The sequence below is a fragment of the Vipera ursinii genome (genome assembly GCF_947247035.1).
Source record: "Vipera ursinii genome assembly, chromosome: 4".
In the NCBI taxonomy this organism is placed as follows: Eukaryota; Metazoa; Chordata; class Lepidosauria; order Squamata; family Viperidae; genus Vipera; species Vipera ursinii.
This window is the reverse complement of record NC_139514.1, coordinates 15,889,429-15,961,517: the sequence shown is the minus strand read 5'-3', so window position 1 is coordinate 15,961,517 and position 72,089 is coordinate 15,889,429. Positions and strand designations below refer to the sequence as shown.

At 40.9% G+C, this 72,089-nt stretch overlaps 2 protein-coding genes across 2 annotated transcripts in view; both read left to right on the top strand.

Moving 5' to 3' along the window:
- The first annotated feature begins 21,157 nt into the window (after window positions 1–21,157).
- LOC310640390 (uncharacterized protein) lies at window positions 21,158–56,296 on the top strand. The gene is made up of 21 exons (XM_083362599.1): window positions 21,158–21,295; window positions 22,198–22,442; window positions 22,547–22,695; window positions 23,637–23,762; window positions 25,406–25,567; window positions 25,740–25,896; window positions 26,625–26,758; window positions 27,240–27,399; window positions 29,641–29,741; window positions 30,370–30,463; window positions 38,868–38,968; window positions 46,920–47,086; window positions 47,763–48,007; window positions 49,224–49,372; window positions 49,475–49,603; window positions 50,255–50,416; window positions 50,764–50,881; window positions 51,045–51,178; window positions 52,987–53,143; window positions 54,882–54,985; window positions 56,160–56,296. The coding sequence occupies exons 1-21, from the start codon at window positions 21,206–21,208 to the stop codon at window positions 56,261–56,263; spliced, it is 2,988 nt and encodes a 995-aa protein (XP_083218725.1). The 5' UTR covers window positions 21,158–21,205; the 3' UTR covers window positions 56,264–56,296.
- A 7,833-nt stretch (window positions 56,297–64,129) lies between these two features.
- Window positions 64,130–72,089, top strand: part of LOC310640237 (matrix metalloproteinase-27-like) — a 20,076-nt gene continuing 12,116 nt past the window's right edge. Inside the window, exons 1-2 of the mRNA XM_083362414.1 lie at window positions 64,130–64,237; window positions 71,329–71,567. Coding sequence (XP_083218540.1) covers window positions 64,136–64,237; window positions 71,329–71,567 — 341 coding nt within the window. The 5' untranslated portion in view covers window positions 64,130–64,135. The remainder of the gene's footprint in view (window positions 64,238–71,328; window positions 71,568–72,089) is intronic.

Below are 72,089 nucleotides of genomic sequence, written 5' to 3'. Positions count from 1 at the left end.
GTTGTTATTGTTAGCTGCGAAGTCGTGTCCGACCCATCGCGACCCTATGGACAACATTCCTCCAGGCCTTCCTGTCCTCTACCATCTTCTGGAGTCCATTTAAGCTCACGCCTACTGCTTCAGTGACTCCATCCAGCCACCTCATTCTCTGTCGTCCCCTTCTTCTATTGCCCTCGATCTTTCCCAGCATTAGGCTCTTCTCCAGTGAGTCCTTCCTTCTCATTAGGTGGCCAAAGTATTTGAGTTTTAGCTTCAGGATCTGGCCCTCTAAAGAGCAGTCAGGATTGATCTCCTCTAGGACTGACCGGTTTGATCGCCTTGCGGTCCAAGGGACTCGCAGGAGTCTTCTCCAGCACCACAGTTCAAAGGCCTCAATTCTTTGGCACTCAGCCTTTCTTATGGTCCAACTTTCACTGCCATACGTTGCAACTGGAAAGACCATAGCCTTGACAATACGCACTTTTGTTGACAGGGTGATGTCTCTGCTTTTTAGTGTGCTGTCTAGATTTGCCATGGCTTTCCTCCCCAGGAGCAAGCGTCTTTTAATTTCTTGGCTACAGTCCCCATCTGCAGTGATCTTGGAGCCCAGGAAAATAAAATCTGTCACTACCTCCATTTCTTCCCCATCTATTTGCCAGGAATTGAGAGGGCCAGATGCCATGATCTTGGTTTTCTTAATGTTAAGTTTCAACCCAAGTTTTGCACTCTCCTTCTTCACCTGCAACAAGAGGCTCTTTAGTTCTTCTTCACTTTCTGCCATTAGAGTGGTATCATCTGCGTATCTTAGGTTGTTGATATTTCTTCCGGCAATCTTAATTCCAACTTTTGATTCATCTAGCCCTGCCTTTCTCATGATGTGCTCTGCATATAAGTTAAATAGGCAGGGCGACAGTATACAGCCTTGCCGGACTCCTTTCCCAATTTTGAACCAATCAGTGGTTCCGTGTCCAGTTCTCACTGTTGCTTCTTGACCCGCATATAGGTTTCTCAAGAGACAAATAAGATGGTCTGGTACTCCCATCTCTTTAAGAACTTGCCACAGTTTGTTATGATCCACACAATCAAAGGCTTTAGCATAGTCAATGAAGCAGAAGTAGATGTTTTTCTGGAACTCCCTAGCTTTCTCCATGATCCAGCGTATGTTGGCAATTTGATCTCTAGTTCCTCTGCCTCTTCGAAATCCTGCCTGTACTTCTGGTAGTTCTCGATCCACATACTGCTGAAGTCTAGCTTGTAGGATTTTAAGCATGACTTTACTAGCATGAGAAATGAGTGCAATGGTGCGATAGTTTGAACATTCTTTGGCACTGCCTTTCTTTGGAATTGGAATGTAAACTGATCTTTTCCAATCCTGTGGCCACTGTTGAGTTTTCCAAATTTGCTGGCAAATTGAGTGTAGCACTTTTACTGCACTGTCTTTTAAGATTTTGAATAGCTCAGCTGGAATACTGTCACCTCCACTAGCTTTGTTGTTGCTCAGCTTTTCTAAGGCCCACTTCACTTCACATTCTAGGATGTCTGGCTCGAGGTCAGTGACCACCTCATTGTGATTATCAGGGACGTTAAGCTCATTCTTGTATAGTTCTTCTGTGTAATTTTGCCACCTCTTCTTAATCTCTTCTGCCTCTGTTAGATCCCTGCCATTTTGGTCCTTTATCATGCCCATTTTTGCATTAAACGTTCCCTTCATCTCTCCAATTTTCTTGAAAAGATCTCTGGTCCTCCCTATTCTATTGTTTTCTTCTATTTCTTTGCACTGTTCATTTAAGAAGGCATTCTTATCTCTTCTAGCTATTCTCTGGAATTCTGCATTCAATTGGGCATATCTATGTTTTTCTCCCTTGCCTTTCGCTTCCCTCCTTTCCTCAGCTATTTGCAAAGCTTCCTCAGACAGCCATTTTGCTTTCTTGCATTTCTTTTTCTTTGGGATGGTTTTGGTTGCTACCTGTTGTACAATGTCATGAACCTCTGTCCATAGTTCTTCAGGCACTCTGCCTATCAGATCTAATTCCTTAAATCTATTTGTCACCTCTACTGTATATTCAACAGGGATATGATTTAATTCATACCTGAGTGGCCTAGTGCTTTTCCCTACTTTCTTCAGTTTAAGCCTAAACTTTGCAAGGAGAAGCTCATGGTCTGAGCCACAGTCAGCTCCTGGTCTTGTTTTTACTGACTGTATAGAGCTTCTCCATCTTTGGCTGCAGAGCATATAGTCCATCTGATTTCTGTGTTGACCGTCTGGTGATGTCCATGTGTAGAGCCGTCTCTTGGGTTGTTGGAAAAGAGTGTTTGCTATGACCATCGTATTCTCTTGACAAAATTCTATCAGCCTGTGCCCTGCTTCATTTTGTACTCCAAGGCCAAACTTGCCTGTTATTCCAGTTATCTTTTGGCTTCCTACTTTAGCATTCCAATCCCCCATGATGATAAGGACATCATTTTTTGGTGTTAGTTCTATAAGGTGGTGTAGGGCTTCATAGAACCGGTCAATTTCATCCTCTTCAGCACTGGTGGTTGGGGCATAGACTTGGACTACTGTGATATTGAATGGTTTGCCTTGGATTCGAACTGAGAGCATTCTGTCATTTTGAGGATTGTATCCCAGTATTGCTTTTCCTACTCTTTTATTGACTATGAAGGCTACTCCATTTCTTCTGAGGGATTCTTGTCCGCAGTAGTATACCTGATGGTCATCTGAATTAAATTCACCCATTCCTGTCCATTTTAGTTCGCTGATACCTAAGATGTCGATGTTCAGTCTTGTCATCACTTGTTTGACCACGTCCAGCTTTCCTTGATTCATGGATCTTACATTCCAGGTTCCTATGGAGAAAAAATCTTTACAGCATCGGACTTTCCTTTCACCACCAGACACATCCACAGCTGAGCGTCCTTTCGGCTTTGGCCCAGTCGCTTCATTCTTTCTGGCGCTACTAGTACTAGCCCTCTGCTCTTCCCCAGTAGCATATTGGACGCCTTCCGACCTGAGGGGCTCATCTTCCAGCGTCATATCGTTTTGCCTTTTGGTACTGTCCATAGGGTTTTCATGGCAAAGATACTGGAGTGGGTTGCCATTTCCTTCTCCAGTGGATCACGTTTTGTCAGAACTCTCGGCTATGACCTGTCCGTCTTGGGTGGCCCTGCACGGCATAGCTCATAGCTTCATTGAATTACGCAAGCCCCTTCGCCACGACAAGGCAGTAATCCATGAAGGGGCCAATTCCAAATATGTTTAGGTAAAGGTAAAGGTAAAGGTTTCCCCACACATGCGTGCTAGTCGTTTCTGACTCTAGGGAATGGTGCTCATCTCCATTTCAAAGCCGAAGAGCCAGCGCTTGTCCGAGGATGTCTCCGTGGTCATGTGGCCAGCATGACTAGACGCCAAAGGCGCATGGAACTCTGTTACCTTCCCACTGTAGTGGTCCCTATTTTTCTACTTGCATTTTTACGTGCTTTCGTACTGCTAGGTTGGCAGAAGCTGGGACGAGTAACAGGCGCTAACTCTGTTACACGGCACTCGGGATTCCACCCGCCAAACTGCCAACCATCTGATCGACAAGCTCAGCGTCCTAACCCACTGAGCCACTGCTGTTTACAATGTGTTAATTGGTGCTTTTTTTCCTTCGGCTATCAACAGCTAATGGCCGACCACAGGAATGTACCTGGTCTTTCTCCTGCCAATTTGGAGGGCTTTCCTTGGATTGAATGGAAAGACCACCATCTCTCTGTGATCAACAAGGCACCCATCCTTCTTCATTGCCTCTTCGGAGAGACTTTAGGCCCTTTTCATGACCCCTAGACCCAAGGCACCCATTACTGTTGGCACTTTATTTATTTATTTATTTATTTATTTATTTATTTTTATTTATTTATTTATTGTTTGTTTGTTTGTTTGTTTGACATAATTACTCTACTTTTGTAGAGTAGGTCTTTGTATTTTATAATTTCCCACCACTACCACTTCTTTCTCTTTTATTCTGCTGTATCCAGGTATTTTCAGGTCTACTATCCAGTTTTTGTTTTTGTTTTGTTTTGTTTATTTATTTTTGATTTTCTTGTTGACAGATCTGGGGTGTTATGTAGCAAGTGCTTGTCTCCTTGATTTCTAAAGTCCCAAATGCACTTTAGCTTCTTCATTTTCTATTACTTTGTCTAGTTTGTGGTCCCACCAGTTCTTGCTTTCAGGCAGGTGGTTTTTCTTGCAGATATTGTTGCAGCTTTGTCATGCCAGTGTTTGTAGTTGGTCAATGAGATCTTCTTTCAGCAGGTTACTAGGTGATGTTGTTGATGTTGATGATGATGACGACAATGACCATGATGCTCAGTAACACCTAGAATTTCTTTTTTGTAAAGATTTTTACAGGTTGTGTTGTAATGCCTCACTTTCCTTTAAAATATATGTATCTTTATGCTACAGTGCAGACCTATTGGATCAAGGCTACAAGCCTTCAGTAATGCTTCTTTGCTTCCATGAAGCTGAACCACCAATTCTTTCACTTGTTTGTGGACCCTCAGTGGAATGGAAGAACAAAGAACAACATAAAACAACTTAAAGAGATGGGCATACCAGACCATCTTATTTGTCTCTTGAGAAACCTATATGCGGGCCAAGAAGCAACAGTGAGAACTGGACACGGAACCACTGATTGGTTCAAAATTGGGAAAGGAGTCCGGCAAGGCTGTATACTGTCGCCCTGCCTATTTAACTTATATGCAGAGCACATCATGAGAAAGGCAGGGCTAGATGAATCAAAAGTTGGAATTAAGATTGCCGGAAGAAACATCAACAACATAAGATATGCAGATGATACCACTCTAATGGCAGAACGTGAAGAGGAACTAAAGAGCCTCTTGTTGCGAGTGAAGAAGGAGAGTGCAAAACTTGGGTTGAAACTAAACATTAAGAAAACCAAGATCATGGCATCTGGCCCTCTCAATTCCTGGCAAATAGATGGGGAAGAAATGGAGGTAGTGACAGATTTTATTTTCCTGGGCTCCAAGATCACTGCAGATGGGGACTGTAGCCAAGAAATTAAAAGACGGTTGCTCCTTGGGAGGAAAGCCATGGCAAATCTAGACAGCACACTAAAAAGCAGAGACATCACCCTGTCAACAAAAGTGTGTATAGTCAAGGCTATGGTCTTCCCAGTTGCAATGTATGGCAGTGAAAGCTGGACCATAAGAAAGGCTGAGCGGCAAAGAATTGAAGCCTTTGAACTATGGTGCTGGAGAAGACTCCTGCGAGTCCCTTGGACTGCAAGACGATCAAACCAGTCAGTCCTAGAGGAGATCAACCCTAACTGCTCTTTAAAAGGCCAGATCCTGAAGCTAAAACTCAAATACTTTGGCCACCTAATGAGAAGGAAGGACTCACTGGAGAAGAGCCTAATGCTGGGAAAGATTGAGGGCAATAGAAGAAGGGGACAACAGAGAATGAGGTGGCTGGATGGAGTCACTGAAACAGTAGGCGTGAGCTTAAATGGACTCCAGAAGATGGTAGAGGACAGGAAGGCCTGGAGGAACATTGTCCATAGGGTCGCGATGGGTCGGACACGACTTCGCAACTAACAACAACAACCCCCAATCATCTTTGTTGCTCTTCTCTTTACTCTTTCTAGAGTCTCGACATCTTTTTTACATCATGGTGATCAAAACTGGATGCAGTATTCCAGGTGTGGCCTTACCAAGGCATTGTAAAGTGGTATTAGTACTTCACGTGATCTTGATTCTATCCCTCTGTTAATGCAGCCTAGCACTGTGTTGGCTTTTTTGGCAGCTGGCTCATATTGAAGTGATTGTCCACTAGGACTCTGAGATCTCTCTCACAGTTACTACTATTGAGCAAGGTACCACCTATACTATACCTGTGCATTTGATTTTTCCTGCCTAAATGTAGAACCTTACTTTTTCACAATTGAATTTCATTTTGTTAGATAGTGTCCAGTGTTCTAGTCTGTCCAGATCCTCCTGTATCTTAAGCCTATCTTCTGGAGTATTGGCTATTCCTGCCAGCTTGGTGTCATCTGCAAATTTGATGAGTTCCCCATCTATCCCCTCATCCAAATCGTTGATGAAGATGTTGAAGAGCACTGGGCCCAGAACAGAGCCCTGGGGCACCCCACTACACACTTCCATCCATGTAGATGCAGTTCCATTGAGGACCACACGCTGAGTACGGCCTGTCAGCCAGCTACGAATCCATCTGGTGGTGATGCTATCTAACCCACATTTTTCTATCTTATCAAGTAGTAGGTTGTGATCTACTTTATCAAATGCCTTACTGAAGTCCAAGTAAATTATATCTACAGCATTCCTCTGGTCCACTAGTTTTGTCACTTGGTCAAAGAATGCAATAAGATTTGTCTGGCATGATCTGTTTTTGACAAACCCATGTTGGCTTTTAGTGATAACTTTGTTTGCATCAAGGTGTTCGCTGATTTGTTATTTGATTATCTTTTCCAGAATCTTCCCAGGTATTGAGGTCAGGCTGATAGGTCTGTAGTTTCCTGGATCTATATTTTTCCCTGATTTGAAGATGGGAACTACATCAGCTCTCTTCCAGTCCTCTGGTAGTTCCCCAGTGCTCCAGGATCTTTGAAAAATATAGTTCAGTGGTTCTGAGATCATGTCTGCCAGTTCCTTGAGAACCTTGGGGTGTAATCCATCTGGTCCTGGTGATTTGAACTCGTCTAGGCTGGACAGGTGCTCACTTACCATTTTCTTGCCTATCTTAATTTGCGTTTCTATTCTGTTTTTTATGGCACTGGTTTTGGTAGGTTGGACTGTTTTTTCCCTTTGTGTAAAGACAGATGCAAAAAAGGAGTTAAATAGTTCTGCTTTCTCCCTGTTGCTTGTCACCTTCTTGCCACTTTCCCCCACTAATGGACCAATCATTTCCTTAACTTTTTTCTTGTTTCTTATATGTTGAAAGAAGCTTTTTTTGTTATTTTTGACTTTGGTCGCAAGCCTTAGTTCATTTTGAGCCTTTGCTTCCCTCACTTCATCTTTGCAGGCACGGGCTGTTTGCTGATATTCTGCCTTAGTTATGTGCCCCTCTTTCCACTTCTTATATTGTCCTTTTTATCTTTCAGTTTATCAGAAAGTTCTTTATGCAGCCATGCTGGTTGCTTTTGAAAGCTGTTATTTTTCTTCTTTGTTGGTATTGTGCTAGACTGGGCCTTTATTTATTTATTTATTTATTTATTTATTTATTTATTTATTTATTTATTTATTTATTTATTTATTATTGGGACTTATCTCACTTTTCAAAATTTCCCAAGCTTCTTGAGTTGTTTTCCCCTTTAGGATTCTCATCCATGGAATTCTTCCCAAGGTCTCTCTAAGTTTATTGAAATTAGCTCTTTTAAAGTCCAAGACTCTAGTTTGGCTGTATTCTATTGCTTGTGCTTCCATAATGTTGAATTCCAATATTGCATGATCACTTCCCCCCAAGGTTCCTGTGGCTTTGACACTTTATATCATTTCATCTCTATTAGTGAGAATTAAATCCAATATGGCTAATCCCCTAGTTCCCTTCTCTACTTTTTGGGAGAGAAAGTTGTCTGCTAGGTTTGTCAGGAATCTGTTAGATCTTCCACTTGGTGCAGAATTTGTCTCCCAGTTGATATCAGGGTAATTAAAATCCCCCATTACTATTGGGATGCGCTTCCTACATACCTTAGTTAACTGACTAGCAAAAAGTTCATCTATTTCCTCTGCTTGGTTGGGCGGCCTATAGTATACACCTATGGCAATGTCATTTTTCCCCTTTTATATTGACCCAAATACATTCAAGTTTACAGTTTTCATCATTGTTGTGCTCTATTTCTGTAGAGATAAAGTTATTTCCTATATATAGAGCAAATCCACCTCCTCTTTTGTTTAGTCTATTTCTTTTAAATAATTTAAATCCCTCTAGCTGTGTGTTCCATTTGTGGGTTTCATCCCACCATGTTTCTGTAATGACAACAATATCATATCCACCCTCATTTACCTGAATTTCTAGTTCACCCTGCTTACTGTTCATACTCTGCACATTGGTGTACAGACATTTGAGTCCTTTATGACTGACCCTGTGTTTACTTGCTACATAACTTGTGTGGTGCCTAAGTTCCCCTATTTTCTTAGATTGCTGGGGACAGTGATGTTCTGTATCAATTAACTCACTGTCCCCGTTGTTTTGTTTAAATATTCCTTCAGAAAAGCTGTGAATTTATTGCCAAGTAACTCAGTCCCTTTCTTGGATGGATGCAGGCCATCTCTTTTGTACATTTTTTCATTGGACCAGCTACAGACATCGTGACTAATATAACCAAAGCCTTCTCCTTTACACCACTCCTTTAGCAACATATTAAATTTTGCTATACGCTGGCCTTTTCCATTTTGCTCCTTATACACTGGTAAGACTTCTGAAAAAGTGAGCCTACAGCCTATTCTGCTGAGTTCCTGCCCCAAGCTCTGGAAATCATTCTGCACAGAGAGTACATCGTTTTGGGACAGATCGTTAGTGCCAAGATGTACAATGGCATCCACATCACAGTCTTTGCTGGCATTGTTGACTATTTTGAAAATACGCTTCTTGTCCCTACTGGCAGTAGCACCTGGAAGACACCTGACCTCTTTTGAAACCTCTGTATCCTTTCCTAAATTAACATCCCTTATAATTGAGTCACCAACCAGAAGGTGGCTTCTCTTTTTGGGTACCTTTCTTTTCTTGCATGACTGATGTGTAAAGAAACAAAGATACAGCAAAGGAGAGGCAGACTGCATTAGTATCAAAAGAGAGAATATAGGAAAGAAGTCTGAAGGAATCCATGTATGCAAACATCTAGGAAAACAAAGGAAAGAACATGGATACTGAGAAGAGAACATTTCAAAAAAGGAGAAGTCTGGTATTGGCAGAAGAACCATTCAGAAGAAAGACAGCACATCTTCCCTGCAGGCGTCACACAAACATAAAAAGTGGGTGACGTTTGGTTGCATCTGCCATTGTAACTTTTGACTTTCTAGGGATGTCCATGGCTATCCACTTGAACTCATGAGAAAAAGGAGATGAAACACCAGTCTCTTTAGCATGAGTCATGTCCCAGATGAAGTATTTGCACATAAAGCAATTAAGTTCCTAAAATTTTGCAGAAGGAATCCTCTTGTCAACAATATTCTCAGAACAAATGTCTTAGTAAACTACATTTGCTAAACCACATGTTTCCTCTTCCTCTCATGAATACATGTGTACAAAAAAAAAATAGACATTAGGGGAAAATCCTAACAAAATTTGTTTCTTTGACTGTGAGGGGGAAAAAATCTGCCACTTAACTAGTTAACTCTGCAATCACATCAACGCGAATTCCTTCCTTAATCTAAACCAGGGATGTCAAACTCAATTTCACTGAGGGCCGCATCAGCATTGCGGTTGCCCTCAGGGGGCCGGGTGGGTATGGCCAGGGTGGGCGTGGCCTACTGGGTGGGCATGGCCAGCTCTACATCGTTTGCATCAAGGGTGCCTATGGGGGCCTGGGCAGGAGTGGGACAGATCTGAGGGTCTCTGGGCCAGGGCCAAGGCAGTGGGGGCCATTCCCTCACTGTTTCCAGGATGGCTTTGCGGGCCACATGAAACCACTTCGCGGGCCGTATCCGGCCCCCAGGCCTTGTGTTTGACATGTCTGATCTAAACATTTAAAGCACTAATGCCAAAATCTGAAGTGTGCTTCTCCTTAAAAAAAAGGCTACTGTTTTTTTTACTTAATTCTCAAAGTGCTTGAAGACATCTTTCACAGGTGTTTGGTTCGAATTGACGAGGACTCAGAGTGGTTAACACTGAACGAGTTTATTGAATACACAAAGTCAACTGTCAAATGTCAAATGTTGCAACCCTTTTATAGAGAAAGCGTTTGAACTGTAACCAATACAAACTGTCTGTTTTCCCGCTCCTTGGTTGTGGCGTCCAATGATTGCACCTTATTTTCCCGCTTTAAACCTTGCAAAGCTGCACAGTGTTTGCAATATCTTCTATGGCTTATTGCTAACTATTTACATACACAACACCCCTTACCCCCCAGTTGGTGTCATTTCTTTACAAAGTCCATTAGGTATTTTGGTGGCCTATGTATTCTAGAAGGGTATCTGTTACTTTGGCTGCTAGGGACCCTTTTTCCTGGTTGACTGCTTGGCTGCTGGTTACTATGCTGGTTACTACTGGACCTGGGCTCAGGGTTACTGGCTTCAGATGTACTGCCTTGTGTATTAGGTTGTGTTTGGGATTCAGTTGTCACTGGCCTACTTCGCAGGGGTATTTCCCAATCAATTGGACTGAATTGATGTTGATGGGCATCTGGAAATATGTCATCTTGCCCCGCCACTACACCACTTTCAGGCCTAATGTTATCTGTACTGTTTGCCCTAACTGAGCTTTGGTCCCCCTCAGCTGGCACACACCCACTAGATCTTTTCCTCAGCTGGTCTATGTGTCTTTTACAGACCCTATTCCCTTCCCCCTCAATGATGTATGATAAGGGACCTAAGATTTCAGTTACCACCCCAGGAATCCATTTATCCCCTTGGGCGTAGTTCCTGGCCCAAATCAAGTCCCCCACTTCAAATGTTCTGTTAGGAATGTCAAATTCAATGTTTGGTTGGAGTCGGTCGGGGTGTAGTCTGTCCAACTTGGTCAAGATTTTTCTTCCCCACCTCATTTCAGCTGGACTTTTCCCTGTAGCCGAACAAGGGGTTGTGTGTTGAGCCAACAAGAACTCAGCTAGTCTCTGATGCCAGTCACCTCGAATAATTCTTTTAAGCGCGTCCTTCGTGGTCCTCACGTTCCTTTCAGCCAATCCGTTGGTGGAGGGGTGGAAGGGTGCAGAAGTCTTATGCTTAATCGAGTTGGCCTTGAGGAAATCCTGAAATTCAATAGATGTGAATTGTGGCCCGTTATCAGACACTATTAAATCCGGCAACCCATGAGTGGCAAAGAGGCCCCTTAATGCCTGTATTGTTCTGCCTGCCGTTACTGAACTGACCGGTACTACTTCTAGCCATCTAGAGTAGCTGTCGACCACTACAAGGAACGTTAACCCCTGGAAAGGTCCAGCGAAGTCAATATGAATCCTGGACCAAGGATTCCTAGCTAGCTCCCATTTATGTGTGCGGATGTGTTGTTGTTCAGGCCTGGAACGTTGGCACAGATGGCAATTGGCAACGCATTCCTCAATGTCTTGGTCCAATCCTGGCCACCACAAGTGACTCCTAGCTAAGGCCTTCATCCTTACTATTCCAGGGTGTCCTTCGTGCAATTCAAATAGAATAGCTGATTTGTGGATTCCTGGGATTACTACACGAGTTCCCCAAAGTAAGCAACCCATATGAACTGATAGTTCATCCTTCCTTCGGAAAAATGGACTGTATTTTACGTCTGGGTTGGCGTTGGGCCAACCGCTCATGACCCAGGCCATTACTCTCCTTAAGATGGGGTCCTTATTGGTTGCCTCAGCTATGTCTTTAGCAGTTAGGGGCAGATCAGGAATATCTTGTAGGGACATTACTTGTCCCACTGGGGCAGGGTCCTCCTCTGTTGTGCTAAGGGGCAATCTGCTAAGAGCGTCTGCATGACCCATGTCTTTACCTGGTCGGTATTGGAGGGAAAATGAATATGCTGAGAGGAAAATGGACCATCTCAGCATCCTGGGAGACATAATTTGGGGAGTCTGTTTATCTGTGGTAAACAGTCCCAGCAGGGGTTTGTGGTCTGTCAGAATTGTAAAGTTCCTGCCATACAGGTAGTCGTGGAACTTTTTAACTCCTGCCACTATGGCTAAAGCTTCCCGGTCAATTTGAGCATAGTTCCGCTCTGCCTTGGTTAGTGTGCGGGAGTAGTAAGCAATGGGTCTTTGCATTCCCTGGGTGTCTAAATGGCTGATTACTGCCCCAACGCCATAAGGCGAAGCATCGCACGCCAGGTAGATTGGTCTATTTTCTATAAAGTGGGTTACAGTTGAGCTACTGGAAAGGATATCTTTTAAGGTCTGGAAACTCACTTTGTGCTTGTCTTGCCAATGCCAAGGGGTCTTCTTATCTAAAAGCCTGTGCAGTGGTTCTGCAATGGCAGCCTTATGTGGCACAAAAGTGTGATAAAAATTTACCAAGCCTAGGAAGGCCTGTAGCTCAGCCTTGTTCCTTGGTTCAGGAGCCCCTTTTATTGCTTTAATTTTTTCAGGGGTAGGGTGGACTCCGCTTTTGTCAATCCTGAACCCCAAAAAATCAGTGGATTTAACCCCTATGCTACATTTTTCCTTTTTTAATTTTAAGCCAGCCTTTCTAAATCTACCCAGTACCTGTTCCAGCCGCTCTACTAACATTCCTTCATCTTTTCCAGCTATTAGGACATCGTCAAAGTAAGGGCATACTCCAGGTATGCCCTTTAAGGTCCTCTCCATCACTTCTTGGAAGATGCCTGGAGCAGCTGCAATCCCAAATTGCAGTCTGTGGACTCGGAACGCCCCCTTGTGGGTAACAATTGTTTGCGCCTCTGCAGCCTCTTTGGAAACAGTCAACTGTAAGTACGCATGCGCCAAGTCGAGCTTGGCAAAGATGGCGGCGTCCTGGATCGTGGCGAGGACCTGCTTCACCGTCGGGACCGGGTAAGCATGCTTTTTCATTCCAATGTTGAGGGTCGCTTTATAGTCGGCGCAGATCCTCACATCCCCATTGGGTTTGAGGGGTGTGACGATCGGCGTCTCCCATAAACCGCCCTCAACGGGTTCTAAAACTCCGAGGCCTACAAGCCGGTCGAGCTCGGCCTCGATTTTTTCTTTTAAGGCAAAAGGTACCCTCCGGGCCTTTAGCCTGATTGGATTTACTGAGGGGTCTAGGTTAAAATTAATGGGGGGCCCTTTGTACTTGCCTAGAGATCCATCGAATACGTCTGCAAATTCTTTGCAGACGGATTCGAGGGTCTTATTTCTAATCACAGAATTTATTCCCCCTATCCAAATTCCCAGGGCAGGAAACCAATTAAGCCCTATTAAGCTAGTCCTATTCCCCTCCGTAACTACCACATCTAAGACCCCCTTAAATCCCTTAAAATTAACTCTAAGGCTGGTCTTTCCCTTTACGATTATTGGACTTTTTTGGAAGTCCATTAATTGAATATTTGTTGGGCTAAGTGGAATTCTTTTTCCACTTAGTTGTTCAATTTTTTCCAGGGTTTCAGTGGAAATTATCGACACTGAAGCCCCAGAGTCGATTTCCATTCTGCAAGGAACCCCTTGCAGAAGGACTGTGATTTTTAATTTTCCGTCCGGAAAATTGTGCCCCCTTCCCTGCCTTTTCCGATTGACTCGGGCCACCTCCCCTGGGTTTGAAATTTTCGCCCGGGATCTAGGGGTCTCCTTGCCACTAGCATTGGGGGTTACCTTACCCTCTGGCCACACATCGACTTCATTCAGACGGGAGTCCCGGACGCGGTTTCTGCAGATGGCCTGGATGTGGCCGGTCTTGCCGCAAGCCCTGCACTTGGCGGTGCGGAATCGGCAGGAAGCGCGGGGATGGTTGCCGCCACAGCTGCCACATCGGTTCTGGGTGTCGTTGTCGCGCGGTCTGGTTGCGGTGTCCCGCCACGGTCGTTGTGCCCCGGTCGGTGGTCTCTGCGATGTTGCGGGTTGTTGCCGGCGGCCGGGTTCGGGCCCTTCGCTTCTAAGTTGTCTGGGTGCCATCTTCCCAAATCGCCTGGAGACTTCGGCGATTTCTTCCTCCCACTGCTGATCCACCTCCCCGCAGTCCACATAGCCCTCTTGGTTAATTTCAGGTGCTGTCGCCATGCTACTGCGGGGGGGGTCGCGATACCCGGTAGACTCATACGTTAGGAGTTCGTCGAGCACTTCCTGTAAATCGCCAGTAGGTTTGGCGATTATTCTGTTTTGTAATTGTTCATCGCGTAAGCCTAGCACAACTCTGTCCCGAATCCTAATTTCTAAATTATCGTATTTGCAACGAACTGCGGCTTCCCTAACGGCAGCGACGAATTTCTGTATGGATTCCCCCGGTCTCTGATTTCTCTTCTCGAAGATGCGCCGCCAAAAAAGTTCGGACCTTCGGGGAGTAAAGTGCACCTTTAGTTTTGCAAGGAGGTCGGCATAGGGCACGCTGGAGACTGGTTGTGGCTGGCACAGCCCGACAGCGACTCTGTAGACCGGTGTGCCGCAAATTGTCAAAAGTGCCGCCGCTTTTTTTCGGTCGTCGGTGATTCCGTTCACTAACAGGAATCCTTCGACCTGACCAATATATTCTTCCCAATCTTCGGGGAAGTTAGGGTCAAATTCCTTCAATGACCCGATTTGCGCCATTCGGAGAATTTTTCCCCTATTCTGCCGCGGCCGCTCGGTTGACTGTGACTCGCTCAGACTTTGCCGCCTTCACGACAATTCTTCCTAATCTCTGGTCTTCTGTCAATCCCACCTTCGACGCCAGTTGTTTGGTTCGAATTGACGAGGACTCAGAGTGGTTAACACTGAACGAGTTTATTGAATACACAAAGTCAACTGTCAAATGTCAAATGTTGCAACCCTTTTATAGAGAAAGCGTTTGAACTGTAACCAATACAAACTGTCTGTTTTCCCGCTCCTTGGTTGTGGCGTCCAATGATTGCACCTTATTTTCCCGCTTTAAACCTTGCAAAGCTGCACAGTGTTTGCAATATCTTCTATGGCTTATTGCTAACTATTTACATACACAACAACAGGTATATAGTATAATGGTTAAGGTATTTGATGAGGTCTAAGAAGACCCAAATTTAAGTCTACCCTCAGCCTTGGGGACTCACTGAGTGACTTATTCTCGCAGCACAATCCACTTTACAGAGTTGCTTTTATGGGGATAAAATTAGGGGAGATTCCTCCCCCATACACACATACACACACCAATATGGCTTTAACTGCAGGAGATGACCTGGCTGAGCCCAAAGGCGGGGTTAAATGCATCTTTAGTTTGGAGTCTCTATGCCCCCATAAGAGACCTATGTCCACTCCCCCACCCCTCTTGAAGTCATTTGATTCTTATCTAGTGTCAATTTGCCTTAACCCATAGTAGATCAGATACTTGTGCATAGTTTGCATAGAATAAACTCATAATGATTTTGAACTCTGTCCTGGTTCCTGATTTCCTGTGCCTGACATTAACCTAGAGAATAAGCAAAAACATGAATAAATACAATTTGAATTGCATTGGTGTAGACCAGGTGTGTCAAACTGCCAGCCCGTGGGCCGAATGCATCATGACGAAATCGTACTTACCCCAGCTCCAGCAATGGGGGAGAAGTCATGATACGTTGCAACCTGTCACATGACGTACGAATTTGAAACCCCTGGTGTAGACAAATTCAATAGACTTGCATAGCTATTCACATACCTGAGTCACTGATGATCCATGAACACTCCTTTTTCTGTTCAGCTTATGGCCAATATATCTAACCACAATACACAGCCACATTCACTAACAATCCTTCTCATATAAATGCATGACTTCTCCTTTATGATTTATATTCTCCTAGGATTGTAACTTTTGTTATATCAAAAGTTACAATTCTTTGATATAGGAATATAGAGAGAGGGATATATAAAGTATGCCTTCCCAAGGATGCTCATAACAATTGTGTTTACAACTCTCCCGTTTGAATTGGGATGCAGAGTCAGGCTGCTAAAATAGCAAAGATTAAGCATCTCTCTATAAAGTGTTCTCTTTCTGGACACAAAGGAAAACAATCCTTGGCCAGAGTTCATCCTTAACTCTGTTGAGCAGTCTCTGTTGCTCTTAATAGCAGGAGATCAGTAACTCATTACAACTTGCTAGTTTTAATAAAATGATCAGCTGGCCAGAATCCAGCAGCACATACAATTCTGAACACACTACTATTCATCCATATATTGCTACAAGAACTATGCTGATTTCAAGTAGGCATCCAGATGGAATTTGTTGTGCTAGTTTTCTATCTTTAAAGCCCTACATGGCATGGAGCTAAGTGACACATGGAATTTCTTGTCTCCAGTGGTTTCTGGCTATCCCACCAGATTTGCCAAAATAGGCATGACCCATTGTCAGGTCTGTCCCAGTTTGGGCAGATAGGAAAGAAAGACCCTTGACTCCATTTGTAGTGAAAGGTAAATTAGACTAAAGGCCAAGTGGTTACAGTGTTAGAAAGCCAGATCTGAAAATTCCCTCATAAGCCCTGGTCACTAACCCCTCCCCCCTGGTCATCTCTCTGGTGCCTAATAAAGTTCAAACTAGTTGTTTTGGTAACAGTTCTGAGGATTGACACTCTTTGATGAGTGGTTGCATTTCGTTCCCATGCCTGTGTCCTTGGATCATTCAACTTATGTCACTGGTGGGCTCTTGGAGTGATTTCATCCCCCCTCCTTGTAGTTCTCCTCTTCCCACGTTTTATGGCAGGCTGCCATCAAGCAAAGCAAAGCTGAAGCAATGAGATGGCAGATGTGACATCCAGATCCTTTCTACAATTCAATATTACTCGGTCAGGCCCAGAAGCTACAGTTTTTCTGTCAGAATGCCTATCCTGTGAAATAAGCCCCTTGCGATATTCAAATGAGCTCAATCCTGCTGGACCTCCAGAAGTCCTTGAAGTCTCAGCTCTTGTAAACTGGAGCCAGGATGTTAGTGGAACCTGATATGAGTGTTCTAGGATTGTATTCGTGACAAATTCACCAAAAGAATCCCAAGGAAAAGCAGTAATAAAGTTTAACTATAGTATTAATGCCATTTCAAATATCCTTCAGAGAGAAAACAATCTTTTAAGGTGCAAAGCTAGTAAGGTGCAAAGCTATTAATAAAATGAAGACATTGTATTGCACTTCAATTCCTATAACACCTTTCTCATTTGCAATGGTAGGAGTTGATATCTACCAGAAAGACCTAATCTTATGGAAAGGAGAGAGAGAGAGACAGAGACAGAGAGAGAGAGACACACACACAGAGAGAGAGACAGAGACAGAGAGACAGAGAGACAGAGAGAGGCACACACACACACACACACACACACAGAGAGAGAGAGAGAGAGAGAGAGAGAGAGAGAGAGAGAGAGAGAGAGAGAGAGAGAGAGAGAGAGAGACTTTCTTAGAACTGTTTTTCAGCCACTGAAAGCATCCTCTTCTGGCCCAAATTTAGAACACATCTGGAATTGCTGGAAGGTATAAAATAACAACTGCTAAATGCCTCAGCAGCAGGCAGGTTTGTGCAAGAAAAAGTGGTATTCATAAGCCTGAAGGCAAAAGATAAAAATCACAGAAACTTTTGTACAATAATCTGAGGAAAGTTCAGAAATAGAGTGGGTTGAAAAGGCAGGGAAATTCCCTAAATAAAAGATGTATTTGAGCCCGGGCTACCTCAAACATAATACAATGTGACATCTCCACTCACAACAGGAATGTCCCCCACTTAAAGTCTACATCCGCTTAGGAAATCAGCTTCAGAATTTGGAAGGACAGGGATTCCAGGAGGAAGGGGAGAATTATTTGGCCAACATTATCTGCTCTCTAACCAATAAATGTCAGTGAATAATAAATAGTATACATCTATATCTATCTATATCTATCTATATCGATATTGATATCGATATAGATATAGATAGAGACAGAGATAGAGACAGATAGAAATAGAGATACAGAGATACAGAGAGATAGAGTAGACAGAGACAGAGATGATGATAGATAGATAGATAGATAGATAGATAGATAGATAGATAGATAGATAGATAGATAGATAGATAGATAGACAGAATTTCCTGCCTTGCCTATTCAGTATGAAAGCATATCATTCAAAAAGGTGTTTCAACATGTCCATCTAAAAGCCTCGAATCATCCACAGCTTCTCAACAGACCAAGATAGCTGCCTGGAGGCACTTCTGAGGTCTTCACAGCACAGCAGTTTCAAGAAGAAGGCCCAGAGGGCTGTTTTGCTCATTGAATGCTATGCATGAGCCTAATGTTGGCATTATACCAAAATCTAGCCTGTGTAGAAGTTAAGGCATCAAACTAGAAGCTGGGAGACTCTGAGTTCTTGTCTTGGGCTCAAAGCCACTTGTGTGCCTTGGGCCAGTTACTCTCTCAACCCTAGGAAGGAGACAATGGAAACAATTTATAAAAAAAACTTTGCCAAAAAAACTGCAAGGACTTGTCCAGGCATTCTCTAATAATTGGACACAATTGAATGGAAGAAAAAAATGTCTGCCATAGACAACCACAAGGTAGAAGAGGGACATTACTGTGAAAATAAAACCAGATTTATTACAAGTCAGGTAAGATGTGTGCATATGTGGATGTTATTTTTCATGGATATCTCCTTCTCCAGAATCCTGACATTGTGGGGGGAAAAACCTTACAAGAAAGTCAACATGAAAGGAAAGACATTATGAAACACTTCATGAAATGAAGATGTCATGAAAGGACAAGATGTAATAAAAAGGATATGTAAGAAAAAACATCCTGAAAAATACCTTACAGACTTTTTTGGAATGTCTACTGCAGCGTCTCAGGGGGTTGGGAGTGGGAGGCCCTGTTTTGCAGTGGTTCTCCTCCTATCTCCTGGGCCGCTCGCAGTCGGTGTTGACGGGAGGGCAGAGGTCTGCCCCGAGGCCTCTCGTTTGTGGAGTTCCTCAGGGGTCGGTTCTCTCACCCCTCCTGTTCAACATCTATATGAAGCCACTGGGTGAGATCATTCGTGGTTTCAGGGTGGGGTATCATCAGTACGCTGATGATACCCAACTTTTTTTCTCCACCCCAAACCAACCCAGTGATGCCCTCGCCGTGATGTCCCATTGCCTGGAAGCGGTCCGGGTCTGGATGGGGAGAAACAGGCTTCGTCTCAATCCTGCCAAGACTGAGTGGCTGTGCATACCGGCATCTCGGGTCAACCAGACTATTCCATCTCTAACGATGGGGGGTGAGGTGTTACCCCCCCGTTGATAGGGCTCGCAACTTGGGCGTCCTCCTGGATTCGCGGCTCAATTTTGAAGATCATATAGGAGCCGTGACCAGGGGGGCTTTTGCCCAGGTTCGCCTGGTGCACCAGTTGCGACCCTACCTGGACCGAGATGCCCTACGCACAGTCACTCATGCGCTCATGACCTCCTGTTTAGACTACTGCAACACTCTCTACATGGGGCTGCCCTTGAGGACCACCCGGAGGCTTCAGCTGGTGCAGAATGCGGCCGCGCGAGTTGTGATGGGGGTCTCCCGATACTCCCATGTAACACCTCTACTCCGCGAGCTGCATTGCCTTCCGGTTGCCCTTCGGGTGAGATTCAAGGTGCTGGTGATGACCTATAAAGCCCTAAATGGTGAGGGTCCGGGATATTTGAGGGAACACCTGCTGCCAGCATCAAGCTCCCTTCGTCCAGTGCGCTCCCACAGGGAGGGTCTTCTCAGGGTGCCACCGGTTAAAGATTGCCGGCGGGTAACACCCAGCAGTAGGGCCTTCTCAGTGGGTGCGCCTGCCCTTTGGAACCAGCTGCCCGCGGAACTTAGGACTGCCCCCAACCTCCGCTCATTCCGCCAGGACCTGAAGACCTGGCTCTTCGAGCTCTCTGGCCCAGGCTGAGAATTTTTTAATTTTTAATTTTAACTGGGTTTTTATTTTTTCTCAGGGTTTCATTTAATCTTTTTTAATTTTGTTTTAACTTTTGTATTGATTTTCTTTTAAATACCCTGTAAACCGCCCTGAGTCCTTCGGGAAAGGGCGGTATATAAATCTAAATAAATAAAAATAAATAAATAAATAAACAGGAAATGGGGTAATCTACACCATCATAATAAGAAAAGTGAAAACTAAAGATGAAAGATGTTAAGTAACATTTAAGCAGGGAAAGTGGCTGGTGGCCATGCTAGTTTACTTTCCTTTATGTAAGAGAGTGTTGGAGATTCAAGATATATTTGCAATACTTGCTTTGTCAGCAGAAAACAATACCCGACTAATAATGGGATATCCCTATCCTGAAGCTTTACCTCTATGTTATCTCACTTTTCTGATTGCACACATTTTATACTTCAATTTTTTTCACATCCAGATGCCACTTTGAAGGGTTAATTGACCACTGTAGCAGACATGAGGAACTTGCAGCTGTCTTATCAGTCCATTCTGTGATTGTTTATCTACCCCTAAGACAACTTTTGACTGGCCAAATATGCACCACCAACTCTTGGAAGGAAGCATTATTTAACATGCCATTTTTATGTACTGTAGCCAGACATTAGGGCTCAGATCTCAATCTTGTAGTCTAGCCATAACGGCATCATCTTGAACACAGTGGGATTTATTTCTGACTAAATATGTCCTACTAAATACATCCTACTAATAAACATCTCCTTAAGTGAGAGACAGGGAAGCATGAGATGAGGTGGATACACGACACAATATTTTCTGTAATTTGTTTTTCATATATTTTTAAAAACATTCAATGAAATTCCAAAAATATGATTCTGGGAGATTCCAAGAAACTAAGACTGCCTATGGCCTTCAGGACAACCAGGCTGCAAATTCAAACATTGTATTCCCGTCCCGTCCATCCTTTCCTCAACTCAACTTTGTCTGTTCATGAGCTGATGTCATTTTGACAGTCATCAGTGCTTTCCTATAGTCTGAATTCATATGATTATGACTTACAAATAATCTTAAAATGTTAGTCATCCCATGCCAGGTCTATACCCTATAAGGAATTGATTGACATAAGTTGGTAAACATTTTTAGTTCTTTGTTTACATTCTGGGTAAAAGCTGGAGTTGTACGATGAAGTAACACTATGAACTCATTCTCTGTACTTTAGAACTGTATGGATAGGGTATTCAAATATATACATATGTGCATATGCATACACACAGAGTTAAAAAAATAGAGAACATACAAAACATATTGAAGGTGTGCTTCCTGTTAATAGTTAGAACATAAATGGTAACTCTTTCCTATGCCTAAAGCATGGAAGATTGCGACATCTGCCAAGATGAAGAAATCATATTACATCATTTAACACAGCACACTTGTTCTTTTACCCACATGTCCCCACTTCCCATAGCCTCTGTCATCGATTAGGTAATAATTTCAGTTGAGGCAAGCTTAAATCAATTTGCAAGGCACTCAAATGCTATATAAGCAGACAGCACATCTTAAAACTAGCTACCCTTGGCTTGGAAGCAGAAAAACAAGAGTCAGGATGAGAAGCATCTGGCTTGTCCTCTTTAGTGGGGCAATAGTTTTTGCTTTGCCTGTACAACACGAAAAAGAAAAAATGCTGCTTATGCAGGTAAGGCCAAAGATCCAAATGGAAGTGTGTGTTGATGCAAGGTATATCTATAATAATATATGTATAACAATGTAAGAAATATAGGCAATGGCAATAGCATTTAGACTTTACAGCACTTTCTAAGTGGTTCACGGAATCTGCAGTGCCATTAACATTAGTGATCTAATCATTATTTTTTATTTCTCACACACATATACACATAAATACATACATGTAATTATTTTGTTATCTCCCAGAAGTATATAAAAAACATGGGATTAATGAAAATAGAGAAAGGTGAGAAAGAGATGCAAAAAGCCCCGTCTTGCAAAGTTTGAAAGGTGATAGCTTTCAGGAATATAGAAGTATCTATTTATCTAGACATCTAGTATTACACAATAGTGTTTTACTTGGACCTCAGCTTATGTTTTATATTTATAAAAAAAATCTAAAATTCTAAAATAAATCTAAAATCTATGTAAAATATAATGGAAAATTTCACTGCACTCAAATACCAAAATATTTTCTTACAAAGAGGACTTATCAAGAATAATAGTTGGGCTATTCTCATTCATCCCAGGAAGAATTGTGGACAGTTAAAATGATGAAGAATATGGGAAGATCTGTCCTAATTTTTACATCCAGCTCAATGCTGTAATAGAGTAACAGAAAGCAGCGAGTGTTGTTGTCGTCTATAATATCTTTACTCCACCACGATGCTAGATAGAATGCTGATATTTGAATATTTGTCCTCTAATTTCTATCTTTTATAAAATTTGGAACAAGTACAACAAAACCGATGTGCTCATATTTGCCTTAAACAATTGCTGTAGATAATGGATTTGACCAGAGACTTCTAAATCATTCTAAAATGTAAGCAAATTAATAGATTTATATATAAATATATATATATTCTATTTCAGAAGTACCTAGAAAAATATTACAACTTTACATCAAATGGACAACAAGTCTTTAGAAGCAGAATCAGCAACCCCATGGCAAACAAGATCAGAGAAATGCAAAAATTTATTGGATTAGAGGTGACAGGTGATATAGACTCCAATACACTGCAGGCAATTCAAAAACCCAGATGTGGAAACCCAGATGTGGGCCAATTTGCCTTCTTTGCAGGTCAGCCCAAGTGGCAGAAGAAACATCTAACCTACAGGTAATCTTTCAACTCACGTTCTCAAGGGAAAGGTTGACATAATTCATATTGATGCTGAAAGGAAAACCTCCTTTTAAATTTGGGTCCTGTTTATTTTTTCAAAGGATACTGAACTACACTCCAGATATGGAAATAAGCAATGTTGACAAAATCATTGAGAAAGCTTTTAAAGTTTGGAGCCAAGTTACGCCTTTGACATTCAAGAAAGTTCCAGATGGCAATGCCGACATATTTATCTCTTTCCAGTCTGGAGGTAAATAAGCTATTATACATATATAATCTGATAATAAGTTCCATATATAAGGGGCTTATGGAAATAATTAATGCATTCATAATTCTTACATTAGGACTTTTCTTAGTCTTAGAACTTTTCACTTGCCAAAGGAAATATACTTTCTACTGATAATATTTAGATTCTTTAACTATTGAATATACATCTCATTTCAGAAATCTAGGGCTTGAACATCAACACTTAGAAGTGTATTGTGTCCTCATAAATAGTCATGCCTAATTGGCATCCAACATTTGTTTTCTTAGTGAAAAGGTTTTTTATTAGAATTCCAGTTTTTATTACTATAATGAAATGAAGCTTATCTCTCCCCATAAAAAGTAGACAGAAACAAAATTATGCATCCAAACATCTTGAGCAATGTTGTGTATCTATATGTAGCCCCATTTATGCAATAACTGATCCCTCTTTCTTTTTGCAGTGACTTTGATGAAAAACTTGTATCTCCTTATCTTTATAAACTATCTTGTTAAGACCATGATTTGTTACCCCCCTCCTCCTCAATAATTGGCAAAATTGACAATGATACTGTACCAACAAAGTTTGTTTTCTGGCTGGGAGTCCATCATCTGTGTCTGTGTTCAGGATCTTCAAGCATCAGACCTAATTCCAAAATTAGGTCATTAACTCATTAAAATCCTTAACTTGTCAAAATCCTTGATACAAATAAATTTCAGTTCATTTGATCCTCCTCATTTCTTCTGATGAATCTAAGCATAATTCTACGCACCTTCAGTTTTCTTAAAGCTGATGAAAAACAAAAGACAGAAAGTTGAGTATTATTGTAGAGTAGATGGCATATTACAAGAAATCTATTTTGAAAGTTTACACAAAAACAGTAACTCATCTCAGGGACTAAAGCGATGCCTGAGACAAGACAATATTTTTTTTTCTGGTATTTTCAGTTCATGGAGATTTTTATTCTTTTGATGGACCCGGTGGAATACTTGCCCATGCCTACGCTCCTGGGCTTGGCATCGGAGGAGATGCCCATTTTGATGAAGATGAATTCTGGAGCAATGGTGTAGAAGGTAATAATAAAGATAAAAGATTTGAGAACAAAATCATATCGAAAAGTTGTTTTAAAATATCTGAAAGATGCTTTTTCAAAAGGCAACTGGACTATGTTTTTCCTCGAAGACAATTTCCTTCTCATCCAAGAAGCTTCTTCAGTTCTGAAGCTTCTGGAATGAGAAGCAAAACATTTTCAAGGATAACCAAAGTCCAGTTGCCTTTTGAAAAAGCATCTTTGAGACAACCATGACTGAGAATCTCCATAGACATTCTTAAAAATCCTTGTCCTCAAGAACAAACCTGCACAGAAAAATAAGATTTATAGTGACAACTTACCAAAATGTGACGATAACTTTGATCAAACAATGATTCCTCTCATAAGTGCAGTAGTTTAAAGCAATAAAACTTGAATGTATTAGAAATGCTATTATAGGAGATTTTTGACTCTAGAGAAGTAAAATACGATAAGTAAAATTATGGTTAGATTGACATCTCTATTGATATCTTTTGGTTGCCATTTATGTTTAATTTTTCTTTTCATTTTTTTATATTGTCTTTTAACTATTTAACTGCAAATTGAATGAATGAATGAATGAATTAGCAAGCAATATTGTAATGATAAAAGCAGGAGTTGGTCTGGGACAGAGGCCAAAAATATAAAAATAGTTAGAATGACAATCTTGTTCTTTAGATCTCATGGCATTTCATATGAAAATGCAGAAATCTCATTTCAATGTTTTGCAAGAACAACCTTCTCCTAAGAATAGCGAAATGTGGTGATTGTGTAAGATTTCAGCCACACTCTTGAAATAAAATTTTAATTTAATTTTGGAGACTCGTAGTTGTGATCAAGAGGATGTTACAATTGTCTTAGTCCCTATAGGTAGCATCTTGTGATCTTGTTAGCAAAACAAAAAACAAGTCAGGAAGGGGAAAGGTGGGAATGTAATTAGAACTAGAAAAAGACACTTGTAGAATATCTCTCACAGAGAATTCTAAATACAGTAGTATTATGGAATTGTGCTGTCAGCCAGAACTTAGTTTCAAAATCTGAAATGTGCACATTAGTTTTGAAACCCCAAACAATATCCACATCTTCCTGAAATGAAGTAGTTTCATAACTCCCAAGCAATATTAATATACATATAATGATTCAGCCAGAAGAAGGCAAGAATTGAGTGGCTGTAGTGGAGGATCACCAAAATGTTGGTGTTTTACTTTTATTTCCAGCAGGAAGGTGCAGGATGGAGGATTAATGTCACACAAGTTTTTTTTGGGGGGGGGGTTGGGAGGTGGCTACCTAATGCTTAAGTGCTTTATTTTTTTTTTGCTTCCAACTATATCGAATATTTAGTGAACATTCCCAGTATTCATCTATATGACACCAAGATGAAGCCATAAAATCACAGAAGCAATGCAAGCAATTAAAATAAAAGAGGGTGGAGAATTCATAGCCCTGATGGGACCAGGGTTGACTGTCCATGAATTACACAGCTCCATAAATATCTATTACTGTGACTTTTTTCCCTTTAAAAGTATTCCTTGATATTTGGAAAAACCACAAGGAAGCAACAGTTAATACCTACTGTATCTAATAGTTGACTGCATCTAAGATTTTGAATGTGTATTTATATTATGATGTTTCTTGCTACCCGTGTAGGTACCAACTTATTTTATACTGCTGTTCATGAATTTGGCCATTCCCTTGGACTCTTCCATTCTCAGGATCCTAGTGCTGTGATGTACCCAATGTATAAGAAGCCTGAGGCAAATCAACAGATTCTATCTCAGGATGATATTAAAGGCATCCAGTATCTCTATGGTAATTTTCAAATACATATAATCTAAAATATTGTAACCTTTAACAACTTGTGAACTGAGAGAGAACTAAGCTCAGACTCAATTATCTCAAACATCTGCATCTTTTAAGTCTGATCAGCATGATCAGATTTTTTCCCCCACTGCTACTTTTATGCATCTGATGTTCTTTTTAGGAGCATCATCAAATCCACCTCAAGACCCAGTGGAAAATGATGAACCAAGTAAACCCAACAGCCCAAGCAAACCAGTATTACCGTCTGCTTGCAATCCTGGCTTGACATTTGATGCTGTGACCACTTTTCGGGGAGAAATAATGTTTTTCTGGAATAAGTAAGGCCTGTAATTTTCAGTCAGAATCATTATCCCCTCCCCTCTCTGTCTCTCTGTCTCTGTCTCTCTCTCTGCTCACTCTCACTCTCACTCTCTCACTCACGCATACATGCACATACACACACAAAACAATAATGCTAAAAATGGCAAGAAAGTTGCAAGTTGTGGTTACATGACCACAGACTTTGCAACCGGTGGTAAATCCAAGCTGATTGCCAAATGTGATCACATGACTGGGGGGGGGAGTCCTAATTTCAAGGACAGGTTATAATTCCCAAAAGTCCTAGCTTTTTTGAAGTCCATCGTATCATTGAATAGTCATTAACCAAACAGTTGTGACTCAAGGGCTCCTGAAATATTTATATATTTTTGATCAATTCAAGGCTGTAATCATACTTAATAATCCTACCTTGTGTTTTAATGTGAAAGTTCTGTGAAATTATCTTATGGGCTGCATGCAGCCAGAGGATAACAAGTCACTTTTCCATGATCTGCAGTGTTAAAAATTTAATAATCAATCTTAATATCAAATAATGCCCTGAATGCCTGATAGCATTAAAAACGTCTTTCCCAGCATCTTATTTCTTTTTTTCCCTTTTCTAATTCTTGTCTCTCACCAATTAAAGAAAAAAATGCTGTTGCCAAGATTTGAAATTTCATATATTAAAAGTTATTTTAAAGTGCTTTCAGAGGTGCAGTGCTTTAAAATAAATATGTGTTTTTAATAGATATTTTTGGCGAAAACTCCCCGAGTACAGACAGATTGATCTGAATCTGATTTCTGAATTTTGGTCATTTCTACCATCTGGAGTTGATGCTGTTTCTGAAAATAATGAGAAAGATGAGACATTTCTTTTTAAAGGTAAGCTATTATATATACTAGGGCTCACCTACCCTTGTCCTGTATTTGATTCAAAAAAACTTCTGAGGATTTTCTTGAAAAACTGGACAAGAAAAGAGCATGCCTATGACTCTTTAAGGCAGCCACTTCTTTTCTTGGAATTGTGTGGCAGTCTTCTGCAGCTACAGGGGACATTTTTGGAAAGATATAGCTGCATTAAAGAGTTGCAAGCAGGGGCTAAGTGCACGGCCTCCTGTTCTCCAAAGTATCTCTTCGGAGTCAGATCCAAAGTACTGTAACACAACTGTGAATTCTGGGGTAAAAATACCAACTTAGCAAAAGAACTGAGCATTTTGTATTAATTTAGGGAGCAAATAATCTCAGGCAAATAACCAGGTTGCCAGCCCTGGGAATAGTGTGTTTGAATTATAGGCACTTCTTGCAGGTTCCCTACTCATTCACTTCTTGCAATCCATTGTATTCATAATCTGCTTGATTACAGGCAACCAGTTCTGGGTCGTGAAAGGAGATTATGTACTTCCTGGGTACCCCAAGCCCATTCACAGTCTGGGCTTACCAAAAGATGTCACAAAAATTGATGCTGCAGTTTTCAATGCGAATGAAAAGAAGACATATTATTTTTCTTCAGACAGATACTGGAGGTATGACATAAAGTCAAATGCAATGCAAGAGGGCTTACAACTGACTTTCAAATGTCTTTGGGAGCATTTATGTTGTCTGCATTTGTAAAAAAAACATGTTAAATGTTAAATCCAACATACATTTGAGACTCCAGCTAATAACAGTCACTTGCCTGTATATTGGATAGTTAATAATAATAATAAAGTTGGAAGGGACCTTGGAGGTCATCTAGTCCAAACCCCTGCTCAGGGAGGAAACCCTATACTATTTCAGACAAATGGCTGTCCAATCTCTTCTTAAAGACTTCCAGTGTTGGAGCATTCACAGCTTCTGGAGGCAGGTTGTTCCACTGATTAATTGTTCTGACTGTCAGGAAATTTCTCCTTAGTTCTAGGTTGCTTCTCTCCTTGATTAGTTTCCATCCATTGCTTCTTGTCCTGGCTTCAAGTACTTTGGAGAATAGCTTGACTCCCTCTTCTTTGTGGCAGCCCCTGAGGTATTGGAACACTGCCATCATGTCACCCCTAGTCCTTTTCTTCATTAAACTAGACATACCCAATTCCAGCAACTGTTCCTTATTTCCCACCCACCCACCCCAAAAAGTAAGTAATTCATAAAAACAATGCAGAACATTCGTATGCATACCTAATTTAATTGACAAGTGTCAACATGTTGCACTGCATTTTATATTTAAAATAGTATGACATTATTTCATTTCCAAATTGATTAGTGCCCTCTAATGGTAGCCACAGATATTATTTGATTATTGGATAGAAAATTTTATTCCTTTCAGGAAGCACTTACTGTAGAGCTGGATTTGCGGGATGAAAACTAAGTTAAATTACAGTACTTTTGATGTCTATATGTGCATTTACTGATTAAGCCAATAAGGACAAAACCTCAAGTACTATATTTTAGACTTCAACTCTAATCTATAAATAATACAGACTGGTAATAGTGTCAACCTTGAATACAGAAGGTGCCAATTTTAATTTCTGGCATCTCTAGACAGAGTGAAAAAGACTCTGGTCTTGGTCCAGAAAGCCTCTGTCAGAATATTGTTGGCTTTCCTTGGCTGATCAGTGATCCAGCTCAGCTGGAAACAGCTTCCAATTTTCTTTCAACAAAGTAGTTTATAAGTTTCAATTGTGAAAGAAAACATGGCTCCAAAGGAGCCTGTAGGAGATTACTAGACTGAACCCAGGGGAGGGGTCAAGCATATCATTACTCTTGAATCCCTTCACACCAACAAGAGATTTAAGGCCTTGAATTCCATTGACGAATAGAATAGAATAGAATAGAATAGAATAGAATAGAATAGAATAGAATAGAATAGAATAGAATAGAATAGAATAGAATAGAATAGAATAGAATAGAATAGAATAGAATAGAATAGAATAGAATAGAATAGAATAGAATAATCTTTATTGTCATTGTGTACTCACAACAAAATTAAGTGCTGTCCACTTTATCTTTATCTACCGCCAATTTGCTTTGACTGATAGCAGTTCAGATTCTTGTAGAAAATGTATCATTCAATAAATCTGTATCAATTTGAACTGACTTGACTCCTGATTTCCTGCTCTTGACAGAACCTTTAGTGTCTACTAACAAAAATCTAATTTCCACATTTTCCATATAATGATTTTCAGCACTACTTTTTGGTCAGATTTTAATCTTCAGTATTGTGTTTAGATCTGCAGTGTCACTGGTTAAAAGGGATGCAGAGAAACTGAAATATGTTCAAAAAAGGGCAACAAGGGTCATCTAGGGACTAGAAACTAAGTCCTGTAATGGGACAATTAAGGAATGGAAAATATGTAGACTTGTGAAATCTGAGAAGGAATATGAGCGTATTCTTCAAAATACCTAAAAGGATGTCACACACAAGATCAAGGAAGGCCTGTTCTCTCTTGTTCCAGAGTGCAGGACAGTGCATGGTAGATATAAATTACAGGAAGACATTCCAAATGAATGTTAGAAAAACCTCCCAACAGCATTGTAACAGTGAAAATATTATCCAAAGAGATGGTGCCTTCACTCCATTTCAGGTAGAAGCCTTCTGCCTGGGATACTTCTGTCACCTTTCACCATGAGATGAGTGACATTTAAATTTTATTTGATAAATAAACAAATACTTTAATTTAGATTTCTTTTCTGAGTGTTGAACTTGGAGGCCCAAATGATTCCTTCCAAATCTATGATTCTAACTCCAATTTTGATTTGGCTTAAGTTTGTTCCTTTTTCCTTCCTTTTCTAAGTTATGATGAAAATAGCCAGACCATGAACAGGAAACCCCAAAGGACCCAAGATGGCTTCCCAGGTATCACAGGCAAGGTTGATGCTGTCTTCCACTACAATGGTAAGGAAAAACTCTTAAAAGACCTGAGTAGGGTTTTTTTATCAACACTGCTTTCTTTCTAAGGAAACATAAACAAAGGACAATTTACTTGAGAATGATTTGGACAAAGGTCCATAATCAAAAGCTCTGAAGGGCTTAATGAGTTAGCTTTGTCCTCTAGAATTCCTACATAAGAGTATTTTTTTAAAGGATATATTAGCGAAACTAATTAATCTTTCTTTGTGTATTACAACTTATAGGCCACTCCAGTCAGAACAAATCTTGAGTGGCCAACTTAATACATGCAATTCTAATTGTATAAAATTTAATTCACTTTTAGTTTAAAATTTACATTTGTCCACTGATTTTAATGCAACCCACTTTCTGCTCACTAAAGAATTGTGCCCCCACCCTAGTTTAGATGAGTAGCACAAATCTTAATCCTTTCCATCAATTCTCTCTCACTTTTATTGCTTGGAAAATGTAGACAGAATCTGCCAGAAAAACCATTTCAGGCAAGCGTGTTGCATTTCTGCTGCATTTCTATACTTGCTAAATTTATAATTAATGTGCCCCCTGATAAGTATTTTTCCATTTGTTGAAACTCTACATTATACTCATATATATTTGCTTTCCTTCCCCTTTGTAGATGTATTGTATTTCTTTAAGGGAACACATCAATATGAATTTGATCCTAACACCAGAAGAGTTACTCGGATCCTGAAGGCCAACAGCTGGTTTTCGTGCTGAAGATAAAGAAAAAAACTATTGAAACATAACTGGCTACTTTACATTGATTGTAATCCAACAGTGTGTGTGTGTGTGTGTGTGTGTGTGTGTGTGTGTGAGAGAGAGAGAGAGAGAGAGAGAGAGAGAGAGAGAGAGAGAGAGAAAATAATAACGTAATGTAATGTAATGTAATGTAATGTAATATAATGTAATAATATAATATAATATAATATAACATAATATAATATAATATAATATAATATAATTAATATAATATAATATAATATAATATAATATAATATAATATAATATAATATAATATAATATAATATAATATAATATAATATAATATAATATAATATAATATAATATAATATAATATAATATAATATAATATAATATAATATATATGGCATTCTTTTGATAGGAATTATTAAATAAGTAGTTCCATATATATAATTGCTGCAAGATTATTATATGCACAAAAAAGGAAAGATTAAAATACCTACAACAGAGGAATGAATGGTGAATATGACAGAATTAACAGAGATGACAAAATTGATTTGTCTGATTAGAGAAAGACAAAAATCACATTTATTAGTGACAGGAAATCCCTCATGGACTTTTTCTGAAAAAAAATGTGATTTATGGCTTAGAGGATCAGAAAAAATAGATTTTGGAAAGAAGGAAATTATGTTGTTCACCTTGAGAGAGAGAGAGAGAGAGAGAGAGAGAGAGAGAGAGAGAGAGAGAGAGAGAGAGAGAGAGAGAGGTGGTAAAATAGAAATCTACTAATAATTGCTATTTCCAGAAACCGCTTCTTTATAACTTTTATTTTCCTTTCTTTTTCTTTTCTACTTCTTTCTTTGAACCTTTTCACTTACTATTTTTTCCTTTTAAAATTTGTATTGTTCTTATTTTCTTAATTTTTAAAAAAATAAAAATTATTTATGTAAAAAGAACTCAGCTGTCTTGTCATCTTATGTAGGGATTATAAATCAACTGTGCTGAAAGACCAGGTTCTCCTAATTGTCCTGCCAAATTTTTAAACAAAAGCCTACATGCAGTTCAGACTGGGGATTGCAATACAAAAATTCACAGTGGTGGATGCCACTGTATAATTTCGGATGGCAACTATCATTTTATTACAAGTTAAAAAAAAAGATAGGGCTGCAATGGAGCCATGACCGTGCCCTTCACTTTTTTGACTCTCCATAGATATCTTTATCCACTGTTATCTGAAGAAATGAAAGTGTTCATGCTACATACAGGCATTTAGCCAGTGGTGGGATTCAAATATGTGAACAACCGGTTCTCTATGTAGATGCCACTTCTGGAAATCCATTCTGGGCCTGGGCAACAAAAAATTAGCTACAGGTTCAGCCGAACTGATGCGAACTGGCTGAATTCCACCACTGCATTTAGCCATCTGTACAATCAAATGGCACCCATTCATACCCTTCCCAGCCTCACAGAAAGACTAACTTAACTATTCTGCCATGTCTAGCAGAAAATCTGGTAGATGTTCTTCTCATCCATTACACAATAAGATAAATAAATAAGAAGATAGTTTGCTGTCTTTTTAAGACATCCAAATTTGACTGTTGCAAGGCTGGCTGGGGAATTCTAGGATTTGAAGTCTACACCTCTTCAAGTGGCCAAGGTTGAGAACTATTGGGCTCCCTCATTCTGCCTAATGGAAAACCTGTCTCTCTTAACAAAAGGTTCTATTATAGCCAGGGCTTTTTTTCTCATAGAATGCTCAGAACGGCGTTCCGGCACCTTTTTTTGCACACAAAAAAAAAGGTGAAGGAAACTGTTCTGGAGAGCCAAATTCTCCTCAGCAGCACACCAAGGAGGCACCCATATTGCCGAGGACCAGAATGCATCGCAGCGACAGGCCTTCAGATGGCTCAAATCAAAGGAAACACATTCTATACAGGCTAATTCAAAAGTGGGAGGGTAAGAATGGCTGAGTGTGAACAGGTTGCCTAGCAACCTGCTTGAACAGTCTCCGTAACTTTCAGCTCCCGGTGCAGGACGCCTTGCCTTTTTCTCTCTCCTTGAGTGGTCGAGTAGTGAATGTGGTCATCCGGAAACTTCTGGTGTTTGAAACCTACTCCATGTTTTTTTAAAAAAGAAAAAGAGGGAAAGTTCCTTATATGAGAAAAAAATAGTTCAATATTGTATTTCCAATATATTTTGCCTCATTTAGTACAACCTATCTGCCTTTAACTCAAAGGGCATGTTATTGCCCAGGATATGGCAAATCCTGTGGGTTAAATGACTGAAGGAAATCAAACAAAAGCCAGTACTAAAGGAAATCCTTGACTTACCAACATTTGTTTAGTGACCAAAGTTACAATGGCACTGGAAAAAGTGACTTATAACAGTTTTTCACATTTACAATCGTTGCAGCATCTCCATGGTCACATTATCGAATTCAGACACTTGGCAACTGGTATGTATTTATGAGGGTAACAGTGTCATGGAGTCATGTGATCACTTTTTGTGACCTTTTGACAGGCAAAGTCAATGGGGAAACCAGGTGCACTTAACAACCATGTTACTAACTAACAACTGCAGTGATTCATTTAACAACTGAAGCAAAACTCACTTAACTGTCTTGCTTAGTGTTGGAAATTTGGGGCTCAATTGTGGTTCTAAATTGAAGAGTACCTGTTTGGCACTTCACCTTTCTGAAATCTTAGTGGAGCCACTTAGTGGAGCCACATAGATACAAACTAGAAGCTTTATGTGCTGTAAATTCATATCATACACGTGCGCCCTGGAGCGCTTGGAGCAACACCTGCTGCTGCCTCAGCCTGCTTCTGCCCGTGTCCTCCCTCCACCCTGCATCAGTGGCTGGCTCGGCAACAGCAAGCATCGTTGTGCATTGACGGCTTTGGGAGGCGTGGGCCCTGCTCTACATGGCTGGCTGCATGGGGTGGGACGAGGTGGCACTGGTGGGGCAGCTGTGGGTGCTGGACTCAGAGGTGGCACACATGGGGCATGGTGGGCGGCTGAACTTACATGTGTGCCCTGGAGCGCCTGCCTCTCAACGCCTGCTGCCGCCTTGACCTGCCCACCACACACACCCTCCCACTGCCCTGCACCGGCATCTGGCTAGGTAGTGACTACAAGGTCTGTGCCATCGGTGCACATTGCAGCTGGTGCTGTGGGAGCCACGGGGCCAACTCTGCGTGGGACAGGAGGCGTCGCTGGTGGGGCGGTGGTGGGAGGTGGTGCAGGGGGTGGCAGTGCTGGGCATGGAAGTAGCACATGTGGGGCACGGCAGGTGGCTGACCTTCCACGGGCCAGGCCAGCTGGTGGCCTACCTGGTGCTGGACATGCGCCACTATTGCCTCTCCCTGCGTGCCTACGTGGCTGCCCTGCAGCACCTGGTCTGTACCGCCTCTGCCACCCACCCCACACAGCCCCTCCATGTAGAGCAGGCCCCACTGCTCCCACAGCACCAGCCACGCCGGCTCCAGCCCCAGGGGGCAGCCAGCCACCAACACCCCTCACGCCCGTGACTGCAGCAGCGCTGCCACCCCTGCCTCCTGCATCCACCAAGATGAGAGTTCCAGCACCTTTTTTTTTTTTTAGAAAAAAAGCACTGATTATATCCATAGACATAACTGAAAAGCGGATTTAGAGAGAAGCTTTTACATCCAGTGCTATATAAAAACTTCAGGGGCCACACAAGTGATCAATATGGACTGTCTGTTACACTATGCATAATACTATAAAGTTAAAGTTAAATTATAGACTGGTTTTGTAATCTCTGGAAACTCCAAAAATAGCTGGAAAGGATCTGGAGTATTTCTTATAAAACTTGTCACCCAAGATACAGCTCCAAGACAAATAAATCCATTCAGTCTTGGTAACAAAGCTCTTCCAGGCATGCATTGTCACATATATTGCAATACAACAGGGAGAAAACATTGTATAAATCTTTTGGCACTTGAAGTTCATTATTTCATTATTAATGGACTTCCACCAATACTGAGCCCTACTTTTACCGTCGTCACAGTTGTTTAGCACTAAACTGTTTATTTGCATATACTTTATTTTTTTAAAAAAATTACAGAATTACAGAGTTGGAAGAGAAGTCTTCTAAGCCAACTTCCTGCTCAAGCAGGAGACTCTACACCACAGGTCTCAAACTCGATCGCAACACTTGACATATCATGATATATCTTGACAGGTTTTGTCTTTGTGGAGCTGCGGTGGGCATGGCCTGCACATGATGCATCCAGCCCATGGGCCTCCAGTTTGACACCCTTGCTCTATACCATTCCAGACAAGTGGCTGTCCAGTCTTTTCTTAAAAATCTCCAGTGATGAAACACTCACAGCTTCTGGAGGCAAGCCTTCCCACTGATTAATTATTCTCACTGTCAGGAAATTTCTCCTTAATTCTAGGTTAGATCTCTTAATGACCTCCCACCATTACTCAGATGCTAGGGAAAGTAGGTCAACCCCTCTTCTATGTGACAGCCCCTCAAATATTGGAATATTGCTATCATGTCACCCCTAGTCTTTCTCTTTATTAGACTAGACATACCCAGTTCCTGCAACCATGACAAGTTTTAGCCTTCAGACCCCTAGTCATCTTTGTTGCTCTTCTCTGCACTCTTTCCATAGCCTCAACATTTTTTGTATCATGGTGACTAAAACTGGATGCAATATTCTAAGTATGGTATTACTAGTTCAATTCAACTTGATTATTCAACAATAAAGTACATTTCGGTGTGATATTTATGGTGAGAAAGAGAAATTTAGTGGAAACACCTACAATGTGATTTGAAGTATCTGAAACTTTTCTGCTACATTCATACAGGAATATACTCATGTTTATTTTACAGAAAGGTAGAGATTGGTTGGATATTAGAAGAAAATTCTTGAAAGGAACAATTCCACAATGCAGGCATTTGGATGGCTCTCTGCACCAAGCCATAATTTCATCCAAATTGTATTTGCATGACATCACAACAGAAATACAAAAGAGTTTTCACTGTGACCCCATGAAGCACATTTGATCATGTGTCTCCTTTTCCCAAACACTGAATAGTCAATATCTGGATTGGAGATCTTTTCCACACTTGAGCTATTGAAGCCAAGGGGGGGGGTGTCAAATAACAGTGGGGAATTGCTGGGTTTCCTGGATTAAGCTGAAGGTTGAAATGAAGGTATTTGCGCTATTCTTTCCAGTTGTAGGATTGTATTATCTTTCGCTAACAAATACATTAATTACATTATTGCTGCAATACCAAATGAGGAAAGCATGATAGATGAAAAAATTGATCTGTAAAGATGGATAGTGAGATGGCCAAAATTTGGTGGAAAGATAGCTTAAACATTAAATTTATATTTTACTGTTCATGAAAACTGAGGAACACCCGAAGCTACTTTACACTAGCTATATTCACACAACACTTAAATCAGATTAGGACAACATGCCAAATTTGATCAGTATTAACCTGAGATAGGTTTTATATGGTGTAGCACATTCATTTGATTAGTTTACAATTTTATTTATTTTATTTTTATTTTAATCCAATTTATATCCCGCCCTTCTCCGAAGACTCAGGGCGGCTTACAATTTAAAGCACAAATCACCAAAAAATGGATTGAAGTAATAATCAGATTCTATATTGTATGAACACAACTATGGAACCAGATCACTGGTTCGTCTACCTTGTCTGTCTGCACTAGCTCCTGGTTGCAGGCTATCTCAACTGGGAACTTTTGGTGTACCATTAAACTCAGTGAAGCTATGGCCTCCCCTAAGCATTGATCCATTTAAAATAACTGACAAGATCCAGGCCTATGAAGAAAATATCATCATGAACCTTTAAAGTCTAATGTTTATACCACATTCTTAGACTAGTTCCTCCATGCAATTACTAGGAAGAGGCATGTAATCTTCAGTCATTCTATTTGCGAAAATTTCTCAGAAATAGTCATTTCTCCAATCCAGTCTAATGTGTTTATAAGCCATTACTAAGAGAGGGAAACTTCCCTTGCATCACTGCCCTTACATTATTCACATCCACTGAATCTTCCCAGGACCCACTGAAGCTTACTAGAAGCAGGCAGCTATTCCTCCAACAGCAAAGAAAGAACTTCAAACATACATATTCGAGCACTTTCTTCTCTAGACAGAGCTGTGGGAGAGAAAGGATGTTTCTGGAAACTGCACAACGGTTACAGCAGAGTATTTGACTACCAGGAGGAATTGACAGCCAGATTACAGGTGTACTGGGTGAACAATAGAAGGGCCTTCTGGTACATGGGTGATATTTTTCTATGACAGGAGTGCGTGATAGATTAACTTAGCTCCTTAGAAATTGTGGGGGGAAAATCAGTATGTAGAACAAAGGAGGGGAAAAAAGTATGGTGACTTAAGGAACTGGTCTGCTCAGGAACATCCCATGTCTAATCTAATCCTCTAAAATGGCCACTGTGGCAGATTTCACTGAATTAGAATCAATAAAGGGATGAAATGCAGCTAATTCACTAACTGTGGAGTGAGCTGATGTCAGTTTTCTTATCACAATTCATATATTAATCAGTCCATCAGTACAAGACAGTTCTGTGTCACAGCGATTTTGGGAATGTAGATAACACAATTATCATCTCAATTCTCAATTGCTACATTTGCCTTCTCCCCTGCCTTCTCCTTTAACTCTTTGCTCCCATCTGCACAACCACAGATGCATATATATTCTTCCCATAGGATAGTATTCTGCTCATCTGATGAAATGCACAATTATTCTACAAATTCTTGCATTCTAATAACTGCATTCATCTTTATGATGCCACAAGATAGTGAGGATTTTTCCTGCAATGGATTAACATTGCTACCCTTTCTCTAGAAATTCCAGCTATACAGTGCAAATCTGGAAGAGATATTAAGGAAAAATAGTGTGAAATCCTTCATATAATATATTAATAAGATTTTGTTCATCAGTGCATGCACTGAATAAAGAGATACTTTCCTATTTCATACAGCAATGTTTTCAACATCTGGCTGAATAGCTAAAATATATTTTCTAGAAAGTTATCCCATGTTTTACTTATATAAAATGAATAGAATAGAATAGAATAGAATAGAATAGAATAGAATAGAATAGAATAGAATAGAATAGAATAGAATAGAATAGAATAGAATAGAACTGGAAGGGACCTTGGAGGTCTTCTAGTCCAGCCCCCTGCTCAAGCAGGAGAACCTATACCATCTCAGACAGCTGAATGTCTAGCCTCTTCTTTAAAATCTCCAGTGATGGAGCACCCACAATTTCTGGAGGCAAGCTATTCCACTGGTTGAGTGTCCTCACTGTCAGGAAGTTTCTCCTTAATTCCAGGTTGCTTCTCTCTTTGATCAGTTGTAGGATTATGTATTTCTGTTTTCATCATTTCTATGTTTCCTATTCAGACATTATTTTCCACAGCAGTTCTCCATGCAGTACAGACTACTTTAAGAAGTATTATAAGTATTTTAATCTCATCACGCAGATAGAAAGTTTGTCAGTTGTCTTTCTACTAATTTGGAGTCTTCTCACTGTTAATTAAGATGCTGAGAAAATGAAAATGAAATTAGAAAGTAGCCTCCATAGCTCTTTTGTTGCATGCTGCCTATTTTTCCTCCCCCCAAAATTAAGTGCCATAATGCAATTTAGGCAGGTAGATCGCCATTGGATTTGCTATAAAAGGTTGGGAAAATAGTGACAAACTTTTAACAGTGACTCAGTTTGCTTAACCGTGGTTTACATTCCCATCAACACTGACAGGGCAAGCCCCTAGTATGTAAAGAGACAGCGAATCCCTCTCCCTTCTAGCACTGATGATGTTACCTAATTGGGAAGCGAAAGGTCTGCAAGAAAACAACCAATCTCAGAGAGTACCAAGGACCCTACACAGTTTACTTAATTAGCTACATTATATGGAAACTATACATTATGGCTTAGTGTAAATTTGCAATCTTTGACCAACCAGTGTAAGGGTTTTCGGATTCTCTGAAAATGTTTCTTTGCTAGACCCATTTTTTTTTCAAAAGTATTTTTTGACCCTTGTCTGTCCTTTGCTCTTTCCCCCAGAAGAATAGCAAATTTCCAGACTCATTTACGGAAGGAGGAGAAATTGCTATTTCTCTCACCTAGACACATATGCAGTGCATGGAGCAAGAGACTTTTAGGAAGAAGCAATTCACATTTGTTTGAAGGACAGCATAAAAACCTGCATTGTCAAGTTGACAAGAAATCTGGTAGCATCTTTTCAGGCTAACGTATTTTGTTCAAAAGTGCTAGCCAGACTTCTTTGAAGTTACTATTGGTTAATATGACACTCATATTATAATGAGAAGACATGATAATCTTTCATTGGTCTAGTCATACTCAAGGTATTTGTTCAGATTACCCAATGAAGAACAAGGTCAGAGAATGAAGAATGGAGACAGTGTGCTTGGCTCCAGGCCTCTTAGAAATGTTTATACAGCTGTTTTAGATAATGCAGGTAGTCCTCAACTCACAACAGTTTACTTGCACTGAAAAAGTGACTTATAACCATTTTTCACACTTACTGTATGACCATTGCAGCATCCCCGTGGTCATGTGATTTACATTCAGATGTTTGACAACTGACTCACACTTATGATGGTTGCAGTGTCCCAGGGTTATTGTATGTGATCACCAGTTGCAACCTTCTAACAAGCAAAGTCAATGGGAAAACAAGTTTACTTAACAATGGTGTTACTAATTTAATAACTGCAGTGATTCATTTAACAAATGTGGCATGAGAAGTAGTAAAATGGGGCAAAATTCACTTAGCAAACTTCTCACTTAGCAACATAAATTTTGGGCTCAATTGTGGTCATACGTTGAGGACTACCTATACAGTAACACACCTATACACACAAATCCTTTCCATAAGATTTTCAAATGAAGCATTCCCCCTGAAGTGGGCTCTTTCCAGTTGGCGCTGTTCTGGGCACAATTTTTTTTCCTGGTATCTATCTCATAGGAGGTTCTAATATAAGTTGTTTAAAAATGCTAAAAAGGTAGGCTTCCATAAAGGGTTTGGCTTAGGAAATGTGGAGGAAGACGTGCATGGAAAAAACAATTCCCATGCAATGAAAACATGGCTATAAATAATGAGAAGTCAGCTTTTGAGTCAGAAGGGAAGAGCAGGAGATGTCCAAATACAAATAAATTTCATTTATTTATAAAACGTCAGTGAAGGGGGGGAGAGGGGAATTAAAAAATGAACCATATCCAGAAACAGAGGGTAATTAAGGCTGTCATGAGATGCTAGCTCATTATCTGATATTTCAACACAACATCGCTACTTCCCTTTGTCCCAAAACATCCTGTTCTGTCTTCTTTACCCAAAAGAAATGTTAGTTTGCTGCTAATGGAGTCATATAAATCAGAATACTGGCAGGAATGACGAATAGCTTCTGATTCTTATTACAAAAGTCTAGAGGAAATTGACTTGGTGGTCCAGCTGTGTGAACGTGTTGAACTTCATAGATGGTTCAAATTTTCTTTCAGCCCAAAGAGATTCTTGGTACTATGCACGATTTGGTATCTTACCAGCTAATGTAGCTTGCATAGAGGCTCACTGATAAAGGAGGAATCAGGAGCCTACAATTCCCAACAAAAGAAAATTAATACTGGCCATGAAAAAGCAAGAACTCCCATATAGAATGAGCTTGCTGTGACTTTCCAAATGCAAATGCACATGAATCATTGTAATACCAGGAGGAAACAGGTTTACCATAATTTTAATGTGAAGGAAGCAGAAGCCCCTTTCAGAAAGGGCAATAAAAATAATTACTTAAGTCTCACACACAGGTTAACGGGTTCAATTTTAGCAGTGATGAGTGTGTGCTATTGGCAGGCTTGAAAAGACAAATTGAAGTAGATCTCCCTGGAGAAGATCATTCTATGTGCTCACTAAGAGTCAATGCCAACTTGATGATAGATATGAATCATAATCGGTTTATTTTTTAATAAAGAAGATGTGGATGTTCCTAAATTTTTAACAGCTAACATTTATTCCTGGTGCCGCCATTTTCCACATTAAGCAACATTTTTGTGGGGAAAAAAACTCTCTGGGCATATGGTAGACCTGGGCTGCAAACATCTAGATGATCATCAAATGGCAACCAAAGAGTTTGGCTGGCCTATATAACTTTGTTGTCATTTAATGGTCATCCAGATTATCACTGCAGCCCAGATAAGGCACTCTATAGAAAGAAGGCATGCTAAAAGTTATGTGGAAAGAAAAAAACATTTTGCTAATAATAGAAGCTTCATAAGATTTTTAATAAATGTTTTCTGACAATATCTCAGGGTTGCATAACTGCAGTTTATTCCAACTGAGACTACTTTTGGCTTTTGAGCTACATGTGATGCCAGGCATATTTCACAAAGTAACCTGAGAAAATGTGGGTAATGCCAGAAAAAAATATGATTCTCAGTGGTGAGATTCAAATATGTGAACAATTGGTTCTCTGTGTGGATGTCACTTCCAGAAGTCCATCCTGGGCTTGGGCAACAAAAAATTAGCTACCGGTTCTGCCTAAGTGATGCGAACTGGCTGAATCTCACCACTGGATTCAATTAATCAAATACCAGGTCTTATACCACATTAGGCTTCATCTGTAATAACCAGTAGCTTTAATTGCACCCAGAAGAAAACTGGGAGCTAATGCAGCTCACACAACAATGTAATTTATATAAATCTAGGGACACTCAACGCTGCATGTACCACTGCATTCTGGACCCATTGTAACAGGTTCAAGGGTAACCCCCTCTATACTGCATTGCAGTAATCCAAATGGGAAGTAACCAAGGCATGAGTGGATGTGAGGCCTCCCAATCCAGGAAAGGGTGCAATTGCTTAAGAAGACAAAAGTTTCCCTAGCTGCACTTACCACCTGCTCTTTGAACAGTAACCTTTAAATCCAGGGGGCCCCCAAATTGCACACCAGTTGCTAATTGTTAATGCAGAAATAACTCATGCCTGTCAAGTGCAAGAAATCAGGAGTCCAGGCATATATATTCAAATGAATATGTAGATTCATTGCAAGCTGAAGCTCTCTACAAGAATCTGAATTACTTAACAGTCAAAGCAAATTGGCGGTAGATAAGAGTCAATGGAATTCAAGGTGGGCTGGATTTAGATCTCTTGTGTGCATGAAGGGACTCAAGGCTGATGATGCATTTGACCCCTTCCTCAGGCTCAGCCTGGTCATCTCCTACAAAGCCTTAATTACTACTTGGTTGGTCTGTTGTAATGTGCTTTATGTAGACGTGCATTGAGAAGCAACCACAAAGCTACAACTGGTACAGCTAGATTTCTAATAGGACAACCCCAACAGGTTGGAATAAAACCTATCTTGAAGTTGTTGCATTGGTTGTCAATAGATTTTCAAGCCTGATTCAGTCTGAAGCTGCCCATTCAGTCTGGATAGCAAGAGAGGGCTTTGTAAATTCATCTTCCTTGAAAGATACATAGATTTATAACTATATCCTACGCATCTAACAAGGAAGGGAGACTTTCAACAGGTTTTCTTCAGATGTTCAAGCAAGATGGACAGATTTGATCCTGGCGAGATCGTTTCTGATACATCCCAGTGTTGTGCTACATACTGCTTTAAAAGTGACCACAAGCACTTTGGCAGCCAGCAAAGTGAGATAAAAATGCATATCAGATTTGACCTGTATGCAACCTGGTTGCTAGATTTTGCACCAGTTGCAGCTTCTGAATCATCTCCAAAGGTTGGTTGCCCCATCTTGAATATGGTTTAGTGATCAAGGCAAAAGTTACCATCCCCAGGGTATCTTGATTCCGAGAAAAAAAATTGCTGTAGAACAATTAATGGAAAATAAAGATCTAAAGCTGTGCGTTCCTTGTGTTCTCTGAGCTTGCAGACATTCCTTACCATGCTAGATAACATCATCAATGCACTGCAAACATGTGCAAGAAAACAATCAACTTTAGAGAGCACCAAGGATCTCATTGTGCATCTCTGAGCTACAAATATTCTCTTCTGTCAGATCTGAAGCTGTTGAGTAAATACTCTGACAAAGCTTTACTTATAGATAGAGTACAATGACAAAATAATCATCCTCCCAGAGTCACGGAGAGTCAGGTGGTATATAAATTGAAATCATCATCATCATCATCATCATCATCAATCATCATCTCCTTTTTTCCTATTCTCACATAATTGGATGGGAAGAAAATGGACTTCTTGCCCATTTCTAAAGATTTTCATAGGCGGAATGTATAATTCTTCCATTTCCTTTACTTATGAATGTCCTATCTTTTTCACTTCGATGGTCTACATCTCTCTGGCTTCCCACGTTTCAGTTAAATATCAAGCAACTCTTCCACAGTGGCTTCTTCAGTAAAAAAAAAAAGTGAACCACCCCGCAGAGGAAACAGAAGAGGGGGGGAAAGGCCAACTGTGCCACCTTGCAGAAATACAGTTCAAAAGCACCAAATGGATTACTACTGAAAAACTAAAGCATTCCAAAGATGAAGTGCTAAAACGAGGAAGGAAATGAAAAGACAGATTTCAATACATTATGCAAAAAAAACATGTCCCTGAATAGTGAATTTGCTTTGTTCCCTGCAGTACTAGATTTACCCCCAAAAAAACAAGGAATCAAAATATATTTGATAGACTCATTAAAATTCATTACTTCAAAGGAGTGGTTTTCATGCCCAATGTATTTCAGAACATAATTTTATCCAAAATAAGGTTCTTCACTTCCTTAACTCTAATATCCATGTGGTAATAATCAAATAAAATAGTACTGCAATGGTTATTTTCAGTTCATGGTGTTGGTTATTTAAAGCCCTGCATGGCATGAGTCCAAGGTACTTGAGGAACCATCTCACCCCAATGGGACAGGCCCACTTCACCGGTGCCAGCAGAGGAGGTATGTTGCAGACTCTGTCAGTCAGGGATTACAAACTGGCAAAGCCAGGAGAAGAGCCTTCTCTGCTGTCACTCCTGCCCTTTGGTTCCTCTTGCCCCCTGAGGTGAGATTGACACCCATACTCCTGACCTTCTGCAAGAGCCTGGAGATCTGGCTCTGCCAGTAAGGCTGGGGCTGCAATGGAGAATTTTTTTTAAAAAATCCCATTTATATCCCACCCTTCTCCGAAGACTCAGGGCGGCTTACAATCTAAAGCACAAATCAATGTGCTTAGCAAAAGCCTGCTTATTAGGGCTTTTGGGGGGGCCCAAGTGGCATTATTACAAAGTCAGCTTATTGCCCCCAACAATCTGGGTCCTCATTTTACCTACCTCGGAAGGATGGAAGGCTGAGTCAACCTTGAGCCTGGTGGGACTCGAACCTGCACTAATTGCAGGCAGCTGGTGTTACTTAAGGAGGCATTAGCCCACTGCTCCACCAAGGCTCTTTATCACACTGGAGGTGGTTGATGGGACAATAGTACACCCCACCTCCTCCCCTGCGCATCTGCTTCCTCTCCTCCCACCTTTTAATCATAATTTTTATGTTTAATGTGTAGGTGTGTGTGTATTTACTGTTTTTAATCCTGTAAGCTTCCAAGAGTCATCTTGTGGCAAGATGGACATTAAACCAATTTAATAAATAAATAAAGCAACCAACATCATTTAAAAAGATTTCCCTATAGCACCTTCATTTTCTCTCAGGAAAATCAGATTCATGAGTTAAAATGGCATCCTTAATGGTGGGGAAAGACTGGAGCTTACACTGGTCAGATAAAATGCACCAGATCAAGACTGCCAAGTCAGTCTTGACTCCTGGCAATTGCCCAGACAAGTTCCTTCTTCTTTTTTCTTTTTTTTTCTTTTTTTTTTGACAAAGTTTTAGAAGTGGTTTGCCCTTGCCTTCTGTTTTATTTTATTAATTAAATATACATGCCATCCATCTCACTCAGAAAAGCAACTCTTCTTAGTTTTCAGAGAACAGCTGATCCAAGCTGGCAACTGTTAGCTAAGGTAGGGCTACAATTCATGGTCACCCAGTTTCAGGACCAGTGCTTTAAAATCAGTGTTCCCTGCTCCCAATCTTTTGAGCACCAGGGACTGGATCCATGGAGAGAGGTTTTTCGGCGGATTGGAGGGGGTGTGTTTTTGCCTGCTGCCTGCATCCTGCGGCTGGAACTTAACTTGTTTGTGTGGCCCGGTTGCTGGCAGGGAGTTGGGGACCCCTGCTTTAAAACTGCTGCAGCAAAGTGGCTCTCATAACCTTAGGGTACTGAAACTAGATGATGATCTGGCTGGACTGTTATGAATTATGTTTGAGAAATGAATTTGAAGTGCCGGATGACTCAAGAGAGCATGTTTTCCCTGTCTTCAGAGTGTGGGTGGCAGAGAGATTCCGGAGGACAGGAAAACAGTCTGTTGGATATTGCCACACAGGTAGTTCTCAACTTACGACCACAACTGAGCCCAAAATTTATGCTACTAAGCGAGACAGTTATTAAGTGGGTTTTGCCCCATTTTATGATCTTTTTTGCCATGGTTATTAAGAGAATCATTGCAGTTGTTAACTTAGTAACACAGTTGTTAAGTGAATCTGACTTTGCTTGTCATAAAAGTCGCACAAGGTGATCACATGAACTTGGGACACTGCAACTGTCATACACATGAGTCGGTTGTCAACCCTCTGAATTTTGATCATGTGGCCATGGGGAGGCTGCAATGGTCATAAGTGTGAAAAATGGTTATAAGTTCCTTTTTTCAGTGCTGTTGTAACTTCAAATAGTCACTAAATGAATTGTTGTAAGTTGAGGACTACCTGTATACATTATTTACATATTTGGATTTTACAAAACCATAACAAAACACTCCACAATGTTTTGATTTTCTAATTAGTTAAGCTTAGCCTTGATGGCTTATCAATTAAGTGGATTCATAATGGGCTCAAAGACTATATCAAAGGATCAGGGATTCCTCATCAAACTCATATGAGGTATCAAGTCCTGGGAACTCCTTTTCAGTGCATTAATTAAATCTTTAAGTCAAAAAGGTAATGATGAGTATATCATTTAACGGACATAAATGCAGAGCTAGGAGAAAATAAATCATATATGCAGTTATATGACATCACATCTTATCATAGTAGGAGCATAGTACTTGTGGTGATGATGATGATGATGATGATGATGATGATGATGATGATGATGATGATGATGATGATGATGATGATAGCATTGGAAGGGACCTTGAAGGTCTTCTAGTCCAACCCCTTGCTCAGGCAAGAAACCCTATACCATTTCAGACAAATGGTTGTCCAGTCTCTTCTTAAAAACTTCCAGTGTTGGAGCATTCACAGCTTCTGGAGGCAGGTTGTTCCACTGATTAATTGTTCTAACTGTCAGAAAATTTCTTCTTAGTTCTAGGTTGCTTCTCTCTTTGATTAATTTCCATCTGTTGCTTCTTGTCCTGCTTTCAGGTGCTTTGGAGAATAACTTGACTCTGTCTTCTTTGTGGCAGCCCCTGAGATATTGGAACACTGCTATCATGTCCCCCCTTGTCCTTCTCTTCGTTAAACTAGACATACCCATTCCAGTAACCATTGTTTATTTTGGTATTGTATCTTGGTATACTTGGTATAGATGTTGGTATAGTAATTAACTAGAAACCAAAGTGGGATGTGACTGCAAAAAGAGAGGCATGAATTCTCTTGCAAGATTTTTTTAAAAATCCCTAACCTAAAATCCAGCACTGAACCAATTGCCCAGAAAAGTAGTAGATTCAAGCAAAGATCAGAAAACCATCTCTCTCAAATATTTGGGATTCTTGTACTCAGCAGAGGGTTTGACTCTGTGGCCTCAATGACCTATTGCAACTCCAGAATTCTCTGACTAGTTATGAGGTCTTATACATACTGTATCTTCTTCCTTTCTAAATTCACCCTAAACACCAGTAAAATAAGGTAGGTTTCCTGGGAGTATGGAGAGGAAGTCTCTGTGAAAGACCAACAAACTAAATTTATTTATTTATTTATTTATTATTTTGACTTCTATACCGCCCTATTCCCGTAGGACTCAGGGCAATTAAAACCATACAATACAAAAGTTAAAATAAATTTAAAACAAGTAATTAAATTTAAGCCCAAAAATTAAAACTTTAAAACCCAATTAAAAAACCCTCAGTCCATCCTGCCCATCACAGGATTATCCCTCTTTCTTGCAAATTCTATCTTTATTTTAACTTTTAGCCTCCAGTAGTGAGACCTGTGTAAGGTGAAGATAATGCTAAGCGTTACTATTTGAGTATGTTGTCATAACTGGGGGAAAAACTCTTCCTTTTTTTTAATTAACCCAAGGAGTTGTGAAAATGTTATTGCTCAAGGATGAGTCCTTCCCTGGGTTGCCAATCAGAGGATAATGAGTCAGAGCAGAGATAAGTTTTCAAATTCTATATAAACTGAGGATGGTTGAAACCCAGAAACATTCAAAGGGAATAAATATTTTATAGGACTGGAAGTGTCAGCAGTGATTTTAACTATGGCAGGTCTCTCTGTTTGGATGTTCCTGCTTCTCACCTGCAACTTTTCTGCTTTTGCCGCTCCAGTGAATTCACCAATCAGTGATGCTGACTTGAATTTAGTGAAGGTAAATAAATATATACTCAAAATTGCTGAAATTTTAGCTGTTCTCTAATGATACTGAAGTCTAATTTTAACTTTTCTCTCCTCAACTATTTCCCCCCCCCCCCCGTTGATATTATATTTACCTTTGTGTTTTGTGAGATGTGTCTCATCTTTTTACTCATACTTTGTTCATTAATTTAATTACTTAAGATAATGGATTAGGCTTCATTTCTGCAAAACAGACTATCCTCCTTAAATTTGCACCATCCTTAAAAAAGCTCAATCTCTTTAGGACAGGGGTGTCAAACTGCCAGTCCGCAGGCCAAACGCATCACCAGGAAACCACACCCACCCCATTGCCAGCAATGAGAAAAAAGCTCTGATATGTCACACGATGTCACGTGATGTTGCGAGTTTGACATGTCTGCTTTAGGAGTTCATTTTTTTAAAAAAAAGTGAACTCTATTTTTTGGGACTTTAGCTTCAAATTTATGGGAAGAATCTTCATCCACTTCCCCAAAACCATAGAATGATTTTTGGATATGCTGGATATTATTTTATGTTATTAATACTCATATGTATTACTAGAAAGAATTTGAGAACCATAGAATTGCATCAATTTTCCCCTCGCTTGGTTTCTTTTCATTTTAGCTTATTTTTTTAAAATTCAGAGTAACTTTACTTTTGTTTCCTAACAGAAATACTTAAAAAACTTCTACCAATCCAACGATGAAAGAAGCCCTAAGATCCGTATGGATGAAAATGAAATCTTGAGTAAAAATCTCAGAAAAATGCAAGAATTTTTTGGCCTGAATGTGACTGGAAAGGCTGACTTGAAAACTTTAGCAGTGATGAAGAAGCCAAGGTGTGGCGTACCTGACTTGGGGTCATTTGTGCTTTTAGATGGCAATCCTAAATGGGAGAAAACCAGTATTACCTACAGGTAAAAGGATTGAGGTACTTTTTTTTCAGGTATCAAATTAACATACAGAGAGCAGTATCAGGGGGGGAGGAGACAAAAAAATCAAAATCTCAATCACATGATTGAAGCCACACCCCTTTTGTATGTCACATGATTGTGTCTGTCATCTTCCCTTTTTTGAGCCTCCTTCCAGCAGATGCCCCTGCATCAATAGAAAATATGAGCTTTGATTGATCTTGGCATCCAGTCCATTTAGTGAGGAGAAAATTCTATTAATGTTTTCCAAACTTTATTTCATAGCACATTTTGCATTTTCAAGAGCTTATTTAAGACTAGGAGATATTCAGAAGCAGGATTCCTATTTAGTACATCAGGGATCAGCCTGGCCTCTCTTTAACACACAGTATTTTCTTTCTGAAATAAGGGAATGTTTACCAGTCAAGTAAAACCTTTAATATTGATTTAGCTGGAAGCAGATATGGGCCATCACATCTACAGTAACAGAATCTCAAAAGCAACCTGTGGCTGGAAAAGAGGCAACATTTGCACCAAATCACATCTAAATGCCTTTTAATTTAGTACAGTATTCATTGTTTTTTTAAAAAAAGGAAACCCAAAGAGAAAGTTCAGAGCAGCAAATTAAATCAGGACCCTAAAAGTGAAAAAGAGGTCCCTTTCTGCTCACTAGGATTCAATTCATTGTTAGTTCTGACTTTGTTGTTGTTGTTGTTGTTGTTTTTAAACGGAAAGAAGCATATTGCTTTAAGCCCTTATGAAGAGAAATTAGAAAGTCTCTATTGAATATGATCAATTTCCATTTGAGCCACTTTGGTCTAATGGCTAAAGCAAAAGACTAGAAAATTGGAAACCATGAATGAGTTCAAATCCTACCTTAGCCATAAAAGCTGGCTAGGTAACTTTAGGCCAGTTATTCTCTCTCCACACAACTCACCTTTCAGGGTTATTGTTTGGGGAAAGGAGGAGGAGGAAGGTGTGTTGGATATGTTCACCCCCTTGAGTTATTACAAAAATAATAAAGGTGGGATATACATAAAATAAATTTTAGATTCAGTAAGAAAGCATTACTTTTTATGTAAACCAATCCTTTCCTGCAGGCTCAGACAGAATTGGGATAACTGGAATCTTGGAAAGCCGGTGTGACTCAGTATCTCCAATGCTGGTTTAGATAGACCACTCTTGTGGCTGCCTAATAATTTATTCCGGTTTCATTTTAAAGGATTGTAAGTTACACTTCAGATATGCATCCATCTGATACAGATGAAGCCATCAGAAAAGCATTTGAAGTCTGGAGCAATGTGTCACCTTTGAGTTTCACAAGAATCTATGATGGTGAAGCGGATATCATGATCTCTTTCTACACCAGAGGTAACCACATAGGTTTAGCCCTGAGCCAAGTCTGGTTTCAGGGACCACTGTTTAAGCAAAAATTAACTGCCTAACTGAACTCTTTGCTTCTTCTACATTTAGACCATGGTGATAATTCTCCTTTTGATGGTCCCGATGGAATCCTGGCACATGCTTTTCAACCAGGGAAAAACATTGGGGGAGACGCTCATTTTGATGAAGAAGAATTTTGGACAAAAGATGGCCCAAGAGGTACGTCTAAATCATTCTTGAACTGTAAACATACAGATTATGCAAGGACATAAGCACCTGAGATTTATCTACAGATGCAGCCAGATGAGATGGTAGACCTGGAAATATAGTTTCCCCAATATGGGCTACAACCCCCAAGAACCTAGATGAACATGACTAGGAATTACAATTTTACTTAAAGTGTAAAACAGTAGTTATCACAGGTAGTGGGCAGTCACTGAGCAGGATGAATGGTACAGAAATTAGACCCAGTTCTAATTCTAATCCTGCATGGCTTCCGTTCCATAAAGAGGAGTTTAGCCTTTCCCTTCCCATGCCCCCAAGTCTTCAGATTTATCACCTCAACCCACAGTGCCTTCTGCGGCAACTTTGTTCTGTTTCAAGAAATGGAAATGAAGTTTACTAACAGAAAGGGGTTGTTGCTTTTTTTTTCCAGACAAATGAAACATGTTTTAATTGCCTATATAGGTCGTGGGTGGGAACCAACCCCTTCTCCTCCCCTGTCAACTATGATTACTAAATCTAGATGGGACTATTCCTTTTTCTTTACATGCTAAATGTTTTTTTTTAATCTGAGGGAGGAGTAGATCAGTTATGAATTTCTTACTGCTTTCTACAAAAAGGATTTTCTTTTTTTCTTTTTTTTTCTAGGCCGCAACCTGTTTCTTGTTGCTGCTCATGAGTTTGGCCATTCGTTGGGTCTGTCTCATTCCACGGATGTTGGGGCCTTGATGTATCCTACCTACTCCTACACAGCGCCAAAATTATTTCGTCTTCCGCAGGATGATATCAATGGCATTCAAGCAATCTATGGTAAGGCCAAGAGAAACCAAGGCCTAAATTGAATGCAAAAGCGTGCCTTTTGCAACTTGACTTCTAAATGTAAATGAACACTTGTAAAGCAGTGCGAGCATTACTAACTGCAAGATCCTGTTCATTTAAGTAGGATTTCCAAAATAAAATTTTCTGATACCCAGTTATATTCCTTAAAACACTGTCATAATTAATTTCATTCTAGCTAGAATTTCCCACTATCAGCAAAGACACATTGGAATTTGTACTACTCCAAACACTAATGTTAAGAAAACAGATCTTGATCATTACAATTGTTTTTAGTATCTATTCGATAGCTTCCATATCATTTTTTTATTATTATTTAGGAAAAAAAGAGAGCCCAATACAACCAACAGGGCCTTCTACACCAGAAGCGTGTTCTGCTAAGACTACTTTTGATGCCGTTACCACCATGCGTGGAGAATATTTATTCTTTAAAGACAGGTGAGTTGCATTCTTAAAATAATTCTGATAGTTTGAGTACTATATTCCCAATAAATGGGATGTGACTCTTAATGCTATTTTTATGATATGGAACTCCATCTAAATTTCCCCTCTTTGAAAAAATGCCACATTGGGTAATGTGCCACTTCTGTTTTACCACTAGGCATTTTTGGCGTAAACATCCTCAGCTCTCCTATGTGGATCTCTATTTCATTTCTCTTTTCTGGCCAACTCTGCCTTCCAATATCGACGCTGCTTATGAGAACTTTGTGCAAGATAACATTTTCCTTTTTAAGGGTGAGTAATGACTGATAAATTTGTCGAGACTTGCTCTTGCCAAAGGGGGGGAAAAGGTTTTAGGAAAAAAGAAGGAGGATCCTTTGTTTGTTCAATAAACCAATGTCTACTTTTTTAGTCTTTCTTTTTAGGTTATTCTATCTAGTGTTTCTTAATTGTTCTTCTTTTAGGAACTCCTTTCACTTTTAAAAATTGTGCAGGACCCCAAAAGAGCTTTTGTTTATCTGGGTTATATTTATCAATGTTGATTATATGAACAATTAAAAAATGGAGCATTCATTGTCGCTACAGAGTACCTTAGGGAGTACCTTAGGGAGCACCTGTTGCCGGCATCAACTTCCCTCCGCCCTGTGCGTTCCCACAGAGAGGGCCTCCTCAGGGTGCCACCGATCAGAGAATGTCGATTGGTGGCCCCCAGGGGGAGGTCCTTCTCTGTGGGCGCCCCGGAGCTATGGAATCGGTTGCCGGTTGAGCTCCGGATGGCGCCCGACCTTCGCTCCTTCCGTCGCGATCTGAAGACACACTTATTTGAACAAGCCGGCCTGGCCTGATGGGGGATGGGTTGAGTTTTTATTGTCATTTTTAATATATGTATTTACTGTTTTTAGTTGGGCATATGTATTTTTTATGTCTGCCCTGTTCACCGCCCTAAGTCCTTCGGGAGAAGGGCGGTATATAAATAAAATTATTATTAATTATTATTATTATTATTATTATTATTATTATTATTATTATTATTATTATTATTAGTCACAATTGTTTGATGGACTATTAAAACTGTGGTGAATAAAGGTGAATATACGTGTCCCAGAATAATATTGCAGGATCCAATCTGAGTCAGTCACCAGGGAACCTTTCTCTAGCGGAGTGTGTATTTTAAAATTGTATTATTATTTTTTTAACATAGGCTGGGAAATAATTTTGGCTTGGTGTATCTTTGATAGGGTCTTGGGGAAGGGACCCCCAGTGGTCTTAGAACCACATGTTAAGAAGCACTGGCTTAGGCTAAATCATACAACCTAGTAACTGCTTTCAGGGATCATATTAAGCCAAAAGCCAAACACGCACCCACACCCACACCCACACTTCACATTATGGTTTACTACACTGTCTGAATTTATCCCATTTGGTAAATTATTCAGTACTACTCATAGCCTAGTCTGACTTTGTGCTGGCATTTTCTTAGTGTGACTGGAGGGCAGATAACTCAGTTCTTGTCTTCTCCTGTTCTCCCTCTGCCTAATTTTCCAGCTTGTCTTCTGCTTTTTCTTTGCATTTTATCCAGATAGCTTGGCTGGCAATGCAGAACTGAATTTCAGCCTGCTGAAAAGACCTAAGCCAGAACCCAACTCCTTACAGCTGCCACTTAGGTTTTTTTTTATGTTAGGATGGTGTAAAGTCCATAGAGAACAAAGGAGTCCCCTTTCTTCCTAACAAGCATTTATTGCTAGAAATAGACATACAGACCCCTGAGCTATGAATGCCGATGTATAGAATTTTGAGCGTCTAAAAAAGCTTCATCTTTCTTTTAAAACCATTATCCAGTTTCTCCAGATGCTGCATGTAACAGTGGGAAACATTTTTTTTATTTTTTTATTTATTTTTATTTTAATCCCATTTATATCCCACCCTTCTCCGAAGACTCAGAGCGGCTTACAATTTAAGCACAAACCAATGCAATATGACAAGGCTCAGAATTGATCATTTTTTTCAATATTGAAATCATATTTTTCTTAACCAAACCTGAGGAAAGCCTAAGAGTATCACAAAAGTATAATTACATTTAATATTACTCCATCTCTTTTTAGGAAACAAATATTGGGTTCTAAGTGGATATGATGTAATTGACCAGGCTCAAAGTATTTACAGATTGGGATTACCAAGAAATGTGAAGAAAATTGATGCTGTATTCAGTGATCCAGAAGCTGGGAAAACCTATTTTTTCATTGGGAACAAGTATTGGAGGTATGGCTCAGTGTTCTGTGATCTTAATATGACTTGCTTACTATGTGGTTAGTCTTGAGATATTAATCTTTAATAAGTAATATTTAATTGAAATGTAATATATATAATAGTGTAGCAATAAGATAATAAACAAAAGAGGTCAAAATTTGCAATATGGTGGCCATGCGTTGCGATCCAAGCTCAAGGCCTATTGTACATGATAGAGCATGAAAGTATAACATAGATTTCCCTTGACTAGCAACATCTGATGCTGAGCCAATCAGCTTCTATCCTGGGGGAACACAATCCAGAAGAACATACTAGAGATTCTCATGTTTCAGTTCTGCTTACATCGATACGGTCACATAAAGCAAAGTATGTTTCCCATAAGGTTCTTTTAATGCCTAATACAAATGTGTGAATATTCTGCTTGAATATTTGATTCAAAGTAAATGCGGTTGAATTTAAAATCAGGTGTTTTTTTTCAAAGGAATCAAGGAAAGGAGAATAAAATCATGAGCCTTCAAATCTTCCGTGTAGAAAAAGAATTCTTTATTTCATTCTGAAATCCAAACAGATTCAGTAATTCAGTCTGAATATGCAATTCAGTCAAATCTGGAAATCCAAACTGAATCAGATCACAATTCCAAAGCAACAAATGGAAATAGATATTCCCTGATTTGCCCATCCTTCATACTTAATATTGGAACAAAACCCTACAGCTTCTTAATCTCTTCTTCCATTTGAGCCACTTCCAATGATGGCATTAAGCAAAGATGACTGGAGATAAGAAAGGAAAGGAATACTTTCCATTTGCTAGTCCTTTCTTGGAATAACAGTCTGAATCTTGACTGGCTCCTCCTCATTCAAATGTCTCTCCCACAGTCATTTTTATCATTTGAAAAGATACCAGATTGGACTCAGACTGTTGAATGAATCTATTTTCCACTGAAATCCACTGGACTTTAAGCATGATTAACTTCTTTAGTGGGAACTAAATCCAGCCATCTTCACTGGACCTTTTCCACAGTTCTTAATGGCAGGCAGCAGTTTTAATCAATACAGCTATCATCATTGTTATGTACTGGGCTTTTTGAGGGAATACCATGTGGGTTGCTGGAGCAGCTAACGGCTCTCCAGCAACCTAGACTACAAGTCTCCTGTGCTGCAATTGGCTATCTCCAGGCGGCAATGGTTGATTCAAACCTACTGACTGCTGCCTAGGGGATAGACTATACATTGCGGCTAGTTGCAGCCATTTCTCCAGTACAGTTCCAGCACAAAATAAACAATGAATTACCCTGTACTCCATTCTGCATCTTCATTCCTGTGCCAAAGAACCCACTATTTAACAATCATAATTCAAAAGCTATGATTGGTTTTTATGATCCAGAGGATGACTGATTCCCTGCACCTTCTTTAAAAGTACTGCAACTGCTAAACATCCAAAATTTGGAAGTGGTTTTTCAGAACACCTGGGTGAACTTGTCCAGCATGGAAACTTTGAGATGTCCAGGCAATATCAGGACTGTAAGATAAACTGCAAAGTTTTAAAACAGAAGAAGGTAGTGGCAAGTCTTCGTGGATATGCCCATGAAGTCATTTTCTCCTTAGAGAGAAAAGTATGTTGAGGAAATTTTCATTTCCTGTATTTGGCTTGACTTCTTCGATTGATCATTACCAACTTGAATCCTTTTTCCTTTAACTAAAGTGCCTTCTATATTGCATTTCAATCATGACATTTGTTATTTCCATTCAGATACAATGAAATGGAAAAAAGCATGGAAAAAGGATACCCCAGAAATATAGCCCAAGATTTTAAAGGGATTAAACCCAGAATTGATGCTGCTTTGTACGACAATGGTGAGTAAAAGAGTCAGTTGGTATGGCAGAAAAACAAGGTTTACTAGAACCCAGGTTGACTTAATTTGCATTTATATTATCATCAGCATTATTAAATTCTTTCTTGCTAGTATAACCGCACTGGGCATTATAACTTTTAAAACTTCTGCATTTAAACTTTTAGATAGTGGTTTCTATAATAGTCCTTTAACCATTTTGAATTTTTTATATAATCGTCATTTTAAAAAAATCACAAGAGACTTGTGGCAGCTTAAAGACTAGCAAAAGTCCACAAAAGCTTCTATTCTCCATTAATTCAGTAAATGAAAATAAAATAAGCCTGTAATTATATCCCTGCATGGCCTTAAATCTACATTTTTCTGATTCATAGTTTGTGAAATAAAATATGAGCAGGAATGACCTAAGGACTAAATCACAATTGGCTGGATTTATAATTGGTTGTTGGTCATGTGGCTTAATATCTGGTACGAACCCGGGCACTAATATCTGTAAATCATGATTTATGACTTACATATTTGTGTATTGTACAAGCCTAATCAATCACTGATTCATAAATTATGCTTGAGCGGTGGCTCAGTGGGCTGGAACGCTGAGCTTGTCAATCAGAAGGTCGGCACTTTGGCGGGTCGAATCCCGAGTGCCGCGTAACAGAGCGAGCGCCTGTTACTCATCCCAGCTTCTGCCAACCTAGCAGTTTGAAAGCACGTAAAAATGCAAGTAGAAAAATAGGGACCACTACGGTGGGAAGGTAACAGCATTCCGTGCGCCTTTGGCCTCTAAGTCATGCCGGCCACATGACCACGGAGACGTCCTCGGACAAACGCTGGCTCTTCGGCTTTGAAACGGAGATGAGCACCGGCCCCTAGAGTCGGAAACGACTAACATGCACCTTTACCTTTACCTAAAGTTTAGTCAATATATAATCCAAGTCTCAAAGGCAGACAAAATATACCTTTGCTTTTTTTTTCTTTTGTATGTTACTGTTGGCTTGAAATTTTAGAATCTCAGCCTATCTTAAGAACAAAATCTGTTCTATATGGTCATGAATGTTTTTGCACACATAGCTCAAATCTTCCTAAATTCGCATTAGAAATCTGTAAAGAGGAAACTTATCTTTGGGTCTGGAAAAAAACCAGTTTTTTCATTTATGTTTCTTTCTTTTGTTTCTCCCCAGGATATATCTATTTTTTCCGAGGAACAAAAGTGTTTCAATTTGACCCTAAAGACCAAAGAATTGTTTGGCCTATTCGCAGAAGCAATTCTTGGCTGAATTGTTAAATCTTTTAATCAATGCTACTTATTGGTTATAACTAATTTTGATGTATAGACAACACAGAATTCAACAAGCTTAACTGAGAATGCAGTAATAACCTGTGGTTTTGTTTTTCATATAAATGTAAAGCAGGTTTAAGCTGATTAACTGTATTAAATTCTAATATATAGATATAATATATTCTGCTCTCCCATAAACTATTTATTGTGAATGATATGGTGTTTGCTTCTTTTGTTTGACTGCATGCAAATATTACTACAGTATTACATAAGATTACATAGCTGTACTTTGGAGTAATTAATTTAAAAAACATATAATCTGCTGACTAAATTAGCCAAAAGCACAAAAAAGAGAAATGATATTTAACCATATTAACCTCCACATATAAAATACTTCATTTATCTTGAGTTGATTTGAGAAGTCAAGATAAAATGTTAATTGAAAATGTTAATTCACAATGCAAAAACACAGCATTTATACTTAATGTGAGACAATGTGAGAAATTCACATCTGCTGTTTGATGTATAATATTACTCACAGATGTAAAAATTGCCAACAACACATCTTCATAGTACAGTCATGAAATGATGAAGTGCATTTATGAATGAGACTGTCTGCCATCCTGATTTTGAGGATAAAAACGTACCTAAAATATTTTGCAGGATACCTCATCTACTACGTACTATATACTATGCACTCCAAAATAATACACACCATATCACTATTGTTTCCGCATCATAATGTATCCTATAGAATTCAGTCTGTACATTTAGGCCTCTAGGTTGCTCTTAGTGGAGGTAAATGCTGATAATGTCCACAATGTATTTTAGAAAAAATAGAAATATTGGTAAGGTAAGAATTCTGGATTAGATAAAATTCTTATCGGATACTTTTAGAGATGCAACACAACATTCTGTGTAGAGTGCACTTTTTAAAAAGTATTTAAACAGCTACAAGACAAAATTGCCATCAATTCAGTGTTTTAGATATAATCGCAGAGTTTCCTTGGAACCAAATGAAAGCAGTTTTCTCTGGATATCTTTGTGTGTGTGTGGGGGTGTTTCTGAGCTTTATATTATAGTTATGTGGAGAAAAAGGATATTATTGAGCTTGTTTATCCATCAATTTGCAGCTTCCCAGACAACTCACACTTCCTGCTTTGAAAATGTCCCACAAGCAGGGTTGCTTCATGTTGTCCTAGTTCTCACACCAGTGAAAAAACATGGCAACAAATCTGACTATTGCAGAAATGAGGAATAGAGACAAAGAGGCCTCGCCCATCAAAAGGGGGAAGACAAGCCATCTGTCATGCAGAACAAGAAGGAAAAGGAAATGCAAGAGGGTTCGAATGCAAAAAAACAGAATGAGTGCAGTACTTGAGTTGCAACAGGGGCTGAACTTCTTTGGGTTATGGCTTCCAAACTTGCTACAATAATTATTACTTGTCACTTCATTCTTGGATTTCCTTGTTACAAGAAAGTTTCTAAGAAAGTTGTTTGAGTGCTCCAGTCCTGAATGGAGGCCAATAGTGAGGAATAGTTTGACAAACTGGGGAAAATACAGATGACCAGAAAGATGATTGTGCAAATGAATGTCAAGCCAAATCTCACATAAAACATGGCCGCCTCACAGCCAAAGCCCATCAAATCCTCAATAAAAAGCAGACCGAGCTTTGATCTCACTGTTTTGGCTACCATATTGACTGTTGTGTAGCGGGTTCTTTGGTGCAGGAATGAAGATGAGGCAAGTGAGTTCAGGAAAACTCATGGTTTATTGCTTGCAAGATCTGAACTGAGAATTGGGCTGTAACTAGCCATAATGTATAGTCTAGCCCCTAGGCGGCAGCCAATAGGTTTGAAGCAACCATTACCGCCTAGGGACAGCCAATAGCAGCACTGGAGACTTGTAGTCTGGGTTGCTGGAGAGCCGTTAGCTGCTCCAGCAACCCACATGGTATTACCATTGAGCCCAATACATATAACATTGACCATATCATGTAGATGTTCCTGAATGCCGGAAGAAAAAACATTTAACAATGTGAACTCTGCAGAACTCTGAATTGCAAAAGAAAGAAACACTCCCATTTCCCAACAGCAATTACTCTAAGTCAGCCAGGTTTAAATTCCTTGAGGGTTCAGATGTTGAGATGATTACCAGCCCTGCCAATCAGTCATGCCTTAAAGCTACTGCTTTTTTAATTTAAAAAAAATGACATTATTTTCAGAAGAATGGTAGAAATAGTAATAGCAATAGCACTTAGACTTATATACCGCCCCATAGTGCTCTCTGAGAGGTCTGCGATGTCAGCATATTGCCCCCAACAATCTGGATCCTCATTTTACTGACCTTGGAAGGACAAAATGGGTGCCTGTTTGGCGAAGACAATCTGCAAGATTAGAACAGTCAAAGAGGTTCTTTCAGCCACAGGGCTTTTGAAAAGCAGCCTTCTGTTTCACTCAGAGTGATCAAGAAAGGAGCATGGACACCCCCAACATGGGTCTGCCTTACTTCTAGGCCAAGTGACAGGAAGAATTGTAAAATTGGGGGGGGGGTGCTTAGCAAGTTCATCAGAGGAATCCTGAAATTCTGACTCTGTATTTTGTTTTTTAATCAGGTGATATTGTCAAGAGTTTTGGCCAAGTTTCACCTTCTCACCCAAGTGACAGGAACTGTAAATCTATTATTGTTATTTTAACCCATCTTCAAAGGACTGGCTGCCTGGGCTCATACAGTACTAACAATTTACAAATGAAGAATTCCATCAGCTTAAATATTCACTAGGTCAAGCTCTAATCCTATTACTTGGAGGGAGGATTAGTGAACCTTGAAGAGTGAATAAGTGTATTAATGTTAGGAAACTGCCAGCTAGGATGAAAGGGGAGAGGAGGTCAAACGAGGGTCTAGCTTGAAGTCATTGCACAGTGGCAAGTGTCATAAAGCTTTACCTCCCCCAGGAGCCATGAAGTCATGAAGGTCGTTCCCAAGGGAAGGCAAGTAATCTGGTGAAAATCTTGTAGCAAAAGTGGCAGACAGTAAAGTCACTGATTTCAGATATTCATGTGTGGCACTAGTTGCTTGCATCTGACAATTAATGGCTAAAGTTAAAATATCATTTTACTTCTATATGCCCTCAGAAATGCTGGAACATGTCTAAAAGTTTAGACTTATCGCTTAGAGGAAGGTCTGCAAAATGACCTTCCAAGACATTTTGCATTCTTACTGTAGACTGTGCTTTAAAACCAAAACAGCTGTGTTTATACCACATTCTTGGTAATTGTGTGATTTCTTTGGTTCTGCTGAGTGTGTTGGGTGAAACTTTGTGATCATGGTTTATTCAGCATACCAAACTTAACTGAGAATGATCACAAATGAGAATCTCATTTTTGAAGAAAGATACACAGGTTTGTAATACAAATCACCATGCTTTCAATTAATTTGTCCACAAGAGCTTTATTATAAGTACTGGAAAACAAAAACTTGAAAGAAGACTTTCTTAGTAGTTAGAACTACTTCAGGTTTTTTTTTAAAAAAAAGGTAACAAAAAACTTTGGCTTACTTTTATCTTCCAGAAAACATTTCACCAGCAAGGTTCCATTTGCCTTTGGTGTCTACTCATGCCGGCCACATGACCATGGAGACGTCCTCGGACAAATGCTAGCTCTTTGGCTTTGAAACGGAGATGAGCACCAGCCCCTACAGTTGGAAACGACTAGCACACATGTGTGGGGGAACCTTTACCTTTTTATCTTGTTTCAGTTTTTTAAGACTTAGTGCATGTTATATAAATAAAACTGTTCTACTAATTGTAAACCTGTAGGATAAACAACAGATATGCAAAGGGATCTACGAAGGAGAGTTTAAAACAGTCAAATGGCAGCTATGGCAATATAGAGGAAGCAATTACATGGTCATGCCTGATATCAGATTTTTTTTCCAGCCCCTCTATGAAAGCCTCTGAACATTAGGCAAATAATTTAATTTTTTTATTAAATTAAATAACCAGTTCTCTAGAATAGAAGGTATTTAAGCTTAATCTATTGGAGACCCACTCAAGGCTCCAATACCAGCCAAGGAAAAATGTCTCCAGAAAAATTCTGTTTCTAAGGAACCCAAGGAACCCTTTCTCACTCATGAGAAGTGTTGCTTTTGGCTGTTTAAGAAGTGTCTACTTTGTTTTATAGCAAACTCTATCTCCACCCTCTGACATCTATGCTCCTTGATTTCTCTGTTAAAATCGGAGAGAAAGAACTCTTCACAACTCTTCACAACTCTTCACTACCCTCAAAGGATCAAGATGCCCACTTTTGCCTCAGGATTTCTTGGAGCAGGTACCTCATGACTGACTTGCAGCTCCTATTTTCCCCCCCCCTCCAAAAAAAGGATACAGAATATAATTTAATTTCTTAATGCTTAAATGTTTTATTCATCCTAACACTCCTTATGGAAGTTTGGTTCTTCTGTGGCCCCCAAACATTTTAAAACAGGTAAAGGTAAAGGTTCCCCCGCACATGCGTGCTAGTCGTTTCTGACTCTAGGGGCCGGTGCTCATCTCCGTTTCAAAGCCGAAGAGCCAGTGCTTGTCTGAGGACATCTTCGTGGTCATGTGGCCGGCATGACTTAGACGCCAAAGGCGCACGGAACGCTGTTATCTTCCCACCATAGTGGTCCCTATTTTTCTACTTGCCTTTTTACGTGCTGTTGAACTGCTAGGTTGGCAGAAGCTGGGACGAGTAACAGGCGCTCACTCTGTTACACGGCACTCGGGATTCGACCCGCCAAACTGCTGACCTTCTGATTGACAAGCTCAGTGTCCTAACCCACTGAGCCACTGCGTCCCTTTTAAAACATATAGCTTATACCTAATCAGGAAATGGCAAACTAATTTGTGCGCTTAAGGTAAGAAAGAAGAATGGGCTCTGTTTGGGCTCTTTGAGGTCTAATGTGTTTGCTAATCAGCAAAGCACGTTATGCCATTAACCAGATGCTGCACTGCAAGGGTATAAGCTTTTGGTTAGGCAAGAACTGCAAATGAAGCAAAACAAACAGAAGTATTGCCTCAGTGTGATGAAACACAGAGAGACAGGAAAATTGGTAAACAGAGTAGCCTTCTACATTTACAAAGAAAAATTCCCATGTGGTTTTGCTTTAGTGAAGCCATAACTTTAGTATTTTCCATGCACATTTCAAATTTTTGAAGAGTGTTATCATTTTGAAAACCTTCCCGGGACATTTGTCTTATTTGACCTTAGATGCATAATATTTTTCTTTAAACCATTCTCCATTTCTTTTTAAAAAGATGTCTTTCTCTCTTTTTTTACTAAACCATGAGTTTACTACAACTTAAATTAAGCCAAAATTCTATAAAAAGATATCATGGTAACATTTCATTTAGGTAAAAAAAATCACCAACAAATCAAAACAACAGTTAACAGGTCTGCCTGGACCACACAAAGGGAATCTGAGGTTTGCACATAGCTAAAATAAGTTCTGCATAATTTCCCTTTTATGCTTTTTTCTAATCTTATGACCTTGGCTAATCTCAGAAGCTAAGCATGAACAGATCTGGCTAATACTTGGATGTATGTCCATTAAGAAAATTGCTAAGTCTAAGTCAGAGTGAGAAACTGGGGGGGGGGGGGAACCTTACAAGAAACCTTACAAGTTTTTAAAAAAACAACCATACATCATGAGAGATTTTTATGGGGGGGAAAGTCTACAGAAAATTACTTCTAAACTGTTGTTTTAAAAACATCGTGAGAGTTGTTATATTTAAGATAACAATTGATTATTACTTTCTTGCCAATATTTAACTGACAATATCTGGGAGAGAAGATATAACAATATCTTCTCTCCCAGATAGTTAATATTATTGTGTCAAACATTTTTTAAAATCAATGTATACCTTCTTGATAGTTTTTTTCAAGCAGGGAAAGGATATTCTGAAATTATTCTTTACTCTTGGCAACTGCCTAGCCAAATTCATGTGGTTTTCTTGATAACCCTTTCATCACTGGTTTGCCATTACCAGAGGGTCTGGCCAAATTCACCACCAGGCAGAACTAAAACTCACAGTCTTCCAGTTTTTAGCCTGGCATCTTTAACCTTATTAAGTTATTAAGTAATTAAGTTAGGTGAAACCTGGCTTAGTAGTGGTAACTGAGAGGGATCTTGTAGTGGACAATCAATTAAATATGTGCCAGCAGTGTGCGGCAGCAGGCCATATTTAGCGGACTGATTGTTGAATTAGGATCTAAGTGGCATGGTGCCCTAGTGGTGAAGACATTCACCTCTCACTTGGAAGGTTGAAAGTTCAATCTTAGGTAGCAGCAGATGATTCTCTTTCCTAGGGCACAAAGAAAAAATATCTGCTGTGAACTCTGTATGGCATCAGGAAGGGCATCTGGCCAGTAAATGCTCATCTCCCTCCAGTTGCCCCAACTCTACCCTAAATTAAGGGATTACAGGGTCATAAAAGGGAATTTTCATTGTTGGATTAGGATCAGCACCAATTGTTGTACTTTAACTTGACTTAATCATCTGTTATGTTAGTACTAATCACCAGTCTTATCACTAAGGCAGAATTATGGGGTCAGAGCATATTATGCAGGCATAGTTTCTACCACTGTGTGGAAAAAGCCATGTTAAACCAGCTATCTGGATGTGTCCTTTGATCATTTGAAGTTTATCTTCCATATCTACTCTTGGTTTATTGACGTGATCATTTTAGATGATTTCTGTCAAGTTTAGTGTTACTAACCTGCCCAAACCTGTTTCTGTATATGAACATGTGCTATTTCCTTGGAAATTATATATGTTTGATTCACGATTACTCTCTTCCAAATCAGACAGTATTTTCTCTTTTACTACATGAGGAAATCTGTCCTTCCCCCATAAAAAAAAGAAGTCAAATGGCTAATCAAAGGGTTTCTTTCATTAGCATCTCGGTATCTTTCAGAATGCCGAGTCATCAGCACCACTCAATCAGAAACAAATTGTCAGGCATTGTGTGATTTTTTTTGAGACATATTATGCTACATTACTCAACAGAGGAAATACTACACTCTTGTGGTTATGATGAATTCAAAATGAGTAACAGCTGCTGGGGAGAAAGCTCAAAAGTGTTATTTCTCCATCGAGTACCCAAGTACGCATCTGAATAGTAGAAGTTTATAGTATCAGACTATACATAACACATTTTACTGCCTCTGTCTCATTCACTCTTTCCTTCCCTTGCTTGTTGGCAGAGTAGTGAAGGCTACTCGGTTTTCCTCACATAAATATAAAATAGGAATTTATCCATGAATAAGTTAGTAATAATCATACAAAAAAGATGTTGAGACTTTGGGAAAAGTTCGGAGAAGAGCAGCTAAGATGATTAAAGGCCTGAAGACTACAACATATGAAGAACAGTTGAAAGAACTGGGTATGGCTACACTACACACTGTTGTATAAATCATAGTTTATGGACCACAATGCCTAACCTCATGTAACAATGAAAAAAACCACATTAATGTAATGATTAGTGTAATATGTTAGTTTAGTTACAGTGTGGGTAGGAGTTGCAATACTGTATATGTAAAAGGCACAGCTTAAGAAATTGAAAGATATTTAAAGGTAGCCAGAGAGACTTAGAAAGTATTTCTGCTAGTTCAGTGCTATAAAGTTTTATATAATCAAGATTTTAAGTCTACTTGCACTGTGACACCTTCTCCTGGCTGTATGTGCTTTCTATTGCTAATCAGAACATGATGAAATGTTGAGTCAGTCCACAGCTGGCTTTATGAAACATAAAGCACAAAAAATTTGAAAGCCAGATGAGCCACAATAGCTGAGGCAGAAACTTTGTTGCTCTGTAAACAAGGCGACCCAGTTTTAAGATGAAACGTACTTTGCTTTTATTTTGGTGTATTGCATTTTCTTATGGACTCCCCACCCTTTCAGAGGAGAGAAGCGAAGAACAAAACCAACAGCTTGCACAGGTAACAATGCCACTGGGCTGAACTGAACTTGGGCTGAACTGTTGGGTTCTTCATATTTTTTGAGCTTGCTGTTTTCCTGCAAATGTTTAGTTACCGGTCTATGTAACAACCTGTTGTGACTCAGGGCCAGCCTGTGGGTCCGACAGCCGGCTCCGATGTATCGGATGACTCAGATGTGGGGGAGGAGGGAAACGAACCGGCTGATGATGATTTGTAGTCTTTGCAGAGTCCTCAGCCGGGGACCTCTTCTCAGCTGCGTGAGCCCGAGAGTGCGGAGGAAGATGACCCACAGCTGGCCCTGTTCAAGGACGCCCGACGCAGGAGGCAGTCGAGCAGGAACAAACAAAGAAAGGCTGTGAGACTCCTCGGGAGGAGGCACAGGGAGACCACGCCCTGAGCTCTCTATAAAAGGAGTGTTTGGGGAGGGGCTGGTTGCTGAAAGCAACATTTCCGCTTGAGAAGACAAGCTCTTGTGTTTTTGTTAACTGCGTAATTAAATCTTGGCAGATGCCTTTTAGCCTTGGAAGCTCTCCAGTCTCTTCTTCTTAAATAGGGGTTTGCCTTTACAAGGCCAGAAGAGGGCTGGTTCAGAACAGTTTGCTTTCAGCCCCCACCCCTTATTACTACGATGGAGCAGCTTCTTGCCGAGAATGCCCAGCTCACTCAGCAACTTACTTTGCTGGCAGCTCAGGTGGCTCAACTGCAAGCTCAGGTACATGCTGCACCCCCACCCAGGAGGAAATGTCAGATAGCTATGCCGGATAAATTTGCTGGTAATCCAGAACTGTTTCCTGCCTTCCTGGGACAATGCCAGCTTTTTATCAGCGTGAGAGCAGTTGATTTCCCCACTGACCGAGATAAGGTGGGATTCGTGTTGAGCCTTCTGTCGGGAGATGCAGCTCGTTGGGGCACGCCTCTGTTGGCACAGCCTAGCCCTTTGTTCTATAACTTTGGGGGGTTTTGTGACCATATGCGCCTCATGTACGAGGACCCGATTAAGGTGCAGACTGCCACCCGACGCCTGAAAGTTTTGAGGCAGGGTCAGCGCCCTCTACAGGCCTATATCAGCGATTTCCGGCTGCTTAGCCAGGATTCCGCCTGGAATGAGGCTGCGCTCGTGGATGCCTTTCAGGATGGCTTGTCAGAGGAGATGTTGGATGAGCTGGCCCGCGTGGACATTCCCTCAGATCTGAATGGGCTGATCCATCTTTGTCTGCGGATCGATGCCCGGTTGCAGCAGCGAAAGAGTCGCCGTGCCACCCCACAGACCCCTGCCGCCCCTGTTGTGCGTGAGCCCCCAGTCCAGAGGGAGGAGCCAATGGAGCTGGGTGCCGCCAGGTCCCGTCTATCGGTGACGGAAATGGACAGACGACGATCGGAGGGGTTGTGTTTTTACTGTGGGGACCCTGGACATTTGGCTGCTTCTTGTCCAAAGACGCGTCAGCGGGCATCAGTGACCAAGCCGGCCCTGAGAAAGTCCCCTGCTTTGCTGTCGGGAAACGGCCCGAGCCCGATCTAGACGGTGTGAAAGATCGGGCGACCCACAACGACCACGCCGAGCGATGCCGTTCCGACGGTGCCTGTGAACCTTCACGGCATTTGATTTTGGAGGCACGTCTGATCCTTCCTGGCAAGCCAGAGGGGATTCCGGTCCATGCCTTAATTGACTCTGGGGCTACCACTAACTTTATGGATTCGGCCTTTGTGGCCAAATGGGCTGTTCCCCAGTGTCCAGTGGATCCGCCCATGCTTGTGGAGACCATCGATGGTCGAGTGCTCCTGTCCGGGCCTATTACGGCTGCCACGCAACCCGTGTGTATGGCCATCAGTACCCATGTGGAGGCCATTCAGTTCTACGTCACTTCGGAACTGCACTTCCCCGTGGTCTTGGGACTGGCGTGGCTCCGGGCGCATGATCCACAGATCTATTGGTCTCAGAACTTGGTCACCTTCCCAAGTTTGCAGTGCGTGGACCACACCCGCCATATCTGTGCCGGCCAGGTGGAGGGTTCCCCAGGGGTTTCCTTGCCTCCCAAACTGTCCGACTTTGCTGACGTGTTCAGCGAGTCAGAGGCGGACCAATTACCCCCGCACAGGCCCTACAACTGCTCCATTGACCTAGTCCCTGATGCGCCTCTCCCAGTGGGGTGTTTGTACTCCATGTCGGAGCCCGAGTTGGCTGCATTGCGGGACTTCCTGACAAAGAACTTGGCTCGTGGTTTCATCCGGCCCTCGTCCTCGCCAGTGTCTGCGCCCGTGCTCTTCGTCAAAAAGAAGTCGGGCGAGTTACGGCTTTGCTGTGACTACCGGAAACTCAACGCTATCACGGTGCGTAACCGCTACCCGCTGCCCCTCATCCCCGAGCTCTTGGACCGACTCCGGGAGGCTAAGATCTTCACGAAACTGGACCTGCGTGGAGCTTACAACCTCGTCAGGGTTCGGCCGGGTGATGAGTGGAAGACGGCGTTTGGTACTCGCTATGGACATTTTGAGTACACGGTGATGCCGTTTGGCCTGACCAACGCCCCCGCTGTGTTTCAGCATTTTATGAATGACATCTTTCGGGATCTGTTGGACCAGTTTGTTGTGATTTACCTGGACGACATCCTGATTTACTCCCCGTCGTGTGAAGCGCATCATCAGCATCTCCGTCAGGTCCTGCAGCGCCTCCGGAAACATCGGCTGTTTGCCAAGTTGGAGAAGTGCCAGTTCTACCAGGTGACCATTGATTTCTTGGGCCACCGCATTTCTCCTGAGGGCATCACCATGGAACCGAGTAAAGTTGAGTCGTTGCAGAGTTGGCAACCCCCGCGTCGCGTGAAGGATGTTCAGCGACTTCTTGGATTTCCCAACTACTATCGGACATTCATCCCTGGCTTTGCTGCCTTGACAGCCCCCCTCACCCGGCTCCTGCAGAAGAAGACTCGGTTCCAGTGGAACGCCCCCGAACAACAGGCGTTCCAAGCTTTGAAGGACGCCTTCATGAAGGAGCCCATCTTGAAGCATCCTGACCCGCAACGGCCGTTTGTCGTGGAGGCAGACGCCTCCGACATTGCCATTGGGGCCGTGTTACTCCAGGCAGCGACGCCCAACGGTACCCTTTTCCCTTGCGCGTATCACTCTCGGAAATTGAATCCCTCGGAGCGCAACTATACCATCTGGGAGAAGGAGCTGCTGGCCATCAAGGCGGCGTTCGAGGCTTGGAGGCATCATCTGGAGGGGGCGCGGCATCAAATCGAGGTCCGGACGGACCACAAGAATCTGGAAAGCCTGCAGACTGCTCGGAATTTGAACCAACGCCAGATCCGGTGGTCCCTCTTCTTTGCGAGGTTTGACTTCCGGGTGCGGTACATACCAAGCGGGCACAACCAGAGAGCGGATGCTCTGTCCAGGAAGCCCGAGTACACCCGAGTGGAAGACAAGCTTCCGCCCAGGACAGTGATCCCCGTCGAGTCTTTTGCTGCGGTGCGGGAGCCGGTGGATATACGGGCTCGGATCCGGGAGGCGCAGCAGCAGGAGGCGTGGGTGGCTCAGCGGAAGGAAGAGGTGGGGCCAGATTCGCCTTGGTCGGTCACGGATGGACTCCTGTATTATCGTGACCGGCTCTATGTTCCAGGAGGGCCACTCAGGGGACTCGTCCTCAGCCAATGTCATGATAACCCGGCTGCGGGGCATTTTGGCCTGTTCAAGACTCTGAACCTGGTCTCCCGTACATTCTGGTGGCCCCGAGTCCGACACGATGTCCAGTCTTATGTCACCTCCTGCGTCCCATGCAGGCAGGCCAAGTCAGCGACAGGGGCCCCGCCTGGTTTACTGCAGCCTTTGCCAACGCCCAAGAGACCCTGGGGGGCTGTGTCCATGGACTTTCTGACGGATCTACCCCCATCCTCCGGCTTCACGACAGTGTTTGTGGTGGTGGACATGTTGACCAAGATGGCGCACTTCATCCCCTGTCGTGGCTTACCGTCAGCTCGCGCCACTAGTCGCATGTTCATCCAACAGGTGTTCCGGCTGCACGGCCTTCCCGATAGAGTCGTCTCCGATAGGGGGGCCCAGTTTACAGCCCGCTTCTGGCAGGAGTTGATGCGGGCGTTGGACATTAAGGTTTGCCTCTCGTCCACGCATCATCCTCAAACCGACGGGGGTACCGAGAAGGTCATCGGCATCTTAGAGCAGTATCTGCGCTGCTACGTTAACCTGCAGCAGGACAATTGGGTGGACTATTTGGCCATAGCCGAGTTTGCCTTTAACAACTCGCAGCACACCTCCACGCAGATGACACCGTTCTTGGCCAACGTGGGTTATCACCCCCGGTTTTTCCCCCTTTCTCCCGTGGACTCACCGGAGCCGGCAGCGAACGAATTCATGGCGGAGTTACAGGCGATCCATCGGTTGGTGCGACGGCAGCTGGAGAAGGCCAAGGCCGACTACAAGAGGTTCGCCGATCGGTCGAGAAGGGATACGCCTCCATTATCGGTGGGGGATCGGGTCTGGCTGTCCACCAGGAACCTACCATCCACTCGGCCGGCGAGGAAGTTGGACCACCGTTACCTTGGACCGTTCCCAGTCGAGGCCGTCATCAACCCGGTCGCCTATCGTTTAACTCTGCCACGTTCCCTGCGCGTGCACCCCGTCTTCCGTCGGTCCTTGTTGGTCCCCGAACAACCGGCTTGTCCACTTCGCCAAGCGGAACCTCCCCCATCAGGACCTCGTGATGGCGACAGCACCCCCGAGTACGAGGTCGCCAGCATCAGGGATTCCCGCTGGCTGAAAGGTCGCTTCCAGTACCTGATCGAGTGGAAAGGGTACGGGCCGGAGGACTTCACATGGGAAGACGCGACCGCCGTTCATGCCCCTGCGTTGGTGACTACTTTTCACGAACAGTTCCCATCCCGACCGCATCCGGATCGGCAGACCCGGGGGAAGGGCCCTGCGGTGCGGGATAGTGTTGTGACTCAGGGCCAGCCTGTGGGTCCGACAGCCGGCTCCGATGTATCGGATGACTCAGATGTGGGGGAGGAGGGAAACGAACCGGCTGATGATGATTTGTAGTCTTTGCAGAGCCCTCAGCCGGGGACCTCTTCTCAGCTGCGTGAGCCCGAGAGTGCGGAGGAAGATGACCCACAGCTGGCCTTGTTCAAGGACGCCCGACGCAGGAGGCAGTCGAGCAGGAACAAACAAAGAAAGGCTGTGAGACTCCTCGGGAGGAGGCACAGGGAGACCACGCCCTGAGCTCTCTATAAAAGGAGTGTTTGGGGAGGGGCTGGTTGCTGAAAGCAACTTTTCCGCTTGAGAAGACAAGCTCTTGTGTTTTTGTTAACTGCGTAATTAAATCTTGGCAGATGCCTTTTAGCCTTGGAAGCTCTCCAGTCTCTTCTTCTTAAATAGGGGTTTGCCTTTACAAGGCCAGAAGAGGGCTGGTTCAGAACACAACCTCAGTGCATAGGAGAGGGAGGTTTGCCGGTTTTATAATATAGGAACTTGCCTTGCCAGTCCCGTTTGGAGTCTGTTTTTTTTTTAAATTGGTCCTTGATTAAAGTGTTGTTTCTTCCCTTATCTGAGTTCTGATGCTCTGACTTTGCTTAAGACGTCATCCTAATTTTGAACAGTTGTTACAGAAATTGTACAGAAATTGTAGTGAGAAATTTGTGGTGTATGGTGGCGGGGTAGTTATCCTTTTTCATAGGTTGTAATGGTTATGTTAACGCAGGAGTCTTCAAACTTGGCCCTTTTATGACTGATGGACCTCAACTTCCAGAATTCCTCAGTCAAGCACGCTGGCTGAGGAATTCTGGGAGTTGTAGTCCATGAGTCATAAAAGGGCTGACTTTGAAGACCCCTGTGTTAATGCAACTCCAAAGATCAAGTAATGCTACCCCAATCCCAAAAAAACACAGATCACCTATCACATATGTTGCAAAGACAGTAAAAACTTCTACATAGGATGAAGAAATAGAAAATTGACAAAAGACATGCATGAACATATGGGTAGTCCTCGCTTACAACAGTTCATTTAGTGACCATTTGATGTTACAATGGCATTGAAAAAAGTGACTTATGACCATTTTTTCATACTTACAACCATTGCAGCATCCCCATGGTCACATGATCAACTGATATGTGCTTGGCAACTGACTCATATTTATGACAATTGCAGTGTCCCCGAGTCATGTGATCCCCTTTTGCAGCCTTCTGACAAGCAAAGTCAATGGAGAAGACGGATTCATTTAACAATTGTATTACAACTGTGGCAAGAAAAGTCATAAAATGGGGCAAAGTTCACTTAACAACTGTCTCACTTAGCATCAGAAATTTGGGCTGAAATGTCCTAAGCCAAGGACTACCTGTATATATGACGGTCAACTGACAGTCACAAGATGTGATGAACATTCCTTAAATCTCAGCTCATAAAGAAGCACAATTAAGCTCAGCAAATAAGAACCACAAGTAAACCGTTGACATTTTAGGTCAAGCAAATTCCAAAATTCATGTCAGCTTGGCATTCTGACAAGTCACATCAACAGATATATGGAATAAATCTTGTATTTGGGAGAATGGCAGGCAGAGCAGACACCTTCACTCAGTATTAACTCCTAATATGGACAGGATCATTTGTTTTACAACTGTTCAAACTTATGATGATGCTGAATAAAGTGACATGACCAGTCCTCAGATATATGACTGCTGCAGTAACATGATCAAAATTTGAGTGTTTGACAACAGGCATGTATTGACAATGGCTGCAGCATCCCAGGGTCCCATGATGGTCACTTGCGGTGTTTCCAAGGAGTTTTTAACAAGCAAAGTCAATGGCCACTTAATGACCACCTGATTTGCTTAATGACCATAGCAAAAATGTCATAAAATCCGGTGCAATTCACCTAATGATCAAATTACTTACTAATGGAAACTCTGTTCCCAATTGTGGTCATACGTTGAGGACTACCTGTAGCAATATTGCTAAGAAATTGCAAAAATGAATATGCCATTACAATTCTACCAGCCAAACAAAATATGTTATAGTGTATAACAAATTAATGTGAAAATCATGTATTAATTTGTATATCTACATGCTTTTCTGTTTTCATCAGGCATATATCAATCAGTTTTATGAGCAAAAAGCTGATCTAAGGCAGCGAGGCTGGAAGATAAATAATTTATCCTTTGTGGATAAAATCAAACAAATGCAAGACTTTTTTAGATTGAATGTAACAGGAAAGGTTGATGCTGAGACGCTAGAAGTTATGCAACAACCACGATGTGGTGTTCCTGATATTGGACAATATGTCCTGGCTCTTCCTGGATGGAGAAAAATCAAGCTCACATACAGGTGAAAATATTTTATTGATAGACCAAATAAATGAGATGACATCAAGAAATTCTTAGAGATATCCCCTGAATTATGTCCACATGCATCAGATAAGAATAACATAGTACCTCCTTAGCTGTATACATAATAGATCTTAAGTAACAATGATTTTGTCATAAACTCAGCATTTATAAGTTGAAAAATACTGAAAATTAAATGTCACTATTAAAACTTTATTTTAAACTGCAAAAAACCAAACTTGAACATTTACAATACTGTATAGATATACAATTTAGGATTTTGGAATTGCATTGTTTCTCCTGAAAGTTTGGGAGAACTTTAAAGTTCAGTATAAATAGTATTTTTTAATATGATAGAAAAGAGAAATTTTTAAGTGCAAGCCTAGGCACGAACCATATTAATCCATTTAATTTGATTTGGTTTAATAATTTAAATGAAATGAAATAAAAGGGAAACTAACTTATGCTTTAGCCCTACTCACTATACCCCAAAACCTAGCCTTGGATACTGCTGTTTTGCAAA

Coding starts and splice junctions, on each gene's coding strand:
- LOC310640390 (XM_083362599.1), top strand. CDS start 21,206: ATGAGAAGCATCTGGCTTGTCCTCTTTAGTGGGGCAATAGTTTTTGCT. Junction 29,742..30,369: donor TGCTGTCTTCCACTACAATG/GTAAGGAAAAAC, acceptor TCCCCTTTGTAG/ATGTATTGTATTTCTTTAAG. Junction 38,969..46,919: donor AGCTGTTTTAGATAATGCAG/GTAGTCCTCAAC, acceptor GTTGAAACCCAG/AAACATTCAAAGGGAATAAA.